Here is a 72,089-nt window from a genome sequence, read left to right as displayed (position 1 = left end):
AAATAAATCAACTCAAGTTATGGAAAAAAATGCCAACATGGCACTGCCATATTTATAATTGAAGTCACAAAGTGATTTTTTTTTTTTTAACATGCCTCAAAACAGCAGCTTGGAATTTGGGACATCCTCTCCCTGAGAGAGCATGAGTAGGTTGAGGTGGGCGGGGTTGGGGGGGGGGGGGTTAGGGGTAGGGGGTGGCGGGGGTGTATATTGTAGTGTCCCGGAAGAGTTACTGCTGCAATGGGTTCTGGGTAATTAGTCTGTTTTGTTTATGTTGTGTTACGGTGCGGATGTTCTCCCGAAATGTGTTTGTCATTCTTGTTTGGTGTGGGTTCACAGTGTGGCGCATATTTGTAACAGTGTTAAAGTTGTTTATACGACCACCCTCAGTGTGACCTGTATGGCTGTTGACCAAGTATGCCTTGCATTCACTTGTGTGCCTTTAAGGTTTATTGGCGCTCTGTACTTCTCCCTACGTCCGTGTACCACTCCGTACAGTGGCGTTTTAAAGAGTCATAAATTGTACTTTTTGAAACGATACCAATAATTTCCGATATTACATTTTAAAGCATTTATCGGCCGATATTATCGGCAGTCCGATATTATCGGACATCTCTACTAGTAATACAACGTGCATGTAAAAGTGAACAGACACACTGTAGGATCAGCAGTGCAGAAAGAGGTCAAGTGGTGAGAGAGAGATATTAAACATGCCTGCCGACAGGTTAAAGGTGAGCAATCGATTAAGAGAGCAGAAGGACAAAGATTAGTGGGTTGTGTGGAAGAAATGAGCAAAGAAGAGAGGACCGAAATAGATAAACTGAGAGAGGCCGGCAAAGCGAGGGATGGGGCAGACGAGGAGAGCAGATGAATGGACAGATTGAGGCGCTGTTCAGTTTTAGCATGAATAACGTTCCTTTGAATTTTTCTCAGCAACGTCTTTATGTACTTGTGCTTCTGTTCCTCCTAAACATTCACTTCCAGGTGGCATAAAGAATCTGGGTCCATGAAAAAAAGACATCCATTTTAACCATAGTTGTGTTTTCATACACGCACTTCCACGCTTACAGCTAAGTAAGTATTCTATGCACACTGCATACTTAGTTCCTGTGTGTAGCTCGCTACATCAACACTACACGTACAAAACCCAAAACCAGTGAAGTTGGCACGTTGTGTAATTCGTAAATAAAAACAAAATACAATGATTTGCAAATCCTTTTCAACCTATATTCACCTGAATAGACAGCAAAGACAAGATACTTAATGTTCGAACTGGAAAACTTTGGTATTTTTTGCAAATATTAGCTCATTTGGAATTTGATGCCTCCAACATGTTTCAAAAAAGCTGGCACAAGTGGCTAAAAAGACTGAGAAAGTTGAGGAATGCTCATCAAACACTTTGGAACATCCCACAGGTGAACAGGCTAATTGGGAACAGGTGGGTGCCATGTATGGGTATAAAAGCAGCTTCCATGAAATTAATTCATAAACAAGGATGGGGCGAGGGTCACCACTTTGTGAACAAATGCGTGAGCAAGTTGTCGAACAGTTTAAGAACAACGTTTCTCAACAAGCTATTGCAAGGAATTTAGGGATTTCACCATCTATGGCCCGTAATATCATCAAAAGGTTCAGAGAATCTTGAGAAATCACTGCACGTAAGCAATGATATTACATAAATTCGATCCCTCAGGCGGTACTGCATCTAAAAGCGACATCAGTGTATAAAGGATATCACCACGTGGGCTCAGGAACACTTCAGAAAACCCCTCTCAGTGACTACAGTTTGTCATTACATCTGTAAGTGCAAGTTAAAACTCTACTATGCAAAGCAAAAGTCATTTATCAACAGCACCCAGCCTGCCAGTAGTCCAGACCTGTCTCCAATTGAAAATTTGTGGCGCAATATGAAGCCTAAAAGACCACAACGGAGACCCCGGACTGTTGAACAACTTAAGCTGTACATCAAGCAAGAATGGGAACAAATTCCACCTGAAAAGCTTCAAAAGTTGGTCTCCTCAGTTCCCAAACATCTACCGAATGTTGTTAAAAGGAAAGGCCATGTAACAAGGTGGTAAAAATGACCCTGTTCCAACTTTTTTGCAAAGTGTTGCTGCCATTAAATTCTAAGTGAATTATTATTTGCAAAAAAAAAAACAAGTTTCTCAGTTCAAACATTAAATATCTTGTCTTTGCAGTCTATTCAATTGAATATAAGTTGAAAAGGATTTGCAAATCATAGTATTCTGTTTTTATTTACAAATTACACAATGTGCCAACTTCACTGGTTTTGGGTTTTGTATATAAATATATATCTCTCCCAACAAATAGGCGGAGAATAAATGTTCAGATTGTGTATTATAGTAAACACAAACGGTAAACACGCCCTCCGTCTGGCTTCTTAACATCTTAACATTTCTCTTAACTTGCACAGTTGCAGTACCATGTACATAATGAGGGAAAAGACTCTGGAAACATATTCAATTAAAGGCAGATAAACAATAATAAAATCAAATAAACACAAACATAACAGATTTGCTTTGACTAAAAAATGTGCTGACATGCAAAATGTGCAGATCAAACGACACTCAAGACTCTTATGAAACTTCCGTCTAAAGGACCTCATGTGTGTTCTCCATAATATTTGTGTTTTCTTGTTTTTATGATGACACCACAAGGGTGAGGAAAAGTGTGCATTTACTTTACTGTATATCATTTTGAATATGTTAATGCAATGTATTAAAGACCGTCTTGAAACATCTAATTCTGTGTATCCTATAGTCCGTAGCTACATGTCTCCCCCCCTTTTAATATGGTAATCCTTGACAAAATATCCCTGCGGCCACATGGATACGTCCCAATGGGTGTGGAGCTGATAGCAAAGAGCTTCTGACGTGTTCCACTCTTGGACTTATTATTGTATATCTCTTTAAAAAAAAAAAAAAAAAACATCTCAAAAGAGCCTGATTTGACCATAGGTGTCAATGTTTAATATTAGTAACAGTTTGCAGTTTCTTATGAGTGAAATACAAATATGTACGTTTTCTAATGAAGATCAAACACCCCAAATACTGTGAATGACACCTGGCACAAATATTAGTCACATGTTGTTTCACATCTCAACATTTTATTTCTTGCTGTACTATTTTTCCTCTAATTAAATAATATATTGTTGTTGTTTTTTCCTGAGAATTACACAGAAAAAATCCCCATCAGAATTTTTTAATAATGAATGAGGGAAACAACGGAAATTTTACTGACTGACTTGGGACCATTGCAAAATGATGTGCGTCCCAAAGTCACCAGGCTTGGCGTCACTATAGACAGTGATTTTAAACTTGACAAACAAGTCAATGGCGTTTTAAAATCGTGTTTTTATCATCTTCGTCTTTTAGCAAAGGTAAAACCGTTTTTATCAGAGATGTCCGATAATGGCTTTTTTGCCGATATAAGATATTCCGATATTGTCCAACTCTTAGTTACCGATTCTGATATCAACCGATACCGATATATACAGTCGTGGAATTAACACATTATTATGCCTAATTTTGTTGTGATGCCACGCTGGATGCATTAAACAATGTAACAAGGTTTTGTAAAATAAATCAACTCAAGTTATGGAAAAAAAATGCCAACATGGCACTGCCATATTTATTATTGAAGTCACAAAGTGCTTTATTTTTTTGAACATGCCTCAAAACAGCAGCTTGGAATTTGGGACATGCTCTCCCTGAGAGAGCATGAGGGGGTTGGGGGGGGGGGGGGTTAAGAGGGTAGCGGGGGGTGTATATTGTAGCGTCCCGGAAGAGTTAGTGCTGCAAGGGGTTCTGGGTATTTGTTCTGTTGTGTTTATGTTGTGTTACGGTGCGGATGTTCTCCCGAATTGTGTTTGTCATTCTTGTTTGGTGTGGGTTCACAGTGTGGCGCATATTTGTAACAGTCTTAAAGTTGTTTATACGTCCACCCTCAGTGTGCCCTGTATGGCTGTTGATCAAGTATGCGTTGCATTCAATTGTGAGTGTGTGAAAATATTTCCAGCATTGTTGTTGTTTCCGGATGAGGAGATGCTGCTCCGTTACTGATTTAAGTAAAGTCTGAATGTCATTAAAACAGTTAGCTCCATATTTTGACACTTCTTCCACACCCGTCCTTGCACGCTACACATAGTGCACTCCCCAATTCATCACGTTTCATGTGTCATGTAAACCGCGAAGAATGGGGCCATATGAATCCCCTTGTGCTGTTCATTTGTGATTTTAATGGATAGGTGTGGGATTCTTTGTAAGGATACATAATGTCCCGAAAGTATACACTGGCATGGCCCAGTTTGTTTGGTGTAATATTTGGCCGTGCGATAACAGAGACAAAATACAAAAATGTGTCGAAAACCGAATTATACAAAAAGTGGGTGTGGAGGTCTTGCTCCTCCGGGTTCTCTGGACCACCAATGACGGACATGACAGCAGTGTTCGTCTTTGTGAACAATGATTTATTTTGCAATAAGTTGTCCTTCTTGTGCTTTTCAGCCATGTTAATGTTTTCTCTCGCTCTCGCTCGTTTTCCACCATCAACAACCCCCTCTCCTTCCCGACTGCTGCATTTAACAGACCGTCAGGTGATCAAACAAACACTCACAGCTGTGTCATCTACGCACCTGTCACTAATCTCGAAGCCGGTCCTGACACACGCTGCAGGTCCGCAGGCCACGCCCCCCCCCCCACAGCGGGGTATACGAAATCCGAGGTAAAGTGCTGTAACTAATTATTTCATAGAACCTATGACTATTAGCCACGGATTAAGAGCTGGCTGTCCAGAGTCGGGACCCGGGGTGGACCTTTTGCCTGTGCATCGGTTGGGAACATCTCTGCGCTGCTGACCTGTCTCCGCTGGGGATGGTCTCCTGCTGGCCCCACTATGGACTGGACTCTCACTATTACGTTAGATCCACTATGGACTGGACTTTCACAATATTATGCTAGATCTACTCGACATCCATTGCACCGATCACCCTAGTGGTCCAAGGTTTCTCATTGTCATCTCACTGGGTTAAGTTTTTCCTTGCCCTGATGTGGGATCTGAACCGAGGATGTCGTTGTGGCTGGTGCAGCCCTTTGAGACACTTGTGATTTAGGGCTATATAAATAAACATTGATTGATGATTGATTTTCGATGCTGTTTGACATCATTAAAACATTTAAAGGCCTACTGAAACCCACTACTACCGACCACGCAGTCTGATAGTTTATATATCAATGATGAAATCTTAACATTGCAACACATGCCAATACGGCCGGGTTAACTTATAAAGTGCAATTTTAAATTTCCCGGGAAATGTCTGGCTGAAACGTCTCGGTATGATGACGTATGCGTAGGGATGATACTCGAAACCGGTTTTCCCGGTTGTTCGATAAGAAAAGAACCGAGTCCTCGGACTCGAATCCCTTTTTGAGAACCGGTACCCGTTATCGAGACCACTATAGTAAAGAAAAAGAGTTGGTTCTTTATTCGAATCCCTGGGAACGAATCCCGTCCCGACCAGAAATGCCCCGTGAGACATCACAAGAAATGACGTCATGTAGCTCAGTCATTAGGAGCAGATAGAGAAAGCAGGAAAAACAATGCACCGGAAAAAGCGCTCCAAGGTGTAATAAAGTTCTAAACAAAAAGGTATAATCCAATGAATAACTTTACTGAGAGATTTGAGCAGGGTACAAACACATGACGAACACTTTTACGACCAACCGGAAACATAGCAACCAGGCTAGCAACGCACCTCCTTTACGGCAGCTGTCGCAACGTTCTTAAAGCAACCGCAGCACATACATATATATACAACATATATGACATCTCCCTTTTTTAACTTTTATTTTTCTTTCCTTGTAAACAAAACAAAATCACACTGTACATGTGTTGTCTGTCTAATTATAAATAATGCAGACGAGGCGTGTTGGCTGAGTTCTTGACGTTCACTTTCACAGCGTGCTCATAACCTCATCCTTAGCTGCCGGGTGAGACATGCAACACTTTTCGGGGCTACCGCGCATGCTCGTCACGCCCGTTGCATGCTGGGTAGTGTAGTTATTATATTCCCTAGCCTAGCTCATAACATCACATCTTTCCCCCTATAAAGAAATAATGTTAACTCAATAAAGTGTATTTCTTTTTTTAGCTCTAACTTTTAATTTTTTAGCATTGTAACCACATTTGCAAACAACTTTTCTCTTCATAGAATTTTCTTTCAATAAAGAAATAAAGTGCAAAAATGTCAAAGCATCATAACAAACAGTTATGTCAAATAGCAGCAGAAGTGCACTTTTTGGAGAGCTGTATTATTTTCAGTTTTGTGCCCAAGGGACTGATTTTATTTAACACTACATTATTATTTATACACCTATAGTGATCACAGAGACAGGTTGTTTTTGTGTTACTGTATATATTTGTTTTTCTGAAAAATCCCACTTAATATACTTTGGGTAACAGTCAATATTTGTTTATTTTTTTTTATTTTTTTAGGGGGGTAACAGTCAATATTAATTTATATATTATATTTTATTTTTTTCTTTTATAATAAAAGTGAGCTTTTATTAAACAAAATATTGTGGGTTTTTTTCCATATACAACAACCTATCTGGACTCGATAAGAGAATCGATAAGGAATCGGTTCGATAAGAGGATTCGATAATAGCCTCGAACTCGATAATTTATTATCAAACATCATCCCTACGTATGCGTGTGACGTAGTCAGTTAAACGGAAGTATTGGTACCCCGTAGAATCCTATACAAAAAGCTCTGTTTTCATTTCATAATTCCACAGTATTCTGGACATCTGTGTTGGTGAATCTTTTGCAATTTGTTTAATGAACAATGAAGGCTGCAAAGAAGAAAGTTGTAGGTGGGATCGGTGTATTAGCGGCGGACTACAGCAACACAACCGGAGGACTTTGTTGGAGAGCAGACGCGCTAGCCGGCGACCTCACCTTGACTTCCTACGTCTACGGGCCGCCAACCGCATCTGTGATCGGGTGAAGTCCTTCATCGCACCGTCGATCGCTGGAACGCAGGTGAGCATGGGTGTTGATGAGCAGATGAGGGCTGGCTGGCGTAGGTGGAGAGCTAATGTGTTTAGCATAGCTCTGTGAGGTCCGGTTGCTAAGTTTGCTTCAATGGCGTCGTTAGCACAGCATTGTTAACCTTCGCCAGCCTGGAAAGCATTAACCGTGTAATTACATGTCCACGGTTTAATAGTATTGTTGATTTTCTATCTATCCTTCTAGTCAGGGGTTTATTTCTTTTGTTTCTATATGCAGTTAAAGCACGATGCTATCACGTTAGCTCGTAGCTAAAGTGTTTCACCGATGTATTGTCGTGGAGATAAAAGTCACTGTGAATGTCCATTTCGAGTTCTCGACTCTCATTTTCAAGAGGATATAGTATCCGAGGTGGTTTACAATACAAATCCGTGATCCACAATAGAAAAAGGAGAGAGTGTGGAATCCAATGAGCCAGCTTGTACCTAAGTTACGGTCAGAGCGAAAAAAGATATGTCTTGAACTGCACTCTAACGTTCCTCATCCACGAATCTTTCATCCTCGCTCAAATTAATGGGGAAATCGTCGCTTTCTCGGTCCAAATCGCTCTCACTTCTGGCCGCCATCTCTGTAAACATTAGGGAACTTTGCGGAAATGTTCAGCTGACTACGTCACGCTCCTTCCGGTAGGGGCAAGGCTTTTTTTTGTCAGATACCAAAAGTTGCGATCTTTATCGTCGTTGTTCTATACTAAATCCTTTCAGCAAAAATATGGCAATATCGCAAAATGATCAAGTATGACACATAGAATAGATCTGCTATCCCCGTTTAAATTAAAAAAAATCATTTCAGTAGGCCTTTAACAGTCATTTACTGAATGTTGTCACTGAGACACGGGCAGATCCCATTTTCCCAGACTTCATTATTGTGGAACCATTGCAAAACCAGCAATCTCACATCTGGAATCCTATTTAGAGAGTTTTTCCCTCCTCATGGATGCGTGACAAAGAACTAGAAACGAGTAAAAAGAGGGGTGAGAGGAACATCTGGGGCATGCTGGAGACCCATGATGTTCCCAGCTGCTCTAAGGGCCTACGTACACCGTGCCAAAGAGAGGGCCATGGGAATGGCCTTGCGGCTGCCAGGGTCGTGTGCTGGATCTGCTCATTTTGACTCAAATTGCTTTTTGCTTCTCTGTTTCTTTGAAACGGAGGGAAGACAGGGTTAATTCTGGTACCTTTGAGGTCTGTTCAAGGGGATGGTTACTTTTGTGTTTCCCAGAGGAGGAACTCGTGTGAATCCCAACTGTCCGCCAGAAGGGAGCTTGGCATTGACATGTCGTAGACACAAAATTTAAGTTACAGTGAGCTCAGAGGTGACGCCGGTAAACCAATCAAGGCAAACAATTGGTCATTAGTTTGAGAAAGTCTGCTGATCACAGGAATGTGAATGTCAAGGACAGTTTGAGAATACCTACCAGGGGATTATTTTCTTATTTTCACATTATTTACTGCAGTATTTTTCAACCTTTTTTGAGCTGTACATGGTATTATTACTTTCAATATTTCTATCGATACTCCCACCCGTTACATTCCAGCCCGTTAGCTTAGCGGTTAGCTATTCTTTGTTGTATCCTCCTATGGTGTGTAGTGTAGCATGTGTTGTTATTCCTTGTAATTTAGTGATGATGGTTCTTGTAATAAAACACAGTTTATTTGCCACCATGGAAGTGAGGATTAGTGATTTAGAAGCACTGTTTAGGGCAGGGGTGTCCAAAGTGCGGCCCGGGGGCCATTTGCGGCCCGCAGCTAATTGTTTAGCGGCCCGCCACACATTCTGGAAATGCCATTGCAAAAATAAAAAAAACATTAAAAAAAATGGAATGAGCTGAAATCTAACTAGAAAGCGTTGCAATGTTGATACAAAGCTGCCATGCAGGCTGTTTTTTTTTATTTTGTCTATCTTTATTTTCCTTTTTTTGCCATCGCTCAAAAAAAAAGACAAAAAATCAATAATGAATTATTGACATCTTCAAGGCTCCAATTACTTCAAATATTTCACATTAAAATGTTTTATGTGGAAAAATATTGCCTATATTGTGTGGTTTCCATATAAAAACATCCAAGTTTTCTTTGACAAAAGAGCATTAAAGAAACAAAATAATAGTTTAAACGTAAAATCGACAGATATACCTGAAGTTGATCTCGTAACTTTAGTGTTGAAAGTAAAACAAATAATAAAAATGTATCACTTTATGAGTGGGGCACCTTTTGGATCCCAAAGATATTTAGTGGGATTTTATTTATCTTTTCACTGTGATTAATCAAAAATAATAATGAAAATAAAATCAATGGTGTCATGCATTATTGATATTTTCAGGGCTCCAATTACTTCACATCAAACATTGCTTTCTGAATGTTTTGGGCGGTGGGGGAAATACTGCATATTTAAGTTTTACTATAAACAACAAAGTTGTCTTTGACAGAAAAGGCACATATAATAATAGGCAATAATAATTTGACTTGTTTTTAACATTTTAATGACTGAGACCCTTTACGGGCCCCAGGAGCCCTAATTGTTAAAAAAAAAAAATCTATATATTTTGTTTTGGTTTGAAAATGAAAAATATCAAAATGGCCCCCTCATGCTTTAATTTTTCCGTGTGCGGCCCTCAGTGGAAAAAGTTTGGACACCCCTGGTTTAGGGCCATTAGCCTCAAGCTTGCTATCGCATCACACACATAATGTTTGTATTGATACTGTTTTACTCAAGTCCTGTCAGTGGTGGTAATGTGTATTTAGAACTGGTTATAATTAAATTCCCACAAAATGTAAACAAAACCGCAATGTGCTACCATCATTTGGGGGATTTGGTAATGCAAATTGCTATTACATCATTTTTTATTATCAATTTAAGTGGACCCCGACTTAAACAAGTTGAACAACGTATTCGGGTGTTACCATTTAGTGGTCAATTGTACGGAATATGTACTTCACTGTGCAACCTACTTATAAAAGTCTCAATCAATCAAAACATCAACTGTGTGAAGTCCAAGATGTAACAAATGCTAATCGCTCCTATTTACTTATACGCTTGTTCCCTAAATTCAAAACCATGTCCAACTAAACAGTTTGTTTGAACGTGCATTAATGGGCAAAAGAAGTGGCATTAACTGGACAGTGCATTTTGAGCTTTGAACTTTGAGCTCCATTTTTTTTTACAATGTTTATGATTTGATGGAAATCACTCTCCTTTGTAGAAATTGGGATCCCTTACTGTTGCTGTTCCCTCATTGAATTGTTCAGGTAACAAATAGCCTTGCCAGCAGTTTTGATTTTTTTTTGGTTCCTTGCCATATTCCAGTCCCATCCAAGCTGCATGTCCTCACTCAATTGATTTTAAATATATGTTTTTGCTCTTGTATCTTTGGAACCAAGTTGTTTTCTTATTTTCGGCTTTAGTGTTGCTTTAACTCAGGAGTCGGCAACCCAAAATGTTGAAAGAGCCATATTGGACCCATAATACAATATGTCTGGAGCCGAAACAATTAAAAGTCTTATATAAATGTTATAATGAAGGCAACACATGATGTAAGTGTCTATATTAGCTATATTATACTACTATCAAAGGCTGACGCATATCTTCATTGACATAAATGTTGTAATTTAATCTGTATTCTTCACATTTTTGCAACATTGGAAATCAATAGTAAAATGGAGGCTTCTCACAGGATGAGATAACTTCTGGAAATTACTGGCTCGGAATGGCCGAAGGTATAAATGTGTGTGTCCAAGTTAAAGGAAACGGCAGGTTGTCTTCTTCTCGTGGATTTTTTACAATCTCTGCAAGCTGGGTAACGTTTACTGTGGTCTGGAACAACATGGCACACAAACAACTATGAGAAATGCAGCCAATGTTATATACAGATAATGTGTCATGGGGCATGCAAATATAAATTAAATACACAGAGGACATAAGTAAAGGAATTTAAATGAGCTCAACTATACTTACAAACTAGACATATTGAGACAATATGTACATAATGACCTGACCACCTGAGGGCACCACAGACTGTGGATGCTTTTAAAAAAGACTTAAAAACCCTTCTTTTTTAAAAAAAAAAGCCTTTTTATAGATATATTAAGGGGCGGCATGGCGTAGTGGGTAGAGCGCCCGTGTCAGAAACCTGAGGGTTGCAGGTTCGCTCCCCGCCTCTTACCATGCCGTTGTGTCCTTGGGCGGGACACTTCACCCTTGCCCCCGGTGCCACTCACACCGGTGAATGAATGTTGAATGAATGATAGGTGGTGGTCGGAGGGGCCGTAGGCGCAAATTGGCAGCCACGCTTCCGTCAGTCTTCCCCAGGGCAGCTGTGGCTACGAAAGTAGCTTACCACCACCAGGTGTGAATGAATGATGGGTTTTTAACATGTAAAGCGACTTTGAGTACTTAGAAAAGCGCTATATAAATACCAGGTATTATTATTATTATTATTATTATTATATATGCATACTAGTTCTAGCTATTAGGCTGTTCTAGTTTTTATTTTTTTATTTTTTTATTATCTTTTTATTATTTTATTTTGTTTAATACACTGTAGCACTTTGAGGTTGTTTGCTCAATGTAAAGTGATTTTTACAAATAAAATCTATTATTATTATAATCTATTATTACATACAGCTAGACTAAATAGCATGTTAGCATTGATTAGCTTGCAGATAGGATTGACCGAATATGCCTGATAAGCACTCCAGCAAATCAATAGAATAAACAAAGCTCACCTTTGTGCATTCACGCACAGCATACAACTTTTGGTGGACAAATTGAGACAAAGGAGTGGCGTAAAACACGTCTTTCTGTGGCAGCATCGGAGAAAGTTGTACATGTAAACAAACTTTGATGAGTTCAAGGATCGCTGAAATTAGTAGGACAAAACGGTGCTTGCCAAGTACTCTCATCAGTGAAGCATGTGTAACATAAACAGTGGGCTTTCTAACAATTAGGAAGGTTTGTGTCATGTTTGTTCTCCTACAGAAAATATATTAAAACAAAAAATAAAAATGTTTCTTCATCTCTTTCCATTTTCACACATCTCTGAAAGAGGTCCAGGGAGCCACTAGGGCGGCGCTAAAGAGGCACATGCGGCTCTAGAGGCGCGAGTTGCTGACCCCTGGTTTAACTCAACTGTGGCTATGTTTACACTGCAGTATGATGCCCAATTTGTATTTCTTTTTAAACTCGATCTTTTTATGTCGTCGCTCCCTTTGCAAAAAATGTGGTCTCTCATGTAAATGGAATGGGTGTTGTGCAACAAGACATCTCATCCGCTGCAGTGTGTTTAACAAAGTGAGCATAGCCCCGATTTGAGTTGGCCTCAGGGCATGTCCCCACAGCAATGTTTGATTCATTTTTTTTGTTGGGTTGAATAAAATGTAATGCGTGCCCACAGTGTCCCATCAATAGTGAGTCACATCCAGGTGGAGACGTTTCCAGGGTGAAAATGATGTAATACTCTGAGTCGCCATACGTGGCGCTGTAAGTAAACAGATAGTACGAACACAATCCAACCATTTAGACTGCAGTCGCATCAGGTTCATATTGGATTTTTGACCACATTCGAAAGAGTCGGATTTAGAAAAAAGGGGTGTTAAACGTACGGCCCGCGAACAGGTTTTATCCGGCTCGCGGGATGAGTTTGCCGAGTATAAAAAGGAGCCGAAACTTTTGAATGAAAGAAACTGCTGTTCTAAATGTGTCCACTAGATGTCGCAATAGCAATCCTTTGTATCTTTGTAGATTATGCTACGTATGTGAAAAAAAATAAACCACATGATGAAAATGAGGAAACTACATGAATAACATCCTGTAATTTGATTTTGATATTTTTTTTTTATCTTGATAGATTGAAAATTAACACCATTGAGTTGACTGATGAACATTATCACATAATTTATTCAAAAAGTATGAATGACGACAAATAGATAGAATACGGTCCGTGTACCTTCCGTTCATTCTATTTCCAATTCTTAAATGCAAATGGAAAAAAACACATTTTGGGCCATTTTTTCTATTTTCCTCTATGAAACAAAAGTTGGACAACTATTTAATGACACTTGTTTGTCCAGTTGAACAAAGATGTTAGCGTTATGCTAAAAACATGCTAAACGCAAAGGAAAATCGAAAATACTGCTTCAATTTGTCATCACACGGATAGCCACGCATTTTTGCATTTTGGATGAATATATATTCGGTTTTTGTGCTTATCTGGAAAAATAAAAATCCATAAAAGGAAATTAGCACAAAATCCAATTTTATGGCAATATTTTAATGAAAATCAACCCTTTTTTGTTTGTTTTCAAATCTGCCATATATAGTAAAAATCGAAAAACGGCCATATATAGTAAAAATCGAAAAACGGCCCTAACTTTGTTTTTTGATTTACGTTTCAGAATTGGAAACAGAATGAACGGAAGGTACACGGACCGAATAGAATCTACCGCAACATGTAAGTGTAAAAAAACAACAACAACATTATGATTTGTACATATTCAAAATGTGCTTGTTCTACTTTTAAACAAAGAAAACCATCTGAAGTTATCTTTATTTTTTAAGTTATCGTGCTGTAATTTTACCAGTCCGGCCCACTTGGGAGTAGACTTTTCTCCATGTGGCCCTCGATCTAAAATGAGTTTGACACCTCTGGTTTACACTAACATTAAAAAAATGAATACATGTCACATATAGGCAAACTAATTAAAAGGCCTACTGAAATGAGATGTTCTTATTTAAACGGGGATAGCAGATCCATTCTATGTGTCATACTTGATCATTTCACGATATTGCCATATTGTTGCTGAAAGGATTTAGTAGAGAACATCGACGATAAAGTTTGCAACTTTTGGTCGCTGATAAAAAAGCCTTGCCTGTACCGGAAGTGGCGTGACGTCACAGATTGTGGAGCTCCTCACATCTGCACATTGTTTAAAATCATGGCCACATGCAGTGAGAGCGATTCGGACCGAGAAAGCGACGATTTCCCCATTAATTTGAGCGAGGATGAAAGATTTGTGGATGAGGAAAGTGAGAGTGAAGGACTAGAGGGCAGTGGAAGCGATTCAGATAGGGAAGATGCTGTCAGAGGCGGGTGGGACCTGATATTCAGCTGGGAATGACTAAAACAGTAAATAAACACAAGACATATATATACTCTATTAGCCACAACACAACCAGGCTTATATTTAATATGCCACAAATTAATCCCGCATAACAAACACCTCCCCCTTCCCGTCCATATAACCCGCCAATACAAATCAAACACCCGCACAACACACTCAATCCCACAGCCCAAAGTACTGTTCACCTCCGCAAAGTTCATACAGCACATATATTTCCCCAAAGTTACGTACGTGACATGCACATAGCGGCACACACGTACGGGCAAGCGATCAAATGTTTGGAAGCCGCAGCTGCGTACTCACGGTAGCGCATATCCAACTCAAAGTCCTCCTGGTAAGAGTCTCTGTTGTCCCATCTCCACAAGCATGCGTATCCAACTCAAAGTCCTCCTGGTAAGAGTCTATGTTGTCCCAGTTCTCCACAGGCCAATGGTAAAGCTTGACTGTCATCGTTCGGGAATGTAAACAATGAAACACCGGCTACGTGTTTGTGTTGCTGCAGCCGGCCGCTAATACACCGCTTCCCACCTACAGCTTTCTTCTTTGCTATCTCTATTGTTCATTAAACAAATTGCTAAAGATTCACCAACACAGATGTCCAGAATACTGTGGAATTTTGCGATGAAAACAGACGACTTAATAGCTGGCCACAATGGCGTCCCAAAATGTCCGCTACAATCCGTGACGTCACGCGCAAACGTCATCATACCAAGACATTTTCAGCAGGATATTTCGCGGGAAATCTAAAATTGCACTAATCTAACCCGACCGTATTGGCATGTGTTGCAATGTTAAGATTTCATCATTGATATATAAACTATCAGACTGCGTGGTCGGTAGTAGTGGGTTTCAGTAGGCCTTTAAATGGAGCATCAGACTATTTTTCAAGCAGACTTCACTTAGTGAGTATGCAGAATTATGTTACATCTTGAGTTATGCTTGACTGTGAAATGCAGGCTAAAAATGTGTCCAACCTTTTCAAACTTGGGTTTTCTTGAAAACAAATTATTCCTTTGCAGAATTCCGAATGTAAACAACCGTCTTTTTTTCTTTTTTTTTTTACAAAGTGCTGTCTCTTTCTTCCACAGTCGCCACCGAGAGACACTTCTTATGTAAGTCCTTGTTTAAACCCCCAACATCTGGCTCTGTTGGCAAACACTACGCGCTTCATATCTGCCTGCTCATTAAAAAAACAAAAAAACTTGAGCTGTCACCAGGCAGCAAATTCGAAATGTGTATTTATAAAACCCCATGCGGGTTTCCGTTGTAAAGAGGGTAACAGATTGGAGGCTGTAATAATAGGACTGGGAAACACCAATTAGCTCCCAAGGAGTAGGCACATTTACTCACACTGAGGGTAGATCTTTATTTAAACATCTGTGTGAGCCCAAGCCCAAAAGTGCAGTAAAAATCAATGAGTGGTAATCAATATCTTTGTTTAGGTGTTTCTTTCCTAGTGATTTATAGACCTCCATGAGTGCGTCTGCATATGTATGTACGGACTACTAATAAAGATTGTTCTGTAATCCATCAGACCGTTGTCTTTACCGGGGGTTTTTATACAGCGTCATGAGGAAACTGGAACTGGGTACACTCTGGACTGATCACCCAGGCCTGACACAACGACAGAAAACAATTCCCACATTAGTCTCACTGCAAAAAGTCAGTGGTCAAAAACAAGAAAAAAGAATACAAAAATTAGGGGTATTTTATTTGAACTAAGCAAAATTATCTGCCAATAGAACAAGAAAATTCGGCTTGTTAAGACTTTCCAAAACAAGTAAAATTAGCTATAATCAATTAACCCAAAAATACCTTAAAATAAGTATATTCTCACTAATAACAAGTGCACTTTTCTTGGTAGAAAAAAAGAGACCTCTTTGCTCAATATGTTGAAAAATATTCCTAAATTTGTCATGTCTGTGATCATGTTTTGTTTAAGTTATGTCCTGTTTGGTTTTTGGACTCTTTTTAGTTCCTGCCTCGTCACCAGAGCAACCCATTAGTTCCACCTGTTTCACGTTTGCACTCACGCACCTGTTGCTAATCATGTTCACGACTATTTAAGCCGATAGTTGCCAGGAAGTCAGCCTGGCGACATTAACTCTGTTTACCTCTGTCATTATCATGCCCTGTTTATTCCCTAGTTTATGCTTCATGCCATGCCACGTACACTACCGTTCAAAAGTTTGGGGTCACCCAAACAATTTTGTGGAATAGCCTTCATTTCTAAGAACAGGAATAGACTGTCGAGTTTCAGATGAAAGTTCCCTTTTTCTGGCCATTTTGAGCGTTTAATTGACCCCACAAATGTGATGCTCCAGAAACTCAATCTGCTCAAAGGAAGGTCAGTTGTGTAGCTTCTGTAACGAGCTAAACTGTTTTCAGATGTGTGAACATGATTGCACAAGGGTTTTCTAATCATCAATTAGCCTTCTGAGCCAATGAGCAAACACATTGTACCATTAGAACACTGGAGTGATAGTTTCTGGAAATGGGCCTCTATACACCTATGTAGATATTGCACCAAAAACCAGACATTTGCAGCTAGAATAGTCATTTACCATATTAGCAATGTATAGAGTGCATTTCTTTAAAGTTAAGACTAGTTTAAAGTTCTCTTCATTGAAAAGTACAGTGCTTTTTCTTAAAAAATAAGGACATTTCAATGTGACCCCAAACTTTTCAACGGTAGTGTAAGTGTTTGTTTTTTCACGTCACAGTAAGTGTAGTTTTTCATGTCCATAGTTTCTGTCTAAGTGTCTTTTGTTTTCATTAGCCAAGTTTGTACCTCCGCCTTTGTGCGCGCCTTTAGTTTGTACCTTTTGTATAGTGTTAAATTAAATCATGTATTTACCTCCAAGCCATGTCCGATCCAACTTCTCTTGCATCTCGGGAAAACAAACACCCCATAGTCCACGTCATGACAAAATGAAGTAAATGCTCATGCCATTATCTTGACATAATGATATGCGCTCGGCATTACATTTCTGGAAACCAGCAAACTTATACTAAAAACTGATTTATTGTTCTTAATGGAAAGGCAACAAGGCAACCGCTTGTTACTCTCGGGGTCTCCTAGCCGCTCAGGCAAATCATATGGTCTAAAAATGCATTTTTCCATCGATAACATGACATCATTGCGCCAAGTGCGTGCTATTTTAGTCAATTAGTGTGCATATATACAGCCCGGCCCCCGGACAATTTTTTTTTAATTGTAATTTTGAAGAATTCATCTGAATGTGCATGAACTATTTCTGTTCAAAATTGTTTGAAATGTCACATGTTGAATGTTTAAATATTAACTGTCAGTTTACCATACTGTGCCAACTGTACTACAAAATGAGTACGTATTTTCTATTGTTTCATTGAAAATAAGACAGCAAAGTCCATTTGGCTGTCATGTGTTTTAATTATGAGACACAATTGTGTCAAAGTCATGATTTTTATTTCATGCTTGAAATAAGAAATTATTACTTTAAAAAAGTAGTTTTATACTTGTGAGTGTTGATGACACAGCTTTGAAAAAGTTGACATTCTAGTTTCAACAAGCTGTAATATCTTACTGAGATCATTCAGGACCAAAACCCTTAAAACAAGTAAAACACTCTAACATAAAATCTGCTTAGTGAGAAGAATTATCTTATCAGACAGAAAATAAGCAAATATCACCCTTATTTGAGATATTTAATCTTACTTAGATTTCAGTTTTTGCAGTGCTCGCTTTACAATCGCACTGGTACCTCAATTTACGAGTATTCTGAGATACGAACTGCCTATCGGCTTTTTGTTATGCTTTGAGTTGCGGACATGAATTTAAGTTACGGGGTTGTTGAACCGGGAAATCGAGTGTGAAGGGGAGCTATCATTTCTATGCAGATTTTCCTTCAAAGATTCAGAGTTTCACTTTTTATCTGAGTTTTTGGAGTGTGTATCCTGTATTAAAAACTGGTTGTCCTCAAATTTCCTCCAGATAAATTCAAACAAAACGGAAACTTTGATAATTGCTCCCGATAAAAAGATCCCCCTGATCAAGAACTCCCTTGGTGCTCTGGGTGCGTCTGTTAAAAGCAGCCTCAGAAACCTTGGGGGTTGTGTTTGATCATTCCATGTCTTTGGAGGGTCACTGTCGTCAACTGACCAAAAACTGTTTTTATCATCTCAGAAATATTTCTAAATTGAGAAATTTGTTGTCAAAATTGGATCTGGAAATTATCATTCACGTGTTCATCCAGAGAAGGCGTCTCCACTGCTCTAGAGTCCAGTGGCGACGTGCTTTACACCACTGCATCCGACACTTTGCATTGGACTTGGTGATGTATGGCTTAGATGCAGCTGCTTGGCCATGGAAACCCATTCCATGAAGCTCTCTGCGTACTGTACGTGGGCTAATTGGAAGATCACATTAAGTTTGGAGCTCTGCAGCAACTGACTGTGCAGAAAGTCTTTGCACTATGCACTTCAGCATCCGCTGACCCCTCTCTGTCAGTTTACGTGGCCTACCACTTTGTGGCTGAGTTGCTGTTGTTCCCAAACTCTTCCACTTTCTTATAATAAAGCCGACAGTTGACTTTGGAATATTTAGGAGCGAGGAAATTTCACGACTGGATTTGTTGCACAGGTGGCATCCTATGACAGTTCCACGCTGGAAATCACTGAGAGCGGCCCATTCTTTCACAAATGTTTGTAGAAACAGTCTCCGTGCCTAAGTGCTTGATTTTATACACCGGGCCAAGTGATTAGGACACCTGATTCTGATCATTTGGATGGGTGGCCAAATACTTTTGGCAATATAGTGTATGTTAGCATATAAGTATGAATTGAATGACTGAAATGTATCAAGTCAATGGTCCCCCGGTGGGTTTATTGAACTTGTCAGTCTATAGGTTGCGTCCTTGGACTCTCCCAGAATGTACACATCATTTTACTCTTGCTGACAAGCTTTGAACAGTTTCATTTTTTCTCAGCGGCAAAGCATCTGATTTTGTTGACATAGGAGCAGCTTCGGTGGGGGGGTGGGGGGGGGGGTCTGCTGCCAGGAAATAAGTCCTTTCATAGAATATATGTCTGCCTGTATACAGTGCATGCTCACCTGTAATAGTGTTAAATGAACACCATCATGTCTTCCGCTGATGTAAAGGCTGCATTGGAGAAGGACGACATATATAGTACAAGGGCTGTGGGGGGTGATAAGTTGTGTACAAGACCCCTGATGGGAGAAGCTGGCACAGTTGGAGCGACAGAGTCAGTGAGCAGAAGTGCATGTCAGTTGTGCTGCTCAAGAGAGCCCCCGGGGGTCTACGGGGCCTTTGGCAGACACAAGCTCTCTATCCACTTAAGTCAGCAATTAGTTTAATGGAGCAAAATATTAAACCATTTCACACTATCGCAACTACGGAAAAAAAGGACATGGGAGAGGTTTGCTGCTCGGCTCTCAGTCGATTTCAAGTTGAGATATTTGGACAACTAGTCAAAAATATAAGTCGCTCCGGAGTATAAGTCGCACCGGCCGAAAATGCATAATAAAGAAGGGAAAAAACATATATAAGTCGCACTGGAGTATAAGTCGCATTTTGGGGGGAAATGTATTTGATAAAACCCAACACCAAGAATAGACATTTGAAAGGCCATTTAAAATAAATAAAGAATAGTGAACAACAGGCTGAATAAGTATACGTTATATGACGCATAAATAACCAACTGAGAACGTGCCTGGTATGTTAACGTAACATATTATGGTAAGAGTCATTCAAATAACTATAACATATAGAACATGCTATACGTTTACCAAACAATCTGTCACTCCTAATCGCTAAATCCCATGAAATCTTATACATCTAGTCTCTTACGTGAATGAGCTAAATCATATTATTTGATATTTTACGGTAATGTGTTAATAATTTCACACATAAGTCGCTCCTGAGTATAAGTCGCACCCCCGGCCAAACTATGAAAAAAACTGCGACTTACAGTCCGAAAAATACGGTATGTTAAAGATTTTAGTACATGCTTGTTTTTCCTTTTACTGTTTTCCTTTACTGATAATATTAAGTATCATATTTTGTAGAGCGCATCAGTATAAAAGCTGCAACCACAACATTTTTGAAAAAAAACAACATGTTTCCATATATTAGCCGCACCCGACTACAAGCCGCAGATACGTTTTGAAATGAGTTATTTGTAGAGATGTCCGATAATGGCTTTTTTGCCGATATCCGATATTCCGATATTGTCCAACTCTTAATTACCAATTCCGATATCAACCGATACCGATATATACAGTTGTGGTATTAACACATTATTATGCCTAATTTTGTTGTGATGCCCCGCTGGATGCATTAAACAATGTAACAAGGTTTTCCAAAATAAATCAACTCAAGTTATGGAAAAAAATGCCAACATGGCACTGCCATATTTATTATTGAAGTCACAAAGTGCATTATTTTTTTGTAACATGCCTCAAAACAGCAGCTTGGAATTTGGGACATGCTCTCCCTGAGAGAGCATGAGGAGGTTGAGGTGGGCAGGGTTGGGGGGGGGGGGGGTTTGAGTTGGGGGGGGGGTGTATATTGTAGCGTCCTGGAAGAGTTAGTGCTGCAAGGGGTTCTGGGTATTTGTTCTGTTGTGTTTATGTTGTGTTACGGTGCGGATGTTCTCCCTAAATGTGTTTGTCATTCTTGTTTGGTGTGGGTTCACAGTGTGGCGCATATTTGCAACAGTGTTACAATTGTTTATACGGCCAACCTGAGTGTGACCTGTATGGCTGTTGACCAAGTATGATTGGCATTCACTTGTGTTTGTGAAAAGCCGTAGATATTATGTGATTGGGCCGGCACGCAAAGGCAGTGCCTTTAAGGTTTATTGGCGCTCTGTACTTCCCCCTACGTCCGTGTACCACTCCGTACAGCAGCGTTTTAAAAAGGAATACATTTTACTTTTTGAAACCGATACCATTAATTTCCGATATTACATTTTAAAGCATTTATCGGCCGATAATATCGGCAGTCCGATATTACTGGACATCTCTAGTTATTTGCACAGAAAGTGTTTATAAATAATTATTTACATACTTCAATTGTTTCCGAACAATGTCTGTAAAACGGCTGATCAAACAAAACAGAAGTCATCGCCATGGACCCACTAGCTGCGGAAGCTCGCTCTCCAATCAGCTCAACAGACTCATTAACTCCACGGTGACATCTTGGTGAATTTACCGAGGAAATTGTGAAACTGGAACAATACAAAAACTTGCGATTGTAAGTTAACAATACTAACACAGACACTCATAAACTGTGTGCATATTTGCTAATACTAACGGCACTAACGTCATTACATTACAATAGCAAGTACAATTAGTACAATTTTTTATTGAAGGGGAAATTGCCAACTTCCTGTTGGTTTTTTCCCAAGGATGTGAAATTATGAATTGTAGGTCTAAGTGAGACCTACATACAGGTTTTTGTTTCATGTCTCTACGACCTTCCTAGTGGGAGTTACAGGCAGTTTGTTTTGGTTTTTTCCCTAGGGGGCGCTAGAGCGCAATTTAGATTTTTGGGGTTTGGTTTTTTTAACTAAAGTGTTCTGTCATCGTTTTTCTATGTGTGTTTAAAATTTGGTGAGTTTTGAAGCATGTTAAGGGGGGCAAAGTAGTGCGCAAAGCTGCGGAAGAATAATAAATATTCAGGAAAACACTCTTAAAGACTTCAAACATGGGACGGTTTAGTTAGTAAGAACGGTTTTAGTTATTTTGTAAAACGTACAAACGTTGCTTGGAGTGATAAATCCATACAAGTAGAATTGCTGTGGACGATTAGATGATTCTACTTCTGGTTCAAAGCTTTCAACAGCAGGAAACTCTTGTAAGCATTTACTCAGCTGCACCTGCAGTGAGCAAATTTGTCCAAAAGATGGCACCACAGCACACACAATAACACACCACTTAAGTGTCTTTGCATGTGTTTAATGAAAACAATTTGCTTCATGGCCGTCAGCAAAGAAACATCCATGAATTAGCCGCACCGTTTTATAGGCAGCAGGGTTTAAAGCTTAGGAAAAAAGTAGCATCCTACAGTCTGGAATTTACGGTAGATCGTGTTTGTATGTGTGTTTTTGTCAGGCAGTCTTCTCAGTATTTTACAAAGCTGTTACAAAATTGATCGATGTCAGATTTTTTTTCATACTGACGACATAGTTGCTTTATCATGCAGTCATGCATGTTTCACTCCATCACACATCGCTAGGGATGGCTACCGAATTTGGTACTTTTATAAAGCAACGACTGAATTCCGTCGGTACGACCGGGTACCGTGTCACCTAAAAGCAAACAGTGCCATATTTCCATACGTTTGTTGCACTAAACGTCACAAGGAAACAATCACTCCGGGGGTGGACTCAGCCAAACTCCCTCTAAGTAATGTTGCAATTTTCAACAACCAAGAAAACGCTTCAACGCAAAGTTAGGCTACACCAGACCTGGGCATTCTGCGGCCCGCGGGCCGCATCCGGCCCTTTGTACGTCCCTGTCCGGCCCGCGTGAGGCCAATTATAAATTACAAAATACATTTAAAAGGTATCTATTTCGAGTGTGCAATACAACGGTGCTGCTTTTGTTTTGAAAAGCGTTATATGTATTACTTCCGTGTGGACGTATGCTCGTGCGCGCAGCGGCAATCTCAAATACAAAATAAATTAAAAAAAACATCTTTGTCGTGCGTGCAATACAACTGTGCTGCTTTTATTTTGAAAAGTGTTATATGTGCGTATGTCCTGTGAGGGAAGGCGCACAGCGACAAGTGATGCCCGGTTATCCCCGAGACGCTAAAAAGAGAAAAGTTGATGACGAATGGCGTGTTTTAAAAAAGACATGGACTGCCAAGTAAAGGTAAAGCCGTGTGCTTATTTGTGGTACACACGTTGCTGTGTTTAAAGAATATAGTGTAACGACCTGCTGAAGTTGATGTTGTCTTCTTGAGTTGCGTAAATGAGAAGTGAGGAGACGTACGTGTGGAAGGAACGAGATATGTTGAGCTGTGTTAGTATAGCTTGCTCAATAAAAGTTTAAAAATTGCGTCAGACTTGGTGTGCACTTCTTCTGGACGCTACAATTGGTGTCAGAAGTAAAACTTTGCGCATACTGCGCTGCTTGTGTGCTACGTCATCGGGAGGTACGTGCCACGTGAGGAGCTCGCCGCAAAGAGAGACAGAGAGAGAGAGAGAGAGAGAGAGAGAGAGAGAGCGTTTACAGGTGCAGCCACGCTGCTTGCCAAGGGGGGAATTCCGCCCTCAATGAAGACTCCCAGGTTTGATGGCAAGGCGAACTGGGAGGCATTTCATCCCACTTGTGACATCAATTGTAGCGTCCAGAAGAAGTGCACACCAAGTCTGATGCTCTTTTTAAACTTTTATTGAGCATGCTATACTAACACAGCTCACAAAGAGGATGCAGGATGAAGTGACAGAAATTTAAATTTTTGTATTGTACTATACATCAGGAAGTGTTGTGTAAGAAAGTGTTAAAAATAAAACCATCAAAAGCCATCTGCTTTTGTATAAAGATAAGGTTAGGTTAAATGAAAATATTATTATTATCTATCTTACGGTATATCAAAAATAATTTGTGCAAAATTTAATTGAAATATTGTCGGTGTGGCCCTCCAGCAGTGCTCGGGTTGCTCATGCGGCCCCCGGTAAAAATTAATTGCCCACCCCTGGGCTACACTCTTCCAAAATGCGCTAGCTTGATGATATTTTACATTGGATTTGCAGTAGGCAGGCTACTATAAGCTTTAGCGATTTTACACCTCCAAATTTGTTACTGAAAACTACAATTAAAATGTATTTTAAAATCAAACAGCTGGTGTGTAATAAGCACAACACTTACAGTATAAACTAGAGATGTCCGATAGTATCGGCCTGCTGATATTATCGGACGATAAATGCTTTAAAATGTAATATCGGAAATTATCGGTATCGTTTTTTTTATTATAGGTATCTTTTTTTTTTTTTTTTTTTTTTATTAAATCCACATAAAAAACACAAGATACACTTAAAATTAGTGCACCAACCCAAAAAAAAACTCCCTCCCCCATTTAAACTCATTCACACTCATTCACACAAAATGGTTGTTTCTTTCTGTTGTTAATATTCTGGTTCCTACAATATATATCAATATAGTCTGCAAGGGATACAGTCCGTAAGCACACATGATTGTGCTGGTCCACTAATAGTACTAACCTTTAACAGTTAATTTTACTAATTTTCATTAATTACTAGTTTCTATGTAACTGTTTTTATATTGTTTTACTTTCTTTTTTATTCGAGAAAATGTTTTTAATTTTTTTATCTAATTTTATTTTATTAATTTTTTAAAAAAGGATCTTATCTTCACCATACCTGGTTGTCCAAATTAGGCATACTAATGTGTTAATTCCACGACTGTATATATCGGTATCGGTTGATATCGGTATCAGTTGATATTGGTATCGGTAATTAAAAAGTTGGACAATATCGGAATATCGGATATCGGCAAAAAACCATTATCAGACATCCCTAGTATAAACATTTGTTGGGCGCAATATAACACGTTAAGCTTAATACACTGCAAAAACTGAAATCTAAGTAAGATGAAATATCTCAAATAAGGGTGATATTTGCTTATTTTCTGTCTGATAAGATAATTCTTCTCACTAAGCAGATTTTATGTTAGAGTGTTTTACTTGTTTTAAGGGTTTTGGTCCTAAATGATCTCGGTAAGATTTTATGACCTATATTGAGTAAAACATGCTTGAAACTAGAATATCAACTGTTGCAAAGCTGTGTCATCAACAGTCACAAGTATAAAACTACTTTTTTCAAGGAATAATATCTTATTTCAAGCATGTAAAAATAATCATGACTTTGACACAATTGTGTCTCATATTGAAACAGATGCCAGCCAAATGGACTGTTTTATTTCCAATGAAACAATAGAACATACGTACTCATATAGTAGTACAGTTGTTATTAGTGAGAATATACTTATTTTAAGGTATTTTTGGGTTCATTGGGGTTAGCTAATTTTACTTGTTTTGGAAAGTCTTGACAAGCCAAATGTTCTTGTTCTATTGGCAGATAATTTTGCTTAGTTCAAATAAAATACCCCTAATTTTTGTAAATGTTTTTCTTGTTTTCGAACACTGACTTTTTGCAGTGTAGAAAAAGCTCATTCTTAGTTAGACGATATTCCATAGATAGACTAAATAATACTGCCTTCTAATGTCTTGGAAGTGCAATAGCATTGCAAATGCGACTCAAATGTGATAAAAAAAACAAAAAAACAAGATATGACAACTGGACAGCACAATTATCATAATCAGCTCATTTTAAATGGAACATTAAAAAATACAATTTTATTATCAAACAATTAACATCTGTTAACACACACAAAAGTACAAAAAATTGGTAAAGGTATCGACTCCCAGGTGCAGTAAATTGATACCGTACCAGTTCAAATGTGAACGGTACCCATCCCTACATACCACTCAGATGTATAGTATATCTACTTATCAAGCCAATAGAATGTTGAGGGGTACCAACTTTTAGGGGTTTTGTATCCTGACTCTCTCTCAGTAGAGGTCCAGTTTCAAAGATCCGATCTGATCAACAAACCAGATTTGTCTGCAGTGTGAAGAACCGCCATGTTCATCAACTCATAAGGAGTCGTATACCCACCAAAATGGCAGCTGAAGCATTTTTTTTCTCCTCTACCTGTGCGCTACTATCGATGTAAAGAAGCTTCTCAGGCCTGCCACGGTACAACATTGCTTGGAAGCCCATTAAAACACAGCAGGGAGCCATGCCGCCAATTACAGCCTTCGCACTTGGCTGCGGACGAGACCCTGGAAAGTGTCAGTGTAGAGGCGAATGTGTGGCAGCATTCGCACGCAAGGGATTGTGGGAGTTCATTTCTCACTGATTGTATGTTCCAAGCAGTTCAAAATGGGATTTGAGTCAGATTTATTTGCTGAAGCACATTACGTAAATCAATCATGTTTAGAATACATTGGGTTACAGAAATTAGAAGGGAGTTATTAGTTGCACTGGAATATTGGTTAAGAACTGTTTGGGGTGTATGGTTTTGTATACTGGTTGAATTGGTTTTTCCTACTTGTAAATTGGTAGTCTGGTCCAAGTGTGCTTTTAATGCCACATTTTGTCCCAGTTCACTTAAAGTACCAGTGGAGTGGACAAACAAGTTGACTTTATATGCTTATTTGTGTTTAATGTTATCTATTAAACCATACAATATAACATACATCCATAAACGTGGACGCATGTGAAAAAGTGCAATATATTTATCTGTACAGTAATCTATTTATTTATTTATATATATTTATATATATTTATTAATTATATATATATATATATATATATATTATATATATATATTATTTATATATATATATATATATATATATATATATATATATATATATATATATATATATATATATATATATATATATATTTATATATGCACCTTATTGCTTTTTTTTTATCCTGCACTACCATGAGTTTATGTAACGAAATTTCGTTCTTATCTGTGCTGTAAAGTTCCAATTTGAATGACAACAAAAAGGAAGTCTATGTCTAAGTCTAAGTCTATATCAAATTGTATTTACAATCCACCAAATATGTAAATATACTCTATAAAATGTCGGTAATTTCTGTAGATTCTACGTCACTGTAGTAACGCTTCTGCACCATGTTATCAGATCAGTCATACTGGAAATACGCAAAAATTGGAGATAGATGTGCTGTCTATCATTCACAATCCTTATGTAAGAAAAGCACACTTATGCTTGGCTTTTTTACACTGCAAAAACTGAAATCTAAGTAACATTAAATATCTCAAATAAGGGTGATATTTGCTTATTTTCTGTCTGATAAGATAGTTCTTCTCACTAAGCAGATTGTATGTTAGAGTTTTACCTGTTTTTAAAGGGTTTGTGTCCTAAATTATCTTAGTAAGATATTACAGCTTGTTGCTGAGATGTTATGACCTATATTGAGTAAAACATGCTTAAAACTAGAATATCAACTGTTGCAAAGTTGTGTCATCAACACTCACAAGTATAAAACATGTTTTTCAAAGTAAGAATGTCTTATTTCAAGCATGAAATAAAAAAAATCATGACTTTGACACAATCGTGTCTCATAATTAAAACAGATGACAGCCAAATGGACTTTGCAGTTTTATTTTCAATTAAACAACAGAACATACGCACTCATATAGTAGTACAGTCGGCACAGTACAGCAAACTGACAGTTAATATTTAAACATTTAACATGTGACATTTCAAACAATTTTGAACAGAAATAGTTCATGCACATTCAGATAAATTCCTCAAAATCACAATAAAAAATAAATTTGGTTGGGGGCCGGGCTGTAAATATATATATATATATATATATATATATATATATATATATATATATATATATATATATATATATATATATATATATATATATATATATATATATATATATATATATATATATATATATATATGATCCTTGTGCACTAATTGACAGAAAGAGCACGTACTTTTATCGATGGGGAAATGCAAGAAATGTAATGCCGAACGCATGTCATGATGTCAAGATAATGGCACTAGCATTTACTTAATTTAAGAATATTTTTCAACATATTGAGCAAAAAGGTCTCTTTTTTGTTCTATCAAGAAAAGTGCACTTGTTATTAGTGAGAAAATACTTATTTTAAGGTATTTTTGGGTTCTTTGAGGTTAGCTAATTCTACTTGTTTTGGAAAGTCTTGACAAGCCAAATGTTCTTGTTCTATTGGCAGATAATTTTGCTTAGTTCAAATAAAATGCCCCTAACTTTTTTTTTTTTTTTTCTTGTTTTTGAACACTGACTTTTTGCTGTGTATGCGTTCGAAATCGTAAATAAATAGCTAAAAATAGAGTCTACTTTGTTGCGCTCATTAAACCCTCTTTAAAAACATCCCGAAACTGCCAACAATACTCCATTTACATGTCCTGACCTGAAAATTAACCAAATATGAGTGATATTGTTTTTATAAGTGCCTACGCAGACGGACTATTTTAGCGTCGCATTGATAGCAGTGAGCTGATTCTAAATTGCGCCGCTTTTTGTTGAGACACAAAGCTAACAGCTGCTTTAGCTTCGTCTTAAACTTGTTAAAAGTAAATTCTAGATTATAATTGATGCATCTCTCACCTGGTTGTGGACAAAGGCCGTGGACTGAGAGGCTGGTCGACTTTCACATCCCCCCAGGTGGCGAAAAAGACACAACAAGATGCTTCCTGCAGGAACTTTTTTTTAACCCTTTTCACAAAATAAAAACACTACTTTTTAGGGCGTGGCAACTTATATCTTATTTTGTAGTAGTAGTAGTGACTTCCTTGTTCATTTATGGAATTTCCTTTGTTTTCACTTTATCAGACTGAGCATACAAGTGACATCGAGGCTACATTGGGGCCACATTGGGGCCTGTGCGCGTTTATTCTGGAGTCTGATAAAGAACAGATTTTGCTTGCAGTGTACAGTCAGCAAGAAAAATACGGTTTTGAAAAAATCCGATTTGAGCCACTTTGGCCTGCAGTGTAAATGTAGTCAAAAAGAGCTGATTACTATGAAAGTAGAATTGTCTCACATCAACTTATATATATATCAATATGATGTTAATACATATGCATATATTAATACATATGCAAATACAAATGTGATATACAAATAAATAAATAATTTGTATAAATAAACGCATACTTGTAAATATATTTTTTAGATTTGAAAATATATACAAATAAAATGTATAAATATAAATGTGACATACAAATAAATCAAGAATTTGTATATATAAACGTGTATTTGTATTTATTTGTATATAATGTATTTTTGAGATTTGAATATAAATATGCTTGATTTTGTATTTGTATTTTTATTGAATTTAGATATGTGGATCACTTTTTTGCTTTTGTGTGGATGAGACATTTCTACCACAAACCAGATGCACAAACAGATGTGACCTACACACTCCCCTGAACAACCAGCAGAGGGCACTGCATCCAGAGTGGTCTGGGTCACAGAGCATTATATGCATTATATGCAAAATGCCCGAAGTTCTCTGCACAAAAACAATCCACATCTTTACAGAGAGAACGCACAACGGGCCTGAGCTAGCTAATGTTAGCGTTGTATTTTTTTTAACCCTTCTTAAGGATTGTGATTTAATCTTCATCTAAAAGGAATTACGTGAGTGTCCCGTCGCTCCACATCCCGGCGAGAGGGAAAATACTTCAGTAATGCTACATGCTAGTGTCACAATAAAGCTGCATCCGGGTAGCAGTCTGCTTTTTAAAACTTATTGCTCATCCTCCTTGTGTTCGGGCTCAAAATGATAAGGTTCTGGATTATAATTTTAAGTAATCGTTGTTGGATCTCACACAGTCTGCTTGATTAGCATTGTTGTTGATGGGGAAGGGATCTTTGGTTCCTAGCTCAACGTCACGCGATCATGTGACTGACTTCCTCATTATCTCTCAAAATGGCTCGGGAATCTCTGTGAGATTGCTACTATTTTGATCATATCTATTTAGTCGCAAACTCTGGAAGTATTTTGGTGTCAGAAATCAGATATATGTACCTGCTCAGTGGCCTAGTGGTTAGAGTGTCCGCCCTGAGATCGGTAGGTCGTGAGTTCCAACCCCGATCGAGTCATACCAAAGACTATAAAAATGGGACCCATTACCTCCCTGTTTGGCACTCAGCATAAAGGGTTGGAATTGGGGGTTAAATCACCAAAATGATTCCTGAGTGCGGCCACCGCTGCTGCTCACTGCTCCCCTCACCTCCCAGGGGGTGAAACAAGGGGATGGATCAAATGCAGAGGGTAATTTCACCACACTTAGTGTGTGTGTGACTATCACTTTAACTTTAATATATGATAATAGCTTCAATATATAGGCAACCTTTGTATGCACTCAACTCATGCTTTCCAACATTTACTCTCACATTTCTGTATATTTCTACACTACCGTTCAAAAGTTTGGGGTCACCCAAACAATTTTGTGGAATAGCCTTCATTTCTAAGAACAAGAATAGACTGTCGAGTTTCAGATGAAAGTTCTCTTTTTCTGGCCATTTTGAGCGTTTAATTGACCCCACAAATGTGATGCTCCAGAAACTCAATCTGCTCAAAGGAAGGTCAGTTTTGTAGCTTCTGTAACGAGCTAAACTGTTTTCAGATGTGTGAACATGATTGCACAAGGGTTTTCCAATCATCAATTAGCCTTCTGAGCCAATGAGCAAACACATTGTACCATTAGAACACTGGAGTGATAGTTTCTGGAAATGGGCCTCTATACACCTATGTAGATATTGCACCAAAAACCAGACATTTGCAGCTAAAATAGTCATTTACCACATTAGCAATGTATAGAGCAGGGGTCACCAACGCGGTGCCCGCGGGCACCAGGTAGCCCGTCAGGACCAGATGAGTAGCCCGCTGGCCTGTTCTAAAAATAGCTCAAATAGCAGCACTTACCAGTGAGCTGCCTCTATTTTTTAAATTGTATTTATTTACTAGCAAGCTGGTCTCGCTTTGCCCGACATTTTTAATTCTAAGAAAGACAAAACTCAAATAGAATTTGAAACTCCAAGAAAATATTTTAAAGACTTGGTCTTCATTTGTTTAAATAAATTCTTTTTTTTTTTTACTTTGCTTCTTATAACTTTCAGAAAGACAATTTTAGAGAAAAAATACAACCTAAAAAATGATTTTAGGATTTTTAAACACATATACCTTTTTACCTTTTAAATTCCTTCCTCTTCTTTCCTGACAATTTAAATCAATGTTCAAGTAAATGTATTTTTTTATTGTAAAGAATAATAAATATATTTTGATTTAATTCTTAATTTTAGCTTCTGTTTTTTCGACGAAGAATATTTGTGAAATATTTCTTCAAACTTATTATGATTAAAATTCAAAAAAAATATTCTGGCAAATCTAGAAAATCTGGAGAATAACATTTGAATCTTATTTCAAAGTCTTTTGAATTTATTTTAAAATTTTTGTTCTGGAAAATCTAGAAGAAATAATGATTTGTCTTTGTTAGAAATATAGCTTGGTCCAATTTGTTATATATTCTAACAAAATGTAGATTGGATTTTAACCTATTTAAAACATGTCATCAAAATTCTAAAATTAATCTTAATCAGGAAAAAATACTAATGATGTTCCATAATTTTTTTATTTTTTCAAAAAGAGTCGATTTAGCTAGTTTTTCTCTTCTTTTTTTTCGGTAGAATTTTGAATTTTAAAGAGTCGAAATTGAAGATAAACTATGTTTCAAAATTTAATTGTCATTTGTTTCGTGTTTTGTCCTCTTTTAAACCGTTCAATTAAGTGTAAATATCATTAATTATTAATAATAACATAGAGTTAAAGGTAAACTGAGCAAATTGGCTATTTCTGGCAATTTATTTAAGTGTGTATCAAACTGGTAGCCCTTCGCATTAATCACTACCCAAAAAGTAGCTCTTGGTTTCAAAAAGGTTGGTGACCCCTGGTATAGAGTGTATTTCTTTAAAGTTAAGACTAGTTTAAAGTTATCTTCATTGAAAAGTACAGTGCTTTTCCTTCAAAAATAAGGACATTTCAATGTGACCCCAAACTTTTGAACGGTAGTGTATAGTTCTTATATTTTATTGTACAAAATCCAAGTCAGTGCACATTTGTTTTCTTTGTTTCAAAACACACATATTCTTGCGAAATGCACAATTTGTGCATAATCCAGTAGTTTATGTAAATCAGAAAGAAATGTTCTTTCGATGTTCTTGTATGTCCACCAGCACATGTTGAAAAAATAACAATACAGATGACTTTGACTCTTACTGGACCAAAGTTGCATTTTTTTTTTACATAATGTGGGATGCAACTCTGGTTTTCTGAGACTCTTAGACACTTCCCTGTGCACTTTCTGCCGTCATTTCATTGCAGCTCCCTTTTTCGCAGCGTTCACGCGTAAATTGAAAACTGTTTGGTATGCACCGGGGTTAAGGCGGTAGTGTTCAAACATGACCAAAACAACCGCACGTCAGAACAATTCGACACGCTTGAGCATAGCCTGCTATTGTTTTGCCTTTAATTTGAAGCAATCTTAACAATCAATGACTTCTAAAAGCCTAATGTTCTTTCATTTCGCCAACAAGAGATTTTGAGCTGAATTCACATCTGCCTCTCCGCAGCTGCGCTGCCACTGATGTTGCACAATTTGGAGTCTGTTAATTGACAATGTTGAAGTGGAGCAATAAGAGTTTTCTATCATCGTGTTGCTGGAAGCAGCAGCTGACAGCTGCACAGCAGACCTATCAGGCAATCAGACACTGAGGACTTGATCTACTAAAGTTTAGCGTGTGATAAAGCACGTGCAAACTTGATAGCGCATGCAAAGCTGATCTACTAAGCTTGTGCACAGACGGTTGAGTCTGTTAAATAAGCAAAACGGCGAGGACGATCCATTTAGTGCAGTGGTACCCAACCTTTTTGTAGCTGGGGACCGGTCAACGTTTGAAATGTGTTCCACGGACCAGGGGGGGAGGATTTTATTTTTTTATTTTAGTTTTTTTTTCATAAAGAAATTCAATCATGTGTGCTTACGGACTGTGTCCCTGCAGACTGTATTGATCTATATTGATGTATAATGTATATATTTTTATGTTTTAATTAAATTGTTTTTTATTTTATTTTTAAATGTATTTTTTTTTTTTTTTAATTTCTTGTGCGGCCCGGTACCGGTCCGCGGCCCGGTGGTTGGAGACCACTGATTTAGTGTGTCGGTATTCAGGTAAAATATAAGATGATTATCAGAATGCCAACAATACTGAGAGGAAGGGATGCAAATATAATTATTTAGTGCTCACAGGGTGATTTATTAAGACTACAACTGTTATGTGTCTATATTTAGCACATCTGGTATGGGCGTGCAAACTGCACAGTTGCACGCACAAATGGTTGTGAGAAAAGTTGAAAGTTAAAGCACCACTGATAGTCACACACACTTTGTGTGGTGAAATTACCCTCTGCATTCGACCCGTCCCCTTGTTCTACCCCCTGGAGTCGAGGGGAGCAGTGAGCAGCGGCGGTGCCCGCGCTCGGGAATCATTTTGGTGATTTAACCCCCAATCCTTGATGCTGAGTGCCAAGCAGGGAGGTAATGAGTCCCATTTTTATAGTCTTTGGTATCACTCGGCCAGGGTTTGAACTCACGACGTACCGATCTCAGGATTCAGGATGCTTTATTATTGTCCATTCTTTAACATAAACAAGACATATAAGAACTGAAATTACATTTTTGGCACAGTCCCACTAAGAGCAGACATATGTTACAAGGGGACAAGACGGGACCGCCAACGGATCAGCCACTTACGGCGCTCCTTAAAAAAGGTGGGAAAAAGGTGATATTGGGAAAGGGGGGAAGAGCAAAAAAATATCAGTCAAAGGCTGGACCCTCGGGAGGGGTCCAGACTGAGTCCAAGGGAAAAAACCTCATTTGCCATAGCACACATAATAAACAAATTACATATAATCACAACAACTTGCAATAGAAAGGGAGGGGGTGGGGGGGGTTGGGGCCCTGGAGGCCGGCCTGCTGCTATAAAGCGCTACTCAGCCGTCCATCACCCCGAAGGTGAATCAAGCGGTGGTGAAGGCGTTGGGTGTGGGTGGGGTGTGTGTTTGTGTTTATGCCCATTGTCTTTGGGTGTAGTGGTGTTGTGTCCATAGGCCGGGGCCGTTCTGCATGCAATGCAAGCAAAGTTCGACTTCCAGGTGTCGTTGAGGAGGGAGGGAGGTCAAAAGTGTCCATCTTTGAGAGTCCTCTGGATGTTTACAGAACAGCCTGCTCCTGATGTTGCAGCGTCAAGGTCATTCGAGGGAGTCAAATCGTAGATTAGGATTTTTGTTTTTCCGCGAGCAGACATTACAATGACTTGTCTGTTCTATTCGTCCATGTTGGCTCTCATATCCAATTCAGGGCGGACACTCTAACCACAAGGCCACTGAGCAGGTACATATATCTGATTTATGACACCAAAATACTTCCAAAGTTCGCAAATAAATAGATATGATCAAAATAGTAGCAATCTCACAGAGATTCCCAAACCATTTTGAGAGATAATGAGGAAGCCAGTCACATGATGGCGTGACGTTGAGCTCGGAACCAAAGATCCTTTCCCCATCAACAACAATGCTAATCAAGCAGACTGTGTGAGAGCCAACAACGATTACTTAAAATTAGGACTGACACTCGAACCACAAGGCCACTGATAGAAGATGGAGAGCGAACCCTCTATTTGTGTGCGTTAGGACATATGTGATCTGTCAGAAATCAAAATATTAGACATTATCTTTTCAGCAATACCATTTCATAATGTCATAACGGCTGGATGATTTAGGCCCCGTTTACACTGCAAACCAAATCAGATTTTTTTTTGCCTGCAAGTGACACAGATACTATTTTTTTGCCAGTCTAAAAACGCCAAAGTGCTTCAAATGTTCTCTCTGATCATCTGATACTGTGTGAAATTCAGGCTGGTATCAGCGATACCAATCCTATACCTTTACTTTGTACAAATTACCAATGTCACTGGTAACATTTTAAAAGTAGTGTAGTTCAAGTGTTGCTGCACTTGGGGAATCATCTTCAAATGATGTAAAGTCACAGGGCGAAATAAATGATGGCGTTATACGGCACTAAATGCGTTATCTTCAATAAATGAAGACATACAGCTGCCATTTTCTAATATGCTGTTTTATAATACTGAGTGACTCAATTTAATTGCCAGTAATTTTCTTAATTAAACAAATGACAGACTGAATGGCTTGCACATTACGTACTTACCTGGGCGAAGAAGAAATAGTTCCCACCAATCGCGTTTTCCTGCAGTCAAGATCTCAATGTCTCAATATTGATACTTTGATGTGGGAATCGATATTGGAGCATAAAGATCCGGTATCGACGAATTGATATTCTAGTATCGATCAGCACATTACTACTGATTAGAACAAACTTCATTAATTTGTTTGTGTCTGCTTGCGTTTTTGTTTTTATATCTCCTATTTAATATCCTTATTTGAAAAATTCTTGCAACATGTATTTTCTTTCCATCTCAACAGCCCTGGCACCTCCCAGAGTGCACCTTCGCCATGCTGAAAATAGGTTGTGTTGTCTCGTTTGCACTTCCATATAGCCCAGAAAGATACAAACTATAGTTTGTTATGATGAAAGTTTTTTATATGATGCAATAAGTGTGCAGTGAATTAGTTTCTTCTTAGACACAGCCGGTAGTGCGTGCAAAAACCTCATTTACTGTAAATAGGGCGGTCTACACCACGTTTGCCCTTATTATTTGTACATGCAGTCTTAGTAGATCACCCACAACACGCCCACTAATAGTACACACACTTGTATAGCTTGCATACGCTATATAGCACTATTTTTTATTCTGTAGATTTGGCCCCTAAGGCTTCTAATGTCATGGATTGATGAAACCATACATCAACCCTTAAAAATAGCACAATTCATTCCGATAACTGGCACTGGATAAACAACTTGGGCACATTGTTCATCACTTGAAAAAATCTACACATTTTTTTTCGTGTTATATGTTCTATCAAATTCTGTTCAATTCTTAGTAGGTCTGCTGTCTGCAGCTTGTGTCAGAAATGTCTATACTTCACTCTTGCAATACTTCATGGCAAGTAATTATCAATAAACCCGCCTTTTTTCATTCCCTTTAGTAAACTTCAGTGCATTGTTTTGGTCAAGGAATAATGGGCAGACCCTACAGAGTAGTCATTGCTGAAAAGGTAATTACCCATTTAAATATTGCCGCAGTCAGACTGTGACTGGGAAGGAATGGAATTGTTCTTTGCAGCACATTAGCACATTTTAGGTGTCAACATAAGAATAGCTTGGTCAAAATATAGTGGGAAGGAGACTAATGAGTTGTGCTGGAGAAAAAACAAACACTTAAAACAAATAAAAATAATAATAAATAAGTATATATATATATATATATATATATATATATATATATATATATATATATATATATATATATATATATATATATATATATATATATACTGTACTCCCCCAAATTCAAGACTCTCATGGGAAATAATGCATTCTACTATTTTACCACCACACAGTGGAATGCACTACCAACAAACCTTAAAATTCGAACTTCTCTACTAAATTTTAAAACTGCCATAAAATCATGGCTCAGCTCAACCTCTACCTGATCTAAAACCAAAATTGGTCCCCAGCAACTCTTCGAAGCATCAAACAGGTGTATATGTGGTTGTAGTGTATATATATTTTCTAATTCTGTTTTGCACACTCTTGGAGTCAACATGTGCATAGTCATGTATATAGTGCAGTGGTTCTTAACCTGGGTTCGATCGAACCCTTGAGGTTCGGTGAGTCGGGCTCAGGGGTTCGGCGGAGGTCAAGACACACCCGACTCATCGTGTAAAGAAAAACTTCTCCCTATCGGCGTATTACGGGTACGGCAACAGCAGAAGTCCCACTGATTTGCAGGTGTGTAATTTGTTGTGAGTTTATGCACTGTGTTGGTTTTGTTCTTTGAACAAGGTGATGTTCATGCACGGTTCATTTTGTGCACCATTAAAAAAACATGCTAACACTTTAGTATGGGGAACATATTCACCATTAATTAGTTGCTTATTAACATGCAAATTAGTAACATATTGGCTCTTAGCTAGTCATTATTAAGTACTTATTAATGCCTTATTCGGCATGGCCTTTATATAACCCTAACCCTCGAACCCTAACCCTAACCCTCACCAAATAACTCTAAATTAAGTCTTTGTTACTTAGAATATGTTCCCCATACTAAAGTGTTACCAAAAACATATAACTTTGTCTTGAATTTGAAAAAAAACATTTTATTTTTCACTAAAGAAGGGTTCGGTGAATGCGCATATGAAACTGGTGGGGTTCGGTACCTCCAACAAGGTTAATAATAATAATAATAATACCTGGGATTTATATAGCTCTTTTCTAAGTACCCAAAGTCGCTTTACATTTTAAAAACCCATCATTCATTCACACCTGGTGGTGGTAAGCTACTTTCGTAGCCACAGCTGCCCTGGGGTAGACTGACGGAAGCGTGGCTGCCAATTTGCGCCTACGGCCCCTCCGACCACCACCTATCATTCATTCAACATTCATTCACCGGTGTGAGCGGCACCGGGGGCAAGGGTGAAGTGTCCTGCCCAAGGACACAACGGCATGGTAAGAGGCGGGGAGCGAACCTGCAACCCTCAGGTTTCTGACACGGGCGCTCTACCCACTACGCCATGCCGCCCCATAAAGAACCACTGACGTAGTGTCATGTACATAGTGTATATACCACTCCCCCCCATTGTTCGTATATATTGTTTTTCAAACCACCTGACATGAATACTGTGTATATGTACATAATGTATCCATTTTTTTAACATAATTTCTTATATACATGTTACAGGTTATATATATTTTATTATTGAATGTATCAAATGTGATGAATATTTAATGGACCACAATGGAAACAAGCCTTTTGGCCATTTGTGCCATCCATTTGCCTTTTTAAAGCATTACATGGATTAAGTTCTTTAAGATGTCAATAAACTTCTCAATCAATCAATCAATCAAAAAAGCTGGTTGGTGATCAATCTTTGTGTAGCTTCTCTCTTCCCTTAGTCATCTTTTTTCCCAAACACTTGCCTGATTCAGACGTGGATTTTTCGAGAAGCCGTCGTCCTGAATGTTTGTTTCGTTTCGACGAGGTCTGAGAGTAGCACCGAAGTTTGAAAGCGTGGCAAGACTGTGAGATCGATCTGAACTGTGCTAATTAAGTCTTAATCCTGGGAGTCGGGTAGCCATGGCAACAGCGGAACACTGTTAGCAACAGTGTTCATCAGCGTTGCGTTCGAGTTGACTAATTAGCTGCATGAGACACCTGCTTTTTATGCACCTGTTGTAAGACAGGATCTTAGCTCATGGCGAGATTTCAGGGTGAGAAAGTGGGGGGGGGGGGGGGAGTAATAAACACAAGCTAGACTAATGACTTGTGTACAATACATCAAATATATCAGTGTATTGGTTCTGAAAGCAGGATCCATAAATCTTCTTTAATCTAAAACCCTGCATGGCAAGACAGTATTTTTTTTTTTTGCTTTGAACACCAGATGCTCCGCATATTCATCGCCTATCCTGCCCGTATTTACCAGACTCTTCTCATCTTCTACATTTCTTTCCTGATGCTCTCCTTCCGCTGCGTCGCCACTAACCATCCTTTCATGTCTTTTGCAGGCAGCCATTGCTTTCATCTCTGGGAGTCTTCTTCCAGCAGGGCATTTTTCTTTTGAGCTGCTTCACTGACAGAAGGTTCAGGTTAGTCCTTTTGTCAAGTGTTTCATAAAATGCAAAAAAAAAAAAAAAAAAAAAAAAAAAGCCTTTTGTAGCTCGTATTTTATTCCAATGTTGCCCATTGAAATGCTTTAAAACCAATTTCGTTGGTGCTTCCCCACCAACAAAATGTAGCATGCTTTTGAAAAAGAAAAAAATAACTCTTAGATCCATGTTTTTCAACCTTTTTTCAGCCAAGGCCCATTTTTTTGCGTTGAAAAAATCCGAAGGTACACCACCAGCAGAAATCATTAAAAAACAAAACTCAGTTGACAGTAAAGAGTCGTTGTCGCATTTGTTGGGTATGACTTTAAACCATAACCAACCATGCATCACTATAGCTCTTGTCTCAAAGTAGGTGTACTGTCACCACCTGTCACATCACGCATTGACTTATTTGGAGTTTTTTGCTGTTTTCCTGTGTGTAGTGTTTTAGTTATTCTATTTTGGTGTTTTTTTCTCTTTTTTTGGTATTTTCCTGTAGCAGTTTCATGTCTTCCTTTGAGCGATATTTCCCGGCATTTATTTTGTTTTAGCAATCAACAATATTTCAGTTGTTTTTATCCTTCTTTGTGGGGACATTGTTGATTGTCATGTCATGTTCGGATGTACATTGTGGACATCGTCTTTACTCCACAGTAAGTCTTTGCTGTCGTCCAGCATTCTGTTTTTGTTTACTTTGTAGCCGGTTCAGTTTTAGTTTCGATCTGCATAGCCTTCCCTAAGCTTCAATGCCTTTTCTTCGGGGCACTCACCTTTTGTTTATTTTTGGTTTAAGCATTAGACACCTTTTTACCTGCACCCTGCCTCCCCCTGTTTCCGACATCTACAAAGCAATTAGCTACCGGCTGCCACCTACTGATATGGAAGAGTATTACACGGTTACTCTGCCGAGCTCTAGACAGCGCCGACACTCAACAACAACACATAATTTGCAGACTATAATTACTGGTTTGCCAAAAATATTTTTAACCCGAATAGGTGAAATTAGATAATCTCCCACGGCACACCAGACTGTATCTCACGGCACAGTGGTTGAAAAGCACTGTCTTAGATAATAAATAGTGTTTAAAAACAATACAATAATAATGTAAAAATGCACAGGAGAATTAGACTTATTTGCCGTCAAACACACCATCAACAACTTCTCCTTATTTTCATGGATAAATGTTCGCCGGTTAGATATTATTTTAACTTCCTTGAAGACTAGCATTGCTACGCTCCAACTGTCTCGCCAACCTCAAAACGAATGGTTATAACAGTCCCATCCCATTAAATTCAACGACAATAGTTGTTTCCATGTTTAATACACAACTGTCAAATAAAACACACAAAAATTGTTTTGCGTGTATTAAAACATGTGCAAACTCGATAGCGCGCGCAATGCTGATCTAGTGTGCTCTCTTAAATCCGTTTAGCGCGTCTGTCTATGTGTATATGCAGATTGTGCTGATCATCGGAACACACAATAATGGAGGGGAAGTAGAAAATATAATCATTTAGCACTCACAACCTTGTGGTTAGAGTGTCTGCCCTGAGATCGGTAGGTCGTGAGTTCAAACCCCGGCCGAGTCATACCAAAGACTATAAAAATGGGACCCATTACCTCCCAGCATCAAGGGTTGGAATTGGGGGTTAAATCACCAAAAAATATTCCCGGTCGCGGCCACCGCTGCTGCTCACTGCTCCCCTCACCTCCCAGGGGGTGATCAAGGGGTCAAATGCAGAGAATAATTTTGCCACACCTACTGTGTGTGTGTGACAATCATCGGCACTTTAACTTAAACTTTAACATGATTTATCAAACCTAAAACTGTTCTGCTGTTTTGCGTCTATATTTAGCACGTCTGGAATGTCCGCGCAAGCTGGCACAGTTACGCACAAATTAATGTGAAAAAGACTGATGATGGGGTTATCGTATTTGGACTGTCAGAAATAAAAAAAATATTAGACATTATCCATTTAGCCATATGTTACAATTTCATAGCTGCTGGGTGACTTAGGTGGTTGATTAAAACAAATTAAATTGATTCATTTTGTTGTTGTTTTTAATGGTGTTCATTTGTTTTCTTCATAGGGGAGATATATTATTGTAATATAGCTCCTCTATGATTTTTTGTTATTTTTTTGCATCTAGGTCAGGGGTGTCAAACCTACGTGTCCACTGGATGTCACAATAGCAATTCTGTTAGGCAAGCAAACGGTTTACCTTAAAGGTCCCCCCTAAAAGGTGACTGTGGCTCCTCCTCCTCGACCCACATGAAACTTAAAACCTGCCGTTTTATGTCTTCTGCTTCGAACACATCATCGTTTGGCACCCTCGTTGCCCCAAAATGTTTCTGTCAAACACGAGAAAAGTGAACTTAACCCTTTTGAATAGTTTTTACCTCCGTTTCTTACGGTTTTTGATTGATTGATTGAGACTGTTATTAGTAGATTGCACAGTACAGTACATATTCCGTACAATTGACCACTAAATGGTAACACCCGAAAAAGTTTTTCAACTTGTTTAAGTCGGGGTCCACGTTAACTAATTCATGGTTTGTTGAGTTAGCACTGGATTGATACGTGGACTTGACAAAGGAGGTATTTGATACCTAAAAGAGTTTACATGTTGTGTTTTCTGTTCAATCCCAGAAAGACTGTGCTTTAAAGTTTAATCCTGGCATTGTAGACAAACTGAGACAAAGTCTAAGCTCATTGTGTTTTCTGAAGCTACATCAATTTCCTCAGAATTTACAACAAACTTGAAGTGTTTTGTCCAGAGGATTAGTTGTGATTTGTACGTTTTCATAATGTGCTTGTTCTATTTTGGGCCACAGTAGAACAAAGTAAAAAAAACAACAACCTGGAGTTGTCTTTATCTTTAAATTATCATGCCATGATTTTACCATTACAGCCCACATGGGAATACATTTTCCTCCATGTGGCCCCTGAGCTAAAATTAGTTTGACACCAATGATCTAGGTAATTCTGCAGCATCTTTCAAAGTGCACCGTCAGTGTACTAAAAGTAGGTTCTGTTGTCTCGATCAAAGGTGGTACATACAGTAAGTCTTTGCTGTCGTCCAGCAAAGACTTACTGTTTGTTTTATAATGTCAACAACATTATAAAACGCCACAGGTTGGACCAAATAATGCTATCATTGTGGAGGGAAAAGAGTGTCCCAATGATGATAGTCGGTATACACGCAAAACTCTTATTTAAAATATGGCGGTGTGCACCACTTTTGCACTTGTTATCAATTGTGCACGCAGTCTTAGTAGATCACGACCAGCACGCCCACTAATAGTACTCACAATTTGATAGTCTGCACTAAGGTTGTACGGTATACCGATATTAGTATAGTACCGCGATACTAATAAATCATTTTCGGTACGATACCGTCTCTGAAAAGGACCGGTCCTGGACACATGAGGACTTTGAATATGACCAATGTATGATCCTGTAACGACTTGGTATCGGATTGATACCCACATTTGTGGTATCATCCAAAACTAATGTAAAGTATCAAACAACAGAAGAATAAGTGATTGTTACATTTTTTTTTTTATTATTTTTTTTTTTTTATGTCCTGCCCAGCTTCTCAGGCAAATCATATAGTAGATGTAGATGCCCATTTCTGCTGTTCAGATTTACTTTACAAAAGAGAAGTGTAGGATACTTCTCGTGTTGCCTTATTTGTATTTGACTTTATTAAATGTATTTATATTATCATTTGGTGCAGCCGGGCCGGAGCAGGAGGGGATAGAAAGAGAAAAAAAGGAAGACAGAGGGGGGAATTGTGGGGACAAGAGGGGGATTAGACAGAGAGACAAAAACAACAACAGCAAACACAACAACAACAACAACAACAACAGAGCAACATCAGCAAATACTACATGTACAAATATGATGGTAAAAGTAATAGCAAATAAGCAGTCAGTGAAAATAAAAAATAATACAGAAATGACAATGAGCATTATTACACTAAAAATGAAGCAATATGAATACCAATAGAAATAGCGCTATTGATAATAAACAATACCAATACTTTACCTTTATTATCAACAATACAATTGTTCAAATGCAACAATACATATACGTAATGATAGCTTGAATAAGAAAGAATGCAGAAAAATGGAGGGGAAGAAAGAGAAGCAACCTACATTAACCTTGTAGATTGTTATAGTAACAATAGGTTAAGCTTTGTCAGTGTGCCATGTGTTATACCCAGTTTACCCTAGGGCAACAACGTTAATATATGTTTGATGAAACGTGATTATGTGCATGAGTGTATGTGTGCATATGTACTTGTATCAGTGGCGTGCAGTCACCAGAGGCAGGGGAGGCGGGGCCTCACCTGCCATCATGGAAAGAAAAAAAAAATAAAAAGAAAAAAAAAATAATTTACAGTGATTATACTAAAGTTATTTTCCATTTAACTTCACCAGTTTTAGATTTTTTTTTATTTTTTATTTTCACATTTGCCGTTCAAATACTGAGAAGAGACGGTGCGGTGATCAGCAGCCAGTTGAGGCACTTGTGCCTCACCATGGATTGCGACTCGGCTAACTGCTGGCCTGCTGTGCAGTGAGACCGTATTGCTATATGAATTATATTATACATTTCCATAGTTTAGTTAGCTGAGGTATATAATGTACAGTGTATTTTGTCAACAACTGTATGTGTGTAACGTATTTCTTGTGCTGAGCGATCATAAATCTGCTGCGGAGACACACTGTGTGAGGCTCGTATCATAACCCCGCCTCCTGGTGCCAAGTATGTGTGTTTGTACAGTGAATGTATATGTACAGTATGTGTATGTGTGTGTTTGTACAGTGAGTGTATATGTACAGTATGTGTATATGTATGTTTGTACAGTGAATGTATATGTACAGTATGTGTATACAGTATGTTTGTATAATGAGTGTGCGTGTGGATGTACGAACTTTGAGTGTGTAAATATGTACTGTATTTGTAGGTGTATGTGGGAGCGTAGGTACCTATGTATGTGTGTATGTATGCAAGTGAGTATATGTGAATCTGCATGCACAATACATTTGACTCCCAGTGTGTGCGGGAGCCAGAGTACGGCCCCAGCCTCCCCGAGAGCCCAACCCACAAACAGTAGGTGTGGTGCCCAGGGAACCAGGGACCACCGCCCCCACGCAGCCAAGCCGGACAGCGACAGGAACCCCAGAGTGTCTCTGCCCACCTTGCCGCCCACAAGGGCCAGCAGCAGGCCGCAGACAGACGCACCCGGCAGAGGACAAGGCACGAGAAAAGCAGGGGGATTGTTACATTTTAACAGAAGTGTAGATAGAACATGTTGAAACAGAAAGTAAGCTGATGATAACAGTAAATGAACAAGTAGATTAATAATTAATTTTCTACTACTTGTCCTTAATAATTTTGACAAAATAATAGATAAATGACACAATATGTCACTGCATATGTCAGCAGACTAATTAGGCGCCTTTGTTTGTTTACTTACTACTAAAAGACAAGTTGTCTTGTATGTTCACTATTTTATTTAAGGTATGAACTGCAATAAGAAACATATGTTTAATGTACCCTAAGATTTTTTGTTAAAATAAAGCCAATAATGCAATTTTTTTGTGGTCCCCTTTATTTAGAAAAGTACCGAAATAATTTTAGTAGCGGTATCATTGCAACTCTCGTCTGCACACACTTTTTGCTGTGCAGACTGTGTGTCTTTTTCTAAACATCCAAAGACTGATCCGTTGCAAAGAAGCAGCATCAGAACATCCAAACAACCTGCAATTGCTCTATTACCGAAATACCCCAAAGACCTTAAAACTAATACATCATCATAAATCCTTTGATTACTGTAACCCCCACCCGGTAATTCCCTGCGAGGAAGAGTTTATAATGAATAGTGTTTTTCACCACCGCCTTTAATCTTTTATCATTTCCTGTGAGTTAACTCACGGAGGATCAGTCGGGATTTAAGCAGCTGCTGCCCATCAGTTCCATGAAAGCAAAAAATGAAGTTTTGTCTTCTTCCCGTTTTTAAGGGGTGACTGACAATATCCCTTCCACGATCTGTATTCCTTCGCAGTCAGGAAATTGGTGGAATCGATCAAAGACCCTCGAAGATAATTTCTCAGTAATTACGAAATGATAATTTTGTGCGTGATAGTCCGTTGACAGAGTGATGAATTACACGGCGTCACTCCAAGTGTTGACTGCAGGTGGCTAAAGTAAACATAATCTATATCCCCTTTTTCTCAGCATGTAACATTTTCCGGGGTAGTTTATATCTTGAGTCTAGTGGCGCATTGGACTTTCTACGGCTGCAGCCTCAGCGTCTCTCCTGCTGCAGAGGACTCTGCCTCGGTCCTTGTATGCGAAGCCATGTTGATGAAAGCCGAATGTAGTCATTAGCGAGGCACTTCCATGGCGGTGGCAGGATCTTTACATGGTTCGGCAAACAACGCACCCTCTGCTGGATAGAGCGACATTCATGTCCTTTCAAGGGCAATTAATTCTTCCCTCAGTCACATAACCCTCCACCCCAGTGTTAAAAAATTCCAGGCGCTGCATATTTATAGGCAGCTATTACTCCCCCCCCCCTTTTTGCATCAACATTAAATGACTGTGATTTGTCATCGCAGATACTAGGATGAGACATGATAAGTCATGTCTCTTCTGTCGCCCACCTATCTTGGCTTTCGGAAAATATGTCCCCTCTAAAACTCAAATCATCGTCTTTTGGCAGTCATTATTGAATTAATTTCTTATTTGGATGCAATATTGCATAGAACTAGAAGAGGCAATTCCTGAAGGAATTGCGTGTGAGAGGCGTCAAGGTCCGTGTCCAAGCGGGGGTCGAGGATCGAGGGAAGCGGTCCAAAAGTCCAAAGGGGAGTCCAGAGAAGCCAGGCACACAGCTCGATCACTGGAGGCGGAAGGAATATTGCGGGGAACACACAGGACATGTAAGACCAGGGCAGAAGGAAGCACAGAGAGCAGGTAACGAGGAGGGGAGCCAGAGACATGATGCTTACTAGTAAACAGTGAACTACGATCTAGCACTGGATCTCCGGGTCCGCTGGTATTTAAGGCGTCGACTCTCATCAGATCCAGGTGTGCTGATTGTAGATGGCTTGATGCGAGAAGAGCGAGCAGGGGCGTGTCCCCGGGTGCTTCTAGCGGAGCTGTCAGCGGCGCTTGCTACGGAGGGAATGATGGTTTGCGCATGCGCTGTGACAATGAATGTAAGAATAGTTTGAATGTTGGAATGGTTTGAATGTTAAAGAGTTGACCCTGAACTGAAATACTAATGGAATGTAGGATGAATGTAGAAATGGTTTACATGTTGAAATCATTTAAAAGCTGAAATGGTTTGCATGTTGGAATGGTTTGAATGTTGAAGAGTTTGAATTTCTAGGAAAACCGGAATTTGGTTTGGAACTTGGGAACGTTTTAGTTTGAATGTCCAGGATAAGAGGATTGTGTTTATGTTAGAATGGTTTGAATAGGTTGGAAAATGTGGGAATTGTGCAACTTGGAAAAATGTCCTATTCATTTCAATGGGAACTTCCTGGGAATTGGGGAATTATGGGAAAAGCGGGATTGAAAAAAAAAAAATGATTAGGAGCATCTCGGATTCAGGAGGAACAGTGTGGTTTTCGTCCTGGTCGTGGAACTGTGGACCAGCTCTATACTCTCGGCAGGGTCCTTGAGGGTGTATGGGAGTTTGCCCAACCAGCCTACAAGTGCTTTGTGGACTTGGGGAAGGCATTCGACCGTGTACCCCGGGAAGTCCTGTGGGGAGTGCTCAGAGAGTATGTGGTATCGGACTGTCTGATTGTGGCGGTCCGCTACCTGTATGGTCAGTGTCAGAGCTTGGTCCGCATTGCCGGCAGTAAGTCGGACCCGTTTTCAGTGAGGTTTGGACTCCGCCAAGGCTGCCCTTTGTCACCGATTCCGTTTCATAACTTCTATGGACAGAATTTCTTGGTGCAGTCAGGGCGTTGAGGGGACCTGGCTTGGTGGCTCCAGGATTAGGTCTCTGCTTTTTGCAGATGATGTGGTCCTGATAGCTTAATTTGGCCAGGATATTGAGCTCTCACTGGATCGGTTCGCAGCCGAGTGTGAAGCGACTGGGATGGAAATGAGCACCTCCAAGTCCGAGTCCATGGTTCTCGCCTGAAAGAGGGTGGAGTGCCCTCTCCAGGTAGGGGAGGAGATCTTTCCCCAAGTGGAGGAGTTCAAGTACCTTTTTTATGGTCCCCTTTATTTAGAAAAGTATCGAAAAGTATCAAAATACATTTGGTACCGGTACAACAATATTGGTATCGGGACAGCTCTACTCCTGTTACGTTCAGTCCTCATACTCAAATAAGTGATCTTTAGTTGGAGCTGTTGATGTCATGGCCTGTCATACCAGGTCATGTCCTGTCTTGATGTTATTGTATTGATTCCTTAGGTTAGTGTTTATTTCTCCTATATTAGTGATTTAGTTGAGTTTTTTAGGGCTCCTTGTGTACGTTTGGTTGCTCCAGTCTTCTGTAAAATCACTACTGTGTCTATTTTTGGGGTAATTGTACCTGTAGACATCATTTTTAGCTCCAGAACTATGAAATAAGTGCCAATGTTGACAGCATTAACCAAACAAATCTTGTTAAGTACAACCATCGATCTCTCTTTGTATATAAGCTTTAGTCCAATTTGGCATTAGGAATAACGAGAGCTATTATTCGTCCTTTCAACGGTCAGGACATCAATCTTGTGTGCGGGGCAGAATAATCCGTATTGATTGATCTTGATAGGTCTGAAAAGGTTTAGACCAACATGTTAACTCACACACCTCCTTGCCGCCACATTAAGATTCTCTGACGGTCACCATTTTGTCAAAGAGCAAACCACACTGAGGGAAATAAAAGGCCACAATGAACAGCCCCGATGCTTAATGATTCCATTTTATATACAATAATTATCAGAGTATCATTCAATCAATCAAAGTTTATTTGTATAGCCCTTAATCACAAGTGTCTCAAAGGGCTGCACAAGCCACAATGGTGGTATAACAAACCAAAATATTGAAACTTATTCCCTACTTCCGTTCATTACATACAATATTTTGAGCAAAATTAAAGGCAACAGTGCAAGATAACTAAACATAAGCATAAACTACTTTTGTTTTTTCTTTAAATATTATGTTCTGGTCCTTAAAGTCCTCATGTGCGACAATAACAAAAAAACAAAACAAAAAAAATGTGATGATCAAAAATATTGCTCTAACATCTAGAGATGTCCGATAATGGCTTTTTTGCCGATATCCGACAGTCCGATATTGTCCAACTCTTAATTACCGATTCCGATATCAACCGATCCCGATATATAGAGTCGTGGAATTAACACATTATCATACCTAATTTTGTTGTGATTCCCTGCTGGATGCATTAAACAATGTAACAAGGTTTTCCAAAATAAATCAACTCAAGTTATGGAAAAAAATGCCAACATGGCACTGCCATATTTATTATTGAAGTCACAAAGTGCATTATTTTGTTTAACATGCCTCAAAACAGCAGCTTGGAATTTGGGACATGCTCTCCCTGAGAGAGCATGAGAAGGTTGAGGTGGGCGAGTTGGGGGGGGGGGGGGGGGGTTGAGGTTGGGTGTATATTGTAGCGTCCCGGAACAGTTAGTGCTGCAAGGGGTTCTGGGTATTGTTCTGTTGTGTTTATGTTGTGTGCGGATGTTCGGGATGTTTTCCTGAAATGTGTTTGTCATTCTTGTTTGGTGTGGGTTCACCGTGTGGCGCATATGTGTAACAGTGTTAAAGTTATTTATACGGTCACCGTCAGTGTGACCTGTATGGCTGTTGACCAAGTATGCATGGCATTCACTTGTGTGTGTGTGAAAAGCCATAGGTATTATGTGATTGGACATCTCTACTAACAACTGAAGTATCAACCGTACACTGATACTATAGTTGGTATCAATACTGCTGATATTTGTGTCGATCCACTCACCTCTGTTTACATTGAAGAGCTCTAGCTTAGCGGTTAGCACGCCTGTGTAGAATAGCATTTTTAGCTACTCCTCGTCCTCTAATCCTCCATTTCTTACTTGTAAGAAACATCATTTATTTGTCGCCATGAAGGCGAGAATTGGTAACTTAAGAGACTTTGCACTGTGGAGGGACGTTAGTCATGCTCGCTCGCGAGGACATTACATCACATGCATGATCACGATATGATATTAATATTAATAGGAGGAATTATGGTGTAGGGGTTGTTTTTCAGGAGTTGGGCGTGGCCCCTTAGTTCCAGTGAAAGGAACTTTGACTGCTCCAGGATACCAAAACGGTGTGGACAATTCCATGGTATGGCACTTCAAGTTAGAAGAAAATAGAATGGAATGGACTTTATTGTCATTATATTTGCATATAACGAGATTAAGGACTCCAATTTAAGGTGCGGTAGTGGGAACAAATATGGGGTAAAAATAAATTACACAAGAGATAATAAAGAAAAAAACTAAGAATTGAAATAAACAGACTACTATCCAATAAAAATAATAAGCAATCCTGTACAATATACAAAACGCTATACAGATACAAAATACTGTATAATATACAGAGCAAGACAAGAGTACCGGAGTAATAAATAACAATCAGTGTCGGATGTATTGCACTCGAAGTGTAATATTACACAGTAGGGTATTAGGGTAGGATATTGTATAGGGGTGAATTATTTGTTATAAGTTAGAGTTCAAGACCCAACTCTCTCGTTTGAGTCACACATTAAGTGTTACTAAAACGGCCTTCTTTCATCTCCGTAATATCGCTAAAATTCGTCCCATTTTGTCCACAAGCGATGCTGAGATCATTATCCATGCGTTCGTTACATCTCGTCTCGATTACTGTAACGTTTTATTTTCGGGCCTCCCTATGTCTAGCATTAAAAGATTACAGATGGTACAAAATGCGGCTGCTAGACTTTTGACAAAAACAAGAAAGTTTGATCATATTACGCCTATACTGGCTCACTTGCACTGGCTTCCTGTGCACCTAAGATGCGACTTTAAGGTTTTACTACTTACGTATAAAATACTACACGGTCAAGCTCCTGCCTATCTTGCTGATTGTATTGTACCATATGTCCCGGCAAGAAATCTGCGTTCAAAGAACTCCGGCTTATTAGTGATTCCCAGAGCCCAAAAAAAGTCTGCGGGCTATAGAGCGTTTTCTATTCGGGCTCCAATACTATGGAATGCCCTCCCGGTAACAGTTAGAGATGCTACCTCAGTAGAAGCATTTAAGTCTCATCTTAAAACTCATTTGTATACTCTAGCCTTTAAATAGACTCCCTTTTTAGACCAGTTGATCTGCCGTTTCTTTTCTTTTCTTTTCTACTCTGCTCCAAACCCGGGGTGGACCGCTAGCCTGTTCATCAGATGGGGACATCTCTACGCTGCTGACCCGTCTCCACTCGGGATGGTTCCTGCTGGCCCCACTATGGACTGGACTTTCGCTGATGTGTTGGACTTTCACAATATTATGTCAGACCCACTCGACATCCATTGCTTTCGGTCTCCCCTAGAGGGTGGGGGGGGTTACCCACATATGCGGTCCTCTCAAGGTTTCTCATAGTCATTCACCATTCACATTGACGTCCCACTGGGGTGAGTTTTCCTTGCCCGTATGTGGGCTCTGTACCGAGGATGTCGTTGTGGCTTGTACAGCCCTTTGAGACACTTGTGATTTAGGGCTATATAAATAAACATTGATTGATTGAAGATGGTGACAGCTCTGGGAAAGAAGCTGTCTCTGAGACTGTTTGTTCTGGCTCTGATGCACCTGTAGCGCCTGCCCGATGGTAGCAGCTGGAACAGGTGGAAGCCAGGGTGTGTGCTGTCCTTGGTGATGCTTTTTGCTCTTTTGTTCATATGTGAGTAAAGGCAGGTGGCCAAATACTTTTGGCAATATAGTGTATGTATATGTAAGTGTCACCCGGCCTTCCTCGCTGGTTTGTTGTTCGCATTACGCAATTATGTTGACGATAACCTATGAGCTACGCTGTTGTTTTGTTATGTTAAGAGCCGTGAGTTGGCTACACCTCATGAGTGCTTTTCTGTTGCCTTGTTGCCGGGATCTAGGAATAAAACTTGTCTTACCTGTGTCATGATCCGTGGCCCGGATCATGTTTTTGTTATTTCCTGTTAGATTTGGACTCCCTTTGTTCCTGTTGTTGTACACCCTTGAGTTTGTTTAGTTACCATGGCTACTTATTATTTTCACCTGCCTCTGATTGGTGTTCGGGACGCTCACCTGTTCCCCGAGCACTAATCAGAGGCATTATTTAAGCCTGCCTTTGCCGGTCAGTCGGCCTGGCTTCTTTGTTTGCTTCATGCCACAGTTACGTGAGTATTCCTTATCTCTAGTCTATGCCAAGTGTTAGCTTTTGCGTCCAGTGCGATCGGCACGTTGTCCCTTCGGCTTGTTTTCTGTTTTTGTACTTCTTTGATTTTTGAGGAATAAATCATGTTCCTACCTGCACGCCTTGTCCGGAGTTGTCCGTCTGCATCCCGGGGGAACAAACCCCACAGTAAGCTGCGAGCCCCCACACGTGACAACTTGCAAGATGCCTGCTGTCTGCCACATCTTGGGATGGCAAACACCTCAGTTGAGCTGTTTACATAGCTGTATAGCTCAGTTGGGGCGGTATAGTTCGGTTGGCAGAGTGGCCGTGCCAGCAACTTGAGGGTTCAAGGTTCGATCCCCGCTTCTGCCATCCTAGTCACTGCCGTTGTGTCCTTGGGCAAGATACTTTACCCACCTGCTCCCAGTGCCACCCACACTGGTTTAAAAATGTAACTTAGATATTGGGTTTCACAATGTAAAGTGCTTTGAGTCACTAGAGAAAACCGCTATATAAATTTAATTCACTTCACTTGTTTTTTTGGTTTAATACAAACTACTGCAAAAACTACAAATAATTGGAATTGACAGTGAAGGTTGAATAATTTCCAGTGCAACCATTTATGCTAATTAATGTAGAATATGTTTTGCTGTTGAAATTGTACATCCCAAATCTTGTAACAACAATTTCCACTTATTCTATTATTTTACCTTAGATAATTACTGCTCAGTTAATCCACGCCGGGTCAGCTCCTGAGCGTAAGCTCCAACAATGCTAAAAGGTCTGAAGCAAATTGGCTACTTCTGTGCACGGCTTAATGGAAGCCTTACTTTGATTTGGCTTTGAGTATAGCTACTTTAAGGGTGAGATTAGTGAGGGCTGAATAAAGATTTAGTACCTGTGTCTTAATTGTTCTGGAAGAGTCCTTTTTCCTTCCCTAAAGGTTACACCGGGATTGACAAGATGGTGATTTTGTTCAGGGGGCGAGTCGTACACAAGCCAGTGGACTTTGTGATGATTCCTACAGGCATGTGAGCACCCTTTGAGAGAAAAAGAGGAAAACTGACAAAAAAAGAGGAACATTTATAATGCCACGCAACACCCAGAATTAAAAAAAAAATGTAAAACTATAACTTTGGCCGGGGTCCGAAAGGCGACTGCATGCAAATGAACTATATATATATATATATATATATATATATATATATATATATATATATATATATATATATATATATATATATATATATATATATATATATATATATATATATATATATATATATATATACATATATATATATATATGTATATATATATATATATATATATATGTATATATGTATATGTATATATATATATATATATATATGTATATATATATATATATATATATATATATATATATAGTTCATTTGCATGCAGTCGCCTTTCGGACCCCGGCCAAAGTTATAGTTTTACATTTTTTTTTTAATTGTGTGAGGCTCGTATCATAACCCGCCTCCTGGTGCCAAGCTCCTCCGCTGCAGAATGCACTGCCCGACGGGAGCGCCGCTGCCACACCAACCAAAGCCCACACCCAAACCCTCCACGTGCAAGACCGAATCCACCCAAAAAAAGTCACTTAACAAGAAGCCAAAAAGTGCAAAAACAACAATGCTCGCGCTGCAGGAGCCGCGAACGACCGCAGGGACACAACATTAGGTACACCTGCACTGCAGGTTCATATGTTTTTAAATTTGACTGTGATGATGCAGTCGTGCCTCACCAGACATTAACCTCACCGCACGCCACTGATATATATATACAGGTATATATATATATATATATATATATATATATATATATATATATATATATATATATATATATATATATATATATATATATATATATATATATATATATATATATATATATATATATATATATACATACATACATACATACATACATACATACATACATACAGTACAGGCCAAAGGTTTGGACACACCTTCTCATTTAATGTGTATTGTTTATTTTCATGACTATTTACATTGTAGATTGTCACTGAAGGCATCACAACTATGAATTAACACATGTGGAGTTATGTTCTTAATAAAAAAAGGTGAATAACTGAAAACACATTTTATATTGTAGTTTCTTCAAAATAGCCACCCTTTGCTCTGAGTACTTTTTCGCACACTCTTGGCATTCTCTCGATGAGCTTCAGGAGGTAGTCGCCTGAAATGGTTTTCACTTCACAGGTGTGCTTGAAACTCATCGAGAGAATGCCATGTGTGTGCAAAGCAGTAATCAGAGCAAAGGGTGGCTATTTTGAAGAAACTAGAATATAAAACATGTTTTCAGTTATTTTAGTGTGTGTTCATTCATAGTTGTGATGCCTTCAGTGACAATCTACAATGTAGATAGTTATGAAAATAAAGAAAACACATTGAATGAGGAGAAGGTGTGTCCAAACATTTGGCCTGTATATATATATATATATATATATATATTTATTTATATGTGTGTGTGTGTGTATATGTATGTATGTATATAGCCTATACATATATATGTGTATAATAGATATATAATAATAATTACTATAATTGGATATTAAAAGTATGTGAAAGTTCGACTCTTACCTTGTTTACCTTTGTGACAGCTTTCTTAAAGCTTTGTAATCTATCAGAAATGTCAAGCAGCTAAAATGCGCCTAAAAACTGTGGAGAAAGTTTTTCCTTTTTTCCCCATCATGCCTAAAAATGGATTTAAATGGGTGTATTAATGATTTTTTCATGGTTTTTATATAATATCCACTAAATTCAGTGAGCAGGTTGTGTTATGTGTGACATGTTTGTTGACTTTTTGTGCTGGTTGATTTTTTTGTCCGCACCATGACTAGGGAAGGTTGTTTGGATTGGGTAATATAAGTGAATGCTGTGCATGTAGCGTCCAGCAAGTACACTCCACAGTAAATGGCCTCAGTCACTCACCTTGTCACGTCGGCACAGATTAGGCCCCTGTCAAAATGCCAGATATTCAAATGGAATATGATAACAACCTTGCGGCCAGATTACTTATTGAAATTTTGCCTTCTCCTGGGCCAAATTGAAGACACCGGCGGGCCGTGATTGACCCGTGGGCTGTTGTCTGCTCGAGAACTACAACTGGTGCTTTGGCACTACAGTTGATATGAAACTGACAGTCTTGGGATTGTAATCATCCAAATATGACTAGCAGCACAGTAGACAGCCGTCAATGTTGTGGCTCGAAGCGCGAAAAGAGGCAACAATATGCAAGCTAGCTTGTTAGTTCACTAGCGAGATTGTTTCGCTGTCCCTGATCATCTCCCCGTCCTGGAACTCGCTCAAGCCATGTGACTAAGGCATTGGTTTGTAATTGTATTGTTTGAAAAAGCATATGCCTGTCACTAACGGGACCTGAAGAAGAAATACTAATTTATTGTTTTTCATTAAAGCAAATTAAGCATATCATTTACAGGCTAACCTCCCCCAACCTCCGAGGACAAAGCTACGAACAATGGGAGACCGGGCTTTCTGCTCTGCCACTCCCAGTCTGTGGAACGCTCTCCCTGACCACCTGAGGGCACCGCAGACTGTCAATGCTTTAAAAAAAAAGGCTTAAAAACCCTTCTTTTTAAAAACACCTTTTTTTTAGATATATGCGTACTAGTTTTAGCTATTTGGCTGTTCTAGTTTTTATTTTATTTATTTTTTTATTATCTTTTTATTTTTTTATTTTTTTAATACACTGTAGCACTTTGATGTTGTTTACTCAATGTAAAGTGCTTTTTACAAATAAAATCTATTATTCTTATTATTATTATTTTTATTATTATTATGTGATAGCTTAAAAAAAATGCAACAACAGAAAAAAAAAATACTGTGACGATTACGAAATAATCTGATTTTGTCAATATTGTATTATTTTTAATGTTAAATTGTATTTATTTATCGTCATCATTTCACTAGCCAATAACTTGTATTTTTGAAAGAGTTCACTTTAATTTTACTTCAAAATAAAACATTTTAAAGTATTCTTAAATGTGCAAGTGCTATAAGTAGCTGGTAGCCAAAGACAGAAAACAATTAAATTGATAAGACATATTATTCCCCAAAGCCTGTTTAGCCTGAACATCTCAGTAACGCAATAAAAGTAAAAGATTATTTGTCGCTACTACGTGCCAGATGAAGGATGACAAGGCAATGAGTATCACAGTCCTGTTAATACCACACTTTTATTGTGGAGGCAGACCAACAAGGTTTATTGTTTCAGAAGCTTACTATGGGTTTTAGTGCCAGAACACCTGAGACCATGCAGGGTAATAGCCCATCCTCTATGCTGACATTGTGTTATTTTACAAGTGTTAAACCAAGATATTGGAACATTGCATAATGGTACATCATTGCTTGCTTATGTGTAGCGCAGGCAATATTGAAACCTCCTACTGGATCTTTGTTTGAACCTAATGCCAGACTATAGGCATCCTATTTAGGACAGAATGTACTTGTAATGCTGCATTAAATGCATGGCACAGGATCATTTGTCATTGCATAAAGCATTTCAACCTATGCTAATCAGGTCTGTTCTTTTGAAATCAAATTAACAATCCATATAACTGCTCTAAAATATAATTATCAGACAGATTTTCCAGTATATGATTTGGGGGCTGAAGCGGCGAAGGAGTGGGATGGGGTGCGTGTGTGCGTGTTTGTGTAGTGTGGATGCATGTGTCCATAACCTTCGGACGTCACTTGGTCTGGCGTCACGGGTCTGTGCCTCATTCCGTAGGGCAGTGTTTTTCAACCTTCTTTGAGCCAAGGCACATTTTTTGCGTTGAAAACATCTGGAGGCACACCACCAGCAGAAATCATTAAAAAACAAAACTCAGTTGACAGTAAAAAGTTGTTGTCGCAATTGTTGGATATGACTTTAAACCATAACCAACCATGCATCAATATAGCTCTTGTCTCAAAGTAGGTGTACTGTCACGACCTGTCACATCACGCCGTGACTTATTTGGAATTTTTTTGCTGTTTTACTGTGTGTAGTGTTTTAGTTCTTGTCTTGCGCTCCTATTTTGGTGGCTTTTTCTCTTTTTCTAGCATGTTTTTCAAAAAGAAAAAAAATAACTCTTAGATCCATGTTTTTCAACCTTTTTTGAGCCAAGGCACATTTTTTGCGTTGAAAAAATCCGGAGGCCCACCACCAGCAGAAATCCTTAAAAAACGAAACTCAGTTTATAGTAAAAAGTCGTTGCCGCAATTGTTGGATATGACTTTAAACCAGGGGTCCCCAAACTACGGCCCGTGGGCCGGATCCGGCCCCCCACCATCCAAAATCCGGATGTTTTTTTTTATTCATTTATTTTTTTTATTTTTTAATTTTTTCCTTTCTAATCCATTTTCTACCGTTTGTTACTCTTGGTGTCTCTTAGCCGCTCAGGCAAATCATATTGCCTAAAAATGAATTTTCCCATCGATAACGTGAAAATGTTAAATGTTGATGAACATCAATGTTAATTGATGTTAAATGACAATATAGATTATAAAGACTATGTATATATATATATATATATATATATATATATATATATATATATATATATATATATATATATATATATATATATATATATATATATATATATATATACATACAGCCTGGCCCCCGGCCAAATTTTTTTAACCCAATGCGGCCCCCGAGTCAAAAAGTTTGGGGACCCCTGCTTTAAACCATAACCAACCATGCATCAATATAGCTCTTGTCTCAAAGTAGGTGTACTGTCACGACCTGTCACATCACGCCGTGACTTATTTGGAATTTTTTTGCTGTTTTACTGTGTGTAGTGTTTTAGTTCTTGTCTTGCGCTCCTATTTTGGTGGCTTTTTCTCTTTTTCTAGCATGTTTTTCAAAAAGAAAAAAAATAACTCTTAGATCCATGTTTTTCAACCTTTTTTGAGCCAAGGCACATTTTTTGCGTTGAAAAAATCCGGAGGCCCACCACCAGCAGAAATCATTAAAAAACGAAACTCAGTTTACAGTAAAAAGTCGTTGCCGCAATTGTTGGATATGACTTTAAACCAGGGGTCCCCAAACTACGGCCCGCTGGCCGGATCCGGCCCCCCACCATCCAAAATCCGGATGGTTTTTTTTATTCATTTATTTTTTTTATTTTTTTTATTTTTTCCTTTCTAGTCCATTTTCTACCGTTTGTTACTCTTGGTGTCTCTTAGCCGCTCAGGCAAATCATATTGCCTAAAAATGAATTTTCCCATCGATAACGTGACAATGTTAAATGTTGATGAATATCAATGTTAATTGATGTTAAATGACAATATGGATTATAAAGACTATATATATATATATATATATATATATATATATATATATATATATATATATATATATATATATATATATATATATATATACAGCCTGGCCCCCGGCCAAATTTTTTTTACCCAATGCGGCCCCCGAGTCAAAAAGTTTGGGGACCCCTGCTTTAAACCATAACCAACCATGCATCAATATAGCTCTTGTCTCAAGTAGGTGTACTGTCACCACCTGTCACATCACGCCGTGACTTATTTGGAGTTGTTTGCTGTTTTCCTGTGTGTAGTCTTTTAGTTCTTGTCTTGCGCTCCTATTTTGGTGGCTTTTTCTCTTTTTTTGGTATTTTCCTGTAGCAGTTTCATGTCTTCCTTTGAGCGATATTTCCCGCATCTACTTTGTTTTAGCAATCAAGAATATTTCAGTTGTTTTTATCCTTCTTTGTGGGCACATTGTTGATTGCCATGTCATGGTTAGATGTACATTGTGGACGCCGTCTTTGCTCCACAGTAAGTCTTTGCTGTCGTCCAGCATTCGGTTTTTGTTACTTTGTAGCCAGTTCAGTTTTAGTTTCGTTCTGCATAGCCTTCTCTAAGTTTCAATGCCTTTTCTTAGGGGCACTCACCTTTTTTTAATTTTTGGTTTAAGCATTAGACACCTTTTTACCTGCGCACTGCCTCCTGCTGTTTACGACATCTACAAAGCAATTAGCTCCTGGCTGCCAAATACTGATATGGAAGAGTATTACACGCTTACTTTGCTGAGCTCTAGACAGCACCGACACTCAACAACAACACATAATTTGCAGACTATAATTACTGGTTTGCAAAAAACATTTTTAACCCAGTGAAATTAGATATTCTCCGACGGCACACCAGACTGTATCTCACGGTACACTACACAGTGTTTTAAATGTAGAACAAACTCTCACAGGTCCCCTTTAATACAGTACAGTAGTTGTTCAATAGAAGGAGTGACCTATTTAATGAAATTAAACTCAGGTAGCTCGTTTTGAACAGGTGGAAGTGGAATGTCCCATATCCACTGAAAACCCTCGAGAAAAATCTACGAACCAAGGCAAATCTTCCTCATCTGATTCATTGCTTAAAATAGCTCAGCTCCAAAGGCATGGATAGCAGGCAGAACTTGCTTGTTTTGTTCAATGACATTTCCCAAACAAAGCTAAAAAAGAACCGTGCCCCCCTTAAGGGAGTAGGGAAGGAGGGGGACAAAAACGGGGACATTTTCCAAGAGATGCCAGAGGGATTTGTCTCCCTTTTCTTTCCATCTCCCTGCCGCGACCAGGGGGGGGGGGGGTGGTTTCTGAGGGAAACAGCGGCGGTGTTGGCAGCCATAGTGCTGCGAGCGCTCGGAGCCGAACGGAGGAGGAAGCAGCACTTAATGTAAGGGAATGGATTAGGGAGGCTGATTATGCCTCAGAGGTGCGAGAAGAAGAAAGTGAAATAAAGGAAAAAGGCCGAGTGACTGAAAACTAACTAATTAGAAAAAAAACATCATTTGTTTTAATATGGTTAGTATAGGACAGGGGTCAGCAACCCTAGCCCCGCCCTCGTGGCTCCCTGGACCTCCTTCAGAGATGTGTGAAAAATGGAAAAAGATGAAGAAAAACATATATTTTTTATTTTAATATATTTCCTGTCGGAGAACAAACATGACACAAACCTTACTAATTGTTAGAAATCCCACTGTTTATGTTATACATGCTTCACTGATGAGAGTATTTGCCAAGCACCGTTTTGTCCTACTAATTTCAGCGATCCTTGAACTCACCGTAGTTTGTTTACACGTACAACTTTCTCCGACGCTGCCACAGAAAGACGTGTTCTATGCCACGCCTTCTTTGTCTCATTTTGTCCACCAAACGTTTTATGCTGTGCGTGAACGCACAAAAGGTGAGCTTTGTTGATGTTGTTGCCTTGTTGGGCCAACAAGGCAAATTTTGGACAGCAAGCTAATCGATGCTAACATGCTATTTAGGCTAACCTACTCAGTGGCCTAGTGGTTAGAGTGTCCGCCCTGAGATCGGTAGGTCGTAAGTTCAAACCCCGGCCGAGTCATACCAAAGACTATAAAAATGGGACCCATTACCTCCCTGCTTGGCACTCAGCATCAAGGGTTGGAATTGGGGGTTGAATCAGCAAAAATTATTCCCGGGCGCGGCCACAGAAAGACGTGTTCTATGCCACGCCTTCTTTGTCTCATTTTGTCCACCAAACGTTTTATGCTGTGCGTGAACGCACAAAGGTGAGCTTTGTTGATGTTATTGCCTTGTTGGGGGTGTTGATCTGGCAAATTTGGTCAGTGCATGACAGCAAGCTAATCGGTGCTATCATGCTATTTAGGCTAACCTACTCAGTGGCCTAGTGCAGTGGTCCCCAACCACCGGTCCGCGGACCGATTGGTACCGGGCCGCGCAAGAAATATTCACTACCGTTCAAAAGTTTGGGGTCACCCAAACAATTTTGTGGAATAGCCTTCATTTCTAAGAACAAGAATAGACTGTCGAGTTTCAGATGAAAGTTCTCTTTTTCTGGCCATTTTGAGCATTTAATTGACCCCACAAATGTGATGATCCAGAAACTCAATCTGCTCAAAGGAAGGTCAGTTTTGTAGCTTCTGTAACGAGCTAAACTGTTTTCAGATATGTGAACATGATTGCACAAGGGTTTTCTAATAATCAATTAGCCTTCTGAGCCAATGAGCAAACACATTGTACCATTAGAACAATGGAGTGATAGTTGCTGGAAATGGGCCTCTATACACCTATGTAGATATTGCACCAAAAACCAGACATTTGCAGCTAGAATAGTCATTTACCACATTAGCAATGTATAGAGTGTATTTCTTTAAAGTTAAGACTAGTTTAAAGTTATCTTCATTGAAAAGTACAGTGCTTTTCCTTCAAAAATAAGGACATTTCAATGTGACCCCAAACTTTTGAACGGTAGTGTATATATATATTTTTTTAATTTTTATTTTATTTATTTTATTTTTTTTATTAAATCAACATAAAAAACACAATATATATGCATTATATATCAATATAGATCAATGTATTCTGCAGGGATACAGTCCGTAAGCACACATGATTGTATTTATTTATGGGGAAAAAATAAATAAATAATAAAAAATAACCCCCCCCCCCGTGGACCGGTCCCCAGCTAAAAAAAGGTTGGGGACCACTGGCCTAGTGGTTAGAGTGTCCGCCCTGAAATCCATATGTCGTAAGTTCAAACCCTGGCCGAGTCATACCAAAGACTATAAAAATGGGAGCCATTACCTCCCTGCTTGGCACTCAGCATCAAGGGTTGGAATTGGAGGTTAAATCACCAAAAATGATTCCCGGGCGTGACCACCGCTGCTGCTCACTGCTCCCCTTACCTCCCAGGGGGTGAACAAGGGGATGGGTCGAATGCAGATGACACATTTTACCACACCTAGTATGTGTGTGACTATCAGTGGCACTTTAACTTTTTAACTTTTTAGCTGTATGTACATATTGCACCATTATGCCTCGTTCGTAGGTATATTTGAGCTCATTTCATTTCCCTAATGTCCTCTGTGTATTTCATTTATATGTGCATGTCTCATGACACATTATCTCTATGTAATATTGGCTGCATTTCAGATAGTTGTTTGTGTGCCATGTTGTCAGGCTTACATTCGTTGCCTTCAGCAGAAGCTTTACTCCGCCTTTGTTTAAAGCTGAAAAGGCAGACATGCTCCTCCAGAGAAGCCATGAATGCCAGGCTTGCCCCAGATCTTTGCGGCGAGCACACCCACTATGCTGTCGTCAACACAGCCCGAGAGCCCCACTTTTAATCCCATGATGCATTTTTGCATCGCCGGTTCTGTCGGGAGAAAAGTCAACTCTGACCCCGAGCTAAGAAACGAGTGTGCAGGATGTGATGAAAGTGGCAAAATGATGGCACGACAAATTGACTATTTTGTTTTGGCCACTTTCTCATAGGGCTCCAAAGGGCAAGTGATTTCGCAATGCATTGTGGGTGCCGGTTGTAGGTTTTGTTTACATGGTTGTCCTGTACCTGCGCTAATATGAGAGAGAGAGCAACAAACTGGATTAAAATGCAATCAAATAAAATAAAAAATCGAAGGGACCGCGTTGAGACAAACTGTACCCAATTCCTCGAAAAATTAGGTTTTAAGTGTACCAGTAGAGTGGAAAAACAAGTCGACTTTATGCTTTATTGTGTTTCATCCATCCATCTATTTTCTACCGCTTGTCCCTGTCGGGGTCGTTGGGGGTTCTGGAGCCTATCCATTGTATTCATAAACTAAAATAAAATCCCCTAACGACCCCTGGTTTATATAATCTCCTGACGAGGGGATAAAATCCCCTGACGAGCAGGGAAACCTGTGAAACAGGCTTGTAGGGATGATATAGCCTCTTGTGTTTTTTCCTGACCTAACGTATATTCTGCTCTACCCCGGTATTGAGCACTGTTAAACGGATAAACCACAGAAACCTTGACACAGTGTGTAAACAGATTTTGGCTTAAAAACTTACAATAAAGGTGAAGTTATAACACTGAAACGTCCTCAGGAAGAGGTGCTTTAAGACATGGCTAGCTAGCTAGCGGCTAAAATCCATCCGCCGTTGGCAGTGTTTTAGCTACATCTAAATCACTAATCCTTGCCTCCATGGCGACAAATAAAGTAAGTTTCTTACAAGTATCAGCAATACGAGGAATAGCTAAACAATAGCTAAACATGCTTCACTACACACCGTAGCTCACCAGCGTCAAAATGTAAACAAACGCCATTGATGTATTTATACCTGACATCCACTGTAATGATACCAAGTACAAGAGCGTATATAGTTGATACTACTATGATTCCATCGATATTGTTTATAAAGTCGTGTTTACACGACACATGAGGACTTTGAATATGACCAATGTATGATCCTGTAACGACTTGGTATCGGATTGATACCCAAATTTTTGGTTTCATCCAAAACTAATGTAAAGCATCCAAACAACAGAAGAATAAGTGACTATTACATGTTAACAGAAGTTTAGACAGAACATGTTAAAATAGAAAGTAAGCAGATAATAACAGTAACTGAACAAGTAAATTAATAATTAATTTTCTACCACTTGTCCTTAATAATTTTGACAAAATAATAGAATGGAAAATGACACAATATGTTACTGCATATGTCAGCAGACTAATTAGGAGCCTTTGTTTGTTTATTTACTAATAAAAGACAAGTTGTCTAGTATGTTCACTATTTTATTTAAGGACAAACTTGCTATAAGAAACATATGTTTAATGTACCCTAAGAATTTTTGTTAAAATAAAGCCAATAAAGCTATTTTTTGTGGTCCCCTTTATTTAAAAAAGTACCAAAAAGTATCGAAATAATTTTGCTACCGGAACCGGTACCAAAATTGTGGTATCGGGACAACACTACTTTGATCATAGCGCTACTTCTCCGAAAATATCACTCATTCAGTTTTGTGTTCACTCAAGACTAAAAGTAAACAGACAACATGCTTTTTTTCCAAAATACTGTAAGTTGTTTGTCGCCCACAGCTAACTTGGCTAACGCTAACAGCCTGCTAAATACTCTGTGTAAAACTGAATAAAACATGCTTCGATTCAAACTCAACCAGTCTGAAAATGCGGTGACCACACCAACATGTACCAGGTGATTGCGTTAAAAGTCATGTTTGATCGTCTCACGACAGCTATCCAGGCTATTTGCCGTCTACCGTATTTTTCGGACTATAAGTCGCAGTTTTTTTCATAGTTTGGCCGGGGGTGTGACTTATACTCAGGAGCGACTTATGTGTGAAATTATTAACACATTACCGTAAAATATGAAATAATATTATTTAGCTCATTCACATAAGAGACTAGACGTATAAGATTTAATCGGATTTAGCGATTAGGAGTGACAGATTGTTTGGTAAACGTATAGCATGTTCTATATGTTATAGTTATTTGAATGACTCTTACCATAATATGTTACGTTAACATACCGGGCACGTTCTCAGTTGGTTATTTATGCGTCATATAATGTACACTTATTCAGCCTGTTGTTCACTATTCTTTATTTATTTTAAATTGCCTTTCAAATGTCTATTCTTGGTGTTGGGTTTTATCAAATACATTTCCCCAAAAAATGCGACTTATACTCCAGTGCGACTTATATATGTTTTTTTCCTTCTTTATTATGCATTTTCGGCAGGTGCGACTTAAACTCCGGTGCGACTTATACTCCGAAAAATTCGGTAATTATTAGCTTCATAACCCGACTTCCTTCGGCTTTGCTTTCAAGCTGGGAATTAGAAAAAATCTCACCAAATCTTTTTTTTTCTCCTGAAGCGATCATGACCACGAGTGTGGCAGTTAATGATGCTGCACGTTTGCACCATTTTTGAACTTTTTAAATAAAAAAATAGAAAACACAGTCTTGCATTCAGCCGTAAAAAATTTCCACGACACACTTTTAAGCCCTATAGTTAAAACACTTAAATTAGTTCCGCAACAATAACAAACCCTCAACGTTAATAAGCAACATCAGCTGTGTGGATTATTAGTTTAATATTCGCTCTGATGCTGTGCCAGAACCTGAAGGAATCGGATCAAATTAGGTGTAGCTAATAAATTATTTTTTTCTGGGTAATTACCACAAACAAAGAGAACGATGAATACGTTGGGAGCGCTCATACAGCTTGTTTTTTTATCCCTGCATTTTATTGCCTGTGACGCTATTTAAGGGAAAGGAGAAGATACTAAAGGAAAAGACCCAAAAGACAAACGTAAACAAATTCTATTATGAAAAGCCTCAATCATGTTTTTTGTTCTTCAATACATAAAATGTTGTCCCGTCCCAATATGTTTGTATTCATGGCAGTTTTCCTCGCTGATCTCTTAAGTAGCTGCCATTTGTCTGTCAGTTTGGGTTTTAATGTGTCAACATTGAAATAAAACATACTAAAACTGCTCTCACCTTGTATGACATGTGACGGCTGGATGCTGAATATTTTGGTTCCAATCCCAGTTCCCATTAGGTTCTTTGTGCACCTTCAAGATACAGTGTCTCACAAAAGAAACACAGCCATTTTTCTCAACATATTTTCCACATAATAAAACTACAGAGTAATCAGTTCACAGCTTAAACTCAGTTCCGTACCTTCTCTGTTTTGAATATTGTTTGGTATAATTCTTCTATGTGCATTATACAAAACCCAAAACTAGTGAAGTTGGCACGTTGTGTAAATTCGTAAATAAAAAACGAATACGATGATTTGCCAATCCTTTCCAACTTATATTCAATTGAATAGACTGCAAAGACAATATATATATAATTTTCAAACTAAGAAACTTCGATATTTTTTGCAAATAATCATTAACTTTGAATTTAATGGCAGCAATATGTTGCAAAAAAGTTGGCACAGGTGCATTTTTACCACTGTGTTACATGGCCTTTCCTTTGAACAACACTCAGTAGACGTTTGGGAACTGAGGAGACCAATTTTTTAAGCTTTTCAGGTAAAATTATTTCCCATTCTTGCTTGATGTACAGCTTAAGTTGTTCAACAGTCCCGAGTCTCCGTTGTCATATTTTACGCTTCATAATGTGCCACACATTTTCAATGGGAGACAGGTCTGGACTACAAGCAGGCCAGTGTAGTACCCACATTCTTTTACTATGAAGCCACGCTGTTGTAACACGTGCAGAATGTGGCTTGCATTGTGCTGCTGAAATAAGCAGGGGCGTCCATGATAACGTTGCTTGGATGGCAACATATGTTGCTCCAAAACCTGTATGTACCTTTCAGTGTTAATGGTGTCTTCACAGATGTGTAAGTTACCCATGTCTTGGGCACTAATACACCCCCATACCATCACAGATGCTGGCTTTTGAACTATGCGCCTATAAGTTCCTGGTGGTTCTTTTCCTCTTTAGTCATTAGGACACAACGTCTACAGTTTACAAAAACAATTGGAAATGTGGACTTGTCAGACCACAGAACACTTTTACACTTTGCATTAGTCCATCTTAGATGAGCTCAGGCCCAGTGAAGCCGGCGGCGTTTCTGGGTGTTGTTGATAAATGGCTTTCGCTTTGCATAGTAGAGTTTTAACTTGCACTTACAGATGTAGCGACAAACTCTAGTTCCTGACAGTGGTTTTCTGAGGTATTCCTGAGCCCATGTGGTGATATCCTTTACACACTGATGTCAGTTTTTGATGCAGTACCGCCTGAGGGATCCAAGGTCACGGGGCATTCAATGTTACGTGCAGTGATTTATCCAGATTATCTGAACCTTTTGATGATATTACGGACCGTAGATGGTGAAATCCCTAAACTCCTTGCAATAGCTCGTTGAGAAATGTTGTTCTTAAACTGTTCGACAATTTGCTCACGCATTTGTTGACAAAGTGGTGACCCTCACCCCATCTTTGTTTGTGAATGACTGAGCTATTTATGGAAGCTGCTTTTATACCCAATCATGGCACCCACCTGTTCCCAATTAGCCTGTTCACCTGTGGGATGTTCCAAATAAGTGTTTGATGAGCATTCCTCAACTTTCTCAGTCTTTTTTGCCACTTGTGCCAGATTTGTTGAAACATGTTGCAGGCATCAAATTCCAAACGGGCTAATATTTGCAAAAAATAACAAAGTTTGTCAGTTCGAACATTAAATATCTTGTCTTTGCAGTCTATTCAATTGAATATAGGTTGAAAAGAATTTGCAAATCATTGTATTCCGTTTTTATTTATGATTTACACAACGTGCCAACTTCACTGGTTTTGGGCTTTGTATATATTTTTTAAATATTGTACTTTACCAGCTCATTAAATTTCAAAGAGTTTATAAGGGAACTGCACTTTTTGGGGAATTTAGCCTATCAATTACAATCCTAATGTGAGGCAAGCAAACATATGTTTTATGTTTTTATACATTGTAAATCGTAAATAAACACTAGCAAAAGTCAGCTAACAATGGAGGTCAGAGGATTCGCTGTATTCTGCCTATAAAGCGGTCTAAAATAACAGCCAAAAACCTCATCAACATTTTATATACAGGCTAAAAGTATATATGTAATGTAGTAACCGGCACATTCATAATAACATGTAATATTAAGTACTTTTGGTAATTTCAAACATGTGGCTACACTTTTGCTATTTCCTTCAACAACTACAAGTACTAATCATGGCAGACTTCATGGGAGACAACACAAACTACTTTGGGACAAATTATGATTTGGATAAACCTTATCTTTTTGAGCCTGGATATAAGGAGGATGAGCTCCAAGTTTTAGAAGCTGAGTGTTAAACAGATCCAACATGTAGCAGTATTGCTAAGTGCTAAACAAGAAATGCAAATTATGAACATAATAAAACAATCACTTACTATACAATGTTTGTTCTTACTGGGATGTAAACTGATGGAATGTTTATATCTTCCCGTTTAGATGAATAATTAATCATAATCCCCAGGTACCCAAACAAAAAGCAAAAAATAATAATAATCTCCGGGTCTAAATTAGATGTCAAAGTTTACCAACTTCTCGGTTTATGGCCACAACTCTCTACTGTACAAATGAGAGGTATGATTTATGATCTACAATTAACTTTTAACAACTCTGAGGGGATGCATCAGCTCACCGCCTCAGTATGTCAATATAAAACTAAAAGTAGTTCCTCGGCGTTAGCGCTTATAATAACAACATTGCCAATACTTGGTTGTTGGTGGTTTTTGGATGTTATAATGCATACAAAAGAAGAAGCAATATGTGTTCTGGTCTTACCTAGGGATTGTAAATGTAAGGCCAAATGAAAAATAAAAAAAGTGCACTTCCCATTTAACTGTTTGAATATTGGGTTGGTGGGTTCCCTGTATCCATTTCCACTAATTACTTTTATGGATCTCATCTGTAAAAGGAAGATATAATTTAAACTTATTTTAGAGGCACCACCCCACACTAAAATACATTATTTTAGATATGAAACAATCAGTTAGTTATTTATTTATCGTATTTAGCAATTATTTTCACTGTGTAAAATATGAATAGTTTTAAATTATTTAACCTTATTATAATTTATATGTGATTTCCATGTCAAATTGTCATTAAAAAAAAGTCATTTTAACGTTTAGCCAATCATTTGTGTGTGTTAAATCGATTAAAATCGATTATGAAAATAGTTGGCGATTAATTTAGTCATCGATTCGGTGGATCTATGCTATGCGCAGAGGCAATTTTTTATTTATTTTTTTAAATATTTTTTATTTATTTGTATTTTTTATAAACCTTTATTTATAAACTGCAACATGTACAAACAGCTGAGAAACAATAATCAAAATAAGTATGGTGCCAGTATGTATTTCAATAAAATACTGGAAAGGATAGAAATGTAGTTTGTCTCCTTTATCCGATTATTAATCGATTAATCGAAGTAATAATCGACTGATTAATAGATTATCAAATTAATCGTTAGTTGCAGCCCTAGTTGAGTCACTTTTAGCAAAGATATAACACAATACTGGCTGTACACTGACTACTCTAAAGTACTGAATGTCAATTTTTGTGTATTTATTGTTGTACTTTGATACAGATACAATAATCAATAAAATGTGAGAGGATTTGGAATTAGGGGTATTATAAGTTATATGTATATATATATATATATATATATATATATATATATATATATATATATATATATATATATATATATATATATATATATATATATATATATATATATATATATATATATATATATATATATATATATATATATATATATATATATTATAATTAGGGCTGTCAAAGTTAACAAGATAACGAGCTGACAATCTTTTTCATTTAACGTCCATGTTTTTTTTTAAAGTGCGCACTGTGTGACCCTCAGTCAGTACCATAGCGATGAAAAAGCAGCAGTATTCCATCGGATGTTGAGTCACAGGAATGAGAGCAGAATATGGACCTAGAAAAGTAAATTGGATGGCAAGTTTCGAATCCCTGGCAGTTCTCTCCCTCCACATGACCAAAGTTATTTCCATTTAAATCACTGTGAGTTACCCTAACTGCTAGCAGCGGCAGTGTTGACAAATTAACATATCACAAGCCACTTTTTTCTTAAGTCATTGCGATGTTTGCAGATGTTTTCTTTTTTTTTGTGTTCTTTTTAAACGCGTGGTTGCTTATTTTGGCTTGCTTTTTTGTACCCACAATAAAGTAGTTTGTCATTTTCTACACAACATGCCAAGCCCTCGGTAGACTTGGCATGCCCTCAAATACACTCATGCAAATGATGCCAGAGCAAACAAGTGACAAGAGAGAGTGAAAATTAATTGCAGAATCCCAAAAAGTTATATATATATGTATATACAGTATATATATATATATAACAGAGTGAAAATTAATTGCAGAATTACTGGAAAAAGTGATATATATGTAATATATACACATATATTTTTATATATATATTTATATAAATATATATACACACATATATTTATACATATATATATATATATATATATATATATATATATATATATATATATATATATATATATATATATATATATATATATATATATATATATATATATATATATATATATATATATGTATACATATATATATGTATACATATATATATTTATACATATATATATATATATATATATATATATATATATATATATATATATATATATATATATATATATATATATATATATATATATATATATATATATATATATATCAGTGACGTGCAGTCACAGGAGACAGGTGAGGCGGGGCCTCACGTGCCATCATGGAAAGAAAAAAAATGTAAAAAGAAAAAAAAAAAATTACATTGTTACATGTATCCAGTGATTATACTATAAAGTTATTTTCCATTTAACTTCACCAGTTTTAGATTATTTTTATTCAAAATCGCTGAATTTTCAAATTTGCCGTTCAAATACTGAAAAGAGACGGTGCGGTGATCAGCAGCCAGGTGAGGCACGTCACTGACTTGTGCCTCACCATGGATTGCGGACTCGGCTAACTGCTGGCCTGCTGTGCAGTGAGACCGTATTGCTATATGAACTATATTATACATTTCCATAGTTTAGTTAGCTGAGGTATATAATGTACAGTGTATTTTGTCAACAACTCTATGTGTGTAACGTATTTCTTGTGCTGAGCAATCATAAAACTGCTGCGAAGACGCACTGGCTGAAGCTCGCAGTAATTCCGCCTCCTTGTGCCGGTTAATGCACCCCCGCCGTAAAATGCACCCCCCGACGGGAGTGCCACATCAACCAAAGCCCACACCCAAACCCTCCACGTGCAAGACTGAATCCACCCAAAAAAGTCATTCAACAAGAAGCCAAAAAGTGCAAAAACAACAATGTCCGCGCTGGAGGAGCCGCGAATGACTGCAGGGCCACAACATTAGGTACACCTGCAGACTGCAGCACGGATTTCATATTTCATTCATTCACAACTCCTCCAACACGAACACCACTGTTCCCGCACCCCCCGGCCTCCCACCAAACAACTTCTCTAAATAGATTAAATCCTGCACGTGGAAACTCCAAGTGTGGGCTCCAGTTGATACAACACTTGCGTCAGGGGGGCGCACCCCACGGCAGGGGCGCACCAATCCAGCACAACAGCGGCGCATGGACTTCATTTATAAGTAAAGGTAGTACCATAATAAAGTTTTTTTTATTAAATGTGCTTTTTTGTGTGCTACAGTTTGTACGTGTAAAGTTAAAGTTAAGTTAAAGTACCAATGATTGTCACACACACACTAGGTGTGGTGAAATTTGTCCTCTGCATTTGACCCATCCCTTGATCACTCCCTGGGAGGTGAGGAGAGCAGTGGGCAGCAGCGGCGCCGCGCCCGGGAATAATTTTTGGTGATTTAACCCCCAATTCCAACCCTTGATGCTGAGTGCCAAGCAGGGAAGAATGCTGGTATGAGCTTTTAAACATAACCTGTTAACTGCTGCCAATCAAATGGTGAATAAGATACTCTTTAGGGTTCATATGTTTGTAAATCTGACTGTGATGAAGTCAGTGCCTCACCAGCCATGAACCTCACCGCACGTCACTGATATATATATATATATATATATATATATATATATATATATATATATATATATATATATATATATATATATATATATATATATATATATATATATATATATATATATGTCATAATGGGAGAAAGAAAGATGACGAAAACACTGGGTTAGACACTAGGTGGAAAATATTTTGTCTTTGTGTCAGTTTTTGTCCATTTTGTGTTGAAATGTCGACAAAAGAATGTTTAACACACTTCTGTATAAAACAAATAATCCAGTTTCATGTTGCGTGTACATTTAAACAAGGTACACTTATTAGAGATTTGTTTTAAATGTATCGTTGCGATTAATTAAGAGTTAACTGTGAACAAAATGAGATTAAATATTTGTAATCATTTGAAAGCCCTAATTATAATGTAAAACATTAGTGGGTATTATCTGAAGGGCTTACTTATGAACCCTTTTGATTGGCAATCAGAGCAAGGTCAGCCCTCTGATTGCCAATAAAGAAAAGGTGAACAACTCGCACTCTGAGCAGAGGTAAAGATGCAGCCTGACATGCCGATTAGAAAGAGGAACTTGAGAAAATAAAAGCACTGGAAATGAAATAGAAACCAAAACACAGGAAAACACAAAGCACGAGTCTCATCCATATCTATCAATCCCTACAGATCGGCCACTGTGTCTGTAAGTCTGCAGCTAATATTGCTTCTGCATGACTAAAAAATGACACGGCAGAAGGACTGAGTGGCTGATGATGTCAAAAATAGAGGTGAAGACCGTATTAAAAGGGAAGGGCTCGTAATAATACGTTTTGCCATGGCAGCTGCTTTGCCATCTGTCAAATTAAGATAAAGTTAATAACATTTTTAGAACACCCGTACGACCCGAGTTCACACGTGGGTCAGAAACATTACAAGCGCGGGCTTTATTTATGACGGGGCTGCGGTTTTAAAAGTTGTGCTGTTAATGCCAGTGAGTCAAGAGATCTGCGAGTCCAAATCAAAAATGATGTATTCAAATGAGCTGTCTGGGAAAAGCTCAACATGATAGAGTAACTCTGCAGTGGGAAGGTTACCGTATGTATTATAGGGGACCTATTGTGCAAAACCAACCTTTCTTACCTATTGGTTCCTGTTTCTCTTTATTTGGGATCTGAATAAGTCCAGAAAATGTGAAATCAAACCACGGAGGCTTGGCGGAGATTGTGAAGTACGGCGGAGGAAGGAGACAACACCACGGCAGGAATCAGTTAAATAGGTTTATTGAACTTGATGATTAGGTGGGATGTGTATGCTACTCTAAGTGACGGGTGCAAGACGATGTGTAGGATTAACCCATGTTTACCAGAGTTTGTTGTATGTGCGTGTTGGATGAATCCTTCGTCAGACCAAAGGGGCGAGGTGAGGCAAGCGGTCGGGGGCTGGAGAGAAGCAACGAGGTCCGTGTCCAAGCAGGGGTCGAGGATCGAGGGAGGCAGTCAGGAATCCAGTGGGAAGTCGAGGCACACTGCTCGATCACGGGAGACAGGGGAAGCACTGCGGGAAACACAAAGGAC

Source organism: Entelurus aequoreus, linkage group LG19 (assembly GCF_033978785.1).
Source record: "Entelurus aequoreus isolate RoL-2023_Sb linkage group LG19, RoL_Eaeq_v1.1, whole genome shotgun sequence".
Taxonomy (NCBI): Eukaryota; Metazoa; Chordata; class Actinopteri; order Syngnathiformes; family Syngnathidae; genus Entelurus; species Entelurus aequoreus.
The sequence above is the reverse complement of the archived record's forward strand: the minus strand, read 5'-3'. Positions refer to the sequence as shown.